Source organism: Athene noctua, chromosome 10, assembly GCF_965140245.1.
Source record: "Athene noctua chromosome 10, bAthNoc1.hap1.1, whole genome shotgun sequence".
NCBI lineage: Eukaryota > Metazoa > Chordata > Aves > Strigiformes > Strigidae > Athene > Athene noctua.
In genome coordinates this window covers 23,638,654-23,709,612 of record NC_134046.1, presented here as the reverse complement: position 1 = coordinate 23,709,612, position 70,959 = coordinate 23,638,654, and the positions used below count along the sequence as shown (strand labels likewise).

The window sequence follows — 70,959 nt, the reverse complement described above, 5'->3', positions numbered from 1 at the left end:
GTCGATCTTGTGTCACTGTCTGAGCCCAGAATATATGAGGAGTACCTGTTGATCCAAATCCTAAGTCACCGCAGCTTCTCAACATACTATTAGGGGGAGCCGCAGTAAAAATAAACACGCTGAGTAATTTTTGACCCTTTTGTTACAGAACACGGGGGTACAGGGTCCAGGCCATAATTCTGATTTCCCCTTCATAATCGGCATCTATGACCCCTGGTAAAACGAACAACCCCTGTAAGATTGTAGATGATCTTTTGACAATATTTCCTTCAGGCAGGTGGTACAGAGGCGCACTCTCCCCGCAGAGTACTCACCTAAATTCAAGACAACAATTAACACGGAATTACTGCCTCCCGTTAGAGGAGATAATTTCACCTGTGACACTTAAAACACTGAGCCCGAACAAACCACAGCACCGGTGACCCAGCGGGCGGGCACTAGGGCTCTGCACTAAGGGATGTTCACTCGCCCTGCACTACCCCCTGTACAGGGTCTGCCCTGCGCTTCGTTCCTCCCCGGCCGCTTCCCGGGCGGGAGAAGGGAACCGCGGGGCAGAGAACTCCGCGCTGCATAGCTGCAGCTGGGCTGCGTCTCACCCCCGCAGAACAGCCACACAACTACACAAAGAGGCCCCTTACGCTTGTTACTGACACAACATAAAATGACAAATACTACAGATATCAAAACACCACTAAGAATATATAAAGCCGCTGCCAGTTGATGATGTGGTGCTGACAGACAAGGGACGGTGCATCACAGTGTCACACCTGCTGGACAAACTGCCGCTTTGGGCAGGGGGGGGCAGGCGCGGGCCGAGAGTGCGGTGCCGGGCTCGGCCGCAGGCGATCGCCCCGCGGCGGGGGGGGCTCGGGGAGACCCCGGGCTGCCGCCGCCAACTCCGCGCCTGCAGGCGGGGGGACGTGAATGCTGAGCACAGAGATCCACACGCTCGGTTTTCCAGATAGAATACTGTTCTGGCGTTAATACCGTTTTTAAAAGTGCCGGCCTATCCCCCCGGACCAATCGATATCCATGAGCGACTGCCTCCAGTATACCTGTTGTAAATGAGTTTTGCAGCCCGTCCTCATTAGCACTTTTCTGTCGTTCTTTAAAAACAGAAAAATGCCGTCCTTCCCACCGTGGCTGACGTCCCGGTTCATAGATTACAGGAGCAAGAATCTTTCTCACCATGTCCATATCCCCTTGTGCCAAGGCTTCTTGCCTCACTTTTACCCATGGATCATCCCCAGCTAAGGGAGGACACAGGCCAGATTCTCTTTTAGGATTTACGTGTCAGGGTCTAAAAGATTATCACAGTCAAAAGACCCAGCATATAAATCTTGCTCCCGAGGTTCAAAACAGGTGTCCTCACCCTCTGTGTTCTCATTCTCTGTATTAACAGCCTGGCTGCGTTCATTATTTTGTCTTTTTATTATCTCAAAAATAATGTTCCATGCTAGTAAGAATTCTGCCACAACCGGATTCCCTTGCGTTGCACAGTCCCATAATCTTACTCCTGATTTATCCCATGTTAGAACAGTGAATATAGTAAATGCAGCTGCTACCCACTTTTAAATTCTCTTAAAGGCATGCGAGTTAATATGGACCTTATATTTAGCTAACAGTCTTTCCATCAGTGAAAGCACTGACTTTTCTTCCGAGGGTATTGACCTACCCATCGCTTCCCCAAAGCTCACCTTGCTCACCCTGCAACGGTGATTGATGCCGGCTTCTACTTTCTTTCAGCAGCTTCTTACGTTCTGTGGGGGTTGCCACCGGAGCGATCCAAATTGATCATGCTTATTTCCCACACACACAGGGCACCACTTGTGGCAACTGAGGCACGGACTCTCCACTGAAGTGCAAAAGGAAAGACCCATTATTATTATTACAATAGTACATACTCATACTCTCGCCAAAGCTCTTACTTCATAATTAGCAAATCAGCAATTTGACAGCAATCTACCTTCTCTCCTATCAGCATAAGACCGCGCTAGCACATGCTGTGCGGACCAATCACCTTCTGTTCACGCGCTGTTCACGCGGCGGTAACTTCTCACAGTTCAGCACTTTCCCACAGCTCAGTGTTGCAGCTGTCCATTGTTCTTCCCTGCACCTTGGCACAACTCAGCAGTTTCTTATGTATCTTCCAAGGCCTATTTTCCATCAAAGCCTAGCAGTTTCTCAGAGGCTGTGTAAGGCTGACAGGCTGATGCCTCCCACACACCACCAAAGCCATCTGTTGCGGTAGAGATGGACACGACAGTGTTTTTGCAACAGAATAGCCATCTTTATTACTCCTCTCATACCTTATGTACTTTATCCTTTTATCCATACATCATTCTCATTGGTTACATGGCTGTTTGTCTATTACTTTATTGGCTACTTTTCTTGAAATCCCCCAGTGTTCGGGTATCTGACAAACACAGTATTTTTCTTCTTTCTCTTTATCTTCTGTTCCTTTCTCAGGCTGACACAGCACTCCTCCGGGACTTTTCTAGATGCTTAGGGGTACACAACAAGCTGGTCAAGGCCAAACTGTTCACTCTCTGTCAGGCATTCACAGACCCACTGCCTCCCCCAACAGCCATCGCCCACTGCGTCCCACACCGACGGGGGCCTTCAGCATTCAGGCGTGAAAAGCACTTCCTGAGCTAAGCCACCGATCAGAGTTCCCTACCTCCTATAAAACATCTCCTCAGTCAGTGGCCCACCTCTGGGCTGTTAATAAAGCCAGCCTAGAGATACCCACCGTCTGGTGAAATTCTTTAACGCCACCAAGCTGCAAAAGTAGCAGCAGCTTACAATGCAAGAAAAAACCCAAAACATTTCTAAACAAATTACACCTAGTTCACAAGAAATCTGAAGCAGCCAGGAAGGTCCAAGTGACTCATTTGGGAAGATCCTAACAAACTCACACGATCCCTGGACGTTTGACAGAAGACCAGAGAGCTGCATGTTGATTCCGCTAGTAGGCAGCGAATTTGCAGATTTTCAGGAGAGGCTTAGGATACACGAGATAAAATGGCTTAGCGGGAAGAGAATAAATAAGACCATATTTTAATCCTTACTGCGAGCGTAATATAGCCCTGGCCTAACTGGCTCTTTGTCTTCTGTTCACCTAGGTACAACATGAGTTTTGAATTCCAAAGCTTTTCCCACATCTCCCACGTTTGCTAATGTTCACGGAGTAGATGAAGAAACAGGCTATGATATATTACCGGCTGTGGGCTTGCGAGTTCGAACCGCTCTTCTCTGCAAAGAACAGGCAGTACAGGCAATCTGCCATCCCCAGTGCTCCCAGTAACACCCGTGTGGAGCACAAATATTCTCGTAGAATACCTTGTGCTTAGCGTCTTTACTAGGTAAGTGGCCTTGCTAGGAGGCCCTTAAGAGCCAGTGGAAAAAGCTGCCACCTCACTACTCTTTCACCTTCACCCAAAGGGATCTTGTGTTGGAACAGCTCCCCGGTCTCCAAGTAGGTGGCTTATTCCTGGAGAGAAAGACACGCAGACATCACCTGGAGACGCTCGTGTCCTGGTCAGCGCTGTCAACCCTCTACTCTGCTCCCGCCTGGCTGGTCCGCAGGGGATCCCATTTCCCACAAGTGCTGCCGTCTCTCAGGTGACTCCACTGATGCGCTAACCCTGGCAAAGCCGCAGCCCAGCGTTATTCCCTGCTCCCCCGGTGAAAGGCCTCGGGATGTACCAGTAGCCGTTTCATTCTCCGTGCATGAGGAGCAAGTAGGCTACATCTCGCCCGAAAAAAGCACGCGGAGCCCAACACTTCACAGCGTTTCTTTCTCGAGCTTGCCCACATCCCCCAGATAGTGACCCATCGCTCAGGTGCCTCAACGCCACCACTCGGCTTGCTGTCATCTTAAATCGCTTAGCACAGGTTAACTACGTTGGAAAGACCGCAGCAAGATTGAAGTCATGCTGTAAATAACGCCCGGGGTAAGTTCAGGCTATTTAACGTCTGAGCGTTGCTGTGAACAGAACGTGTCAAACATGACACTAGAAGGCATGCCACTAAGTAACTGGTCTGGTGAGCCCCCCCAGCAGCTGGGCATGCTGTTACCTGCTTGGAGAACCAAGGAAGAGGATACCCCATTCCCTAAATATTGTGCAAAGAAGTTAAAGAAACAGTACTGCTTGTCGGGAAATGCAGCTGGTCTGCCGATAACCTGTTTGAAGAGGAGTTTGACCTTGGCAAGATTCCAGTCTACCCTTGAGAGAAGGAAGCTTTGCTTAAGGCAAATAACTTCCAAGGAGCTAAGGAGCTGCTGACTGCCCAGCAGGATGAAGCAAGCAGGGAGGAAACTGATACAGGTTACCCAACGAGCATGTCAAAACCAACTTTTTGGCAATTATACCATAACACTGGCACTGGAATATATAAAAATGCATGCTTTTAGTGATAAAAAAACTAGCCGCTTGTTCACCCATGTGAGTGCGTGTGTGTGTCACCTTGTCCACCTCTACAGAGACACGGCTTTCGAAAGGACAGCTTCATTTGCTCCAAAATTCTATCATGGATTACGTTTGGTGCATTTTTATGCTTAGGCATCGCCCTGCGGGATTTCCAGGGATGTTTCTGTCGGAGCCATTTCGAAAGGAGTTTGTGAGCGAGGGCGGTCACCCGTCCATCATCCGCCGCCTCTCGCGCCCATTGAGTGCGGGGCCGCGCGGCACCGCCTCCCCGCGGGACTCTCTCTCCTCACTGGATAGCGGGAAAATGGTGTCCGCCCCCTCGGGAATTTCTGCCGAGGCGCCTTCGGGGGCAGCAACAAGATGGCGGCGTGGGCGCCTTTCTCTCTCATGGGAAAATGGTGGGAGCGTGGCCCCTGGCACCGGACAGCTTCAGACCCCTGTTGGCCGCCGGCGCCCGCCCCTCGCGGCCGCACAGCCGGGCCAGCCCCCCTGTGAGAGCTGGAGCCAGCGCCAGGCACCCTCGGAAGTTGTGGGTGTTGTCTTCGCAGTCGGGTGAGAGAAGCCTCTGGCTCGCTGTTGGCGCTCTGTTGCCAAGTGTGTCTTTTTGGTGGGGCTTGTGTGTGCTCGTCTCTCTGCCTCTGCGCTTGGGTTTTATCCCGCTCCACTTCGGGAGCGATCTGACTCGGAAGCGTTAGGTCAGTGTGGTGCCGCCGCTCGATCTAAATCCCTTCTCTGGTATGTGGCAGGAGCTCCCATCCCCGCCGCCTGGCGCAGGGGCTGGGGCTTCTAAGATGGCGGCCGCCGGCGCCTTCTTTCGGCGCCTCTGGCGGCACAAGGGCAGCTGCCGTCAGGGCCGCAGCCTGGCCGGGTGCAGAGCAGCGTGCAGCCGCGCCCTCGTGGCGGGAAGCGGGAGGCGGGAGGCGGGGCCGCTGCTCTGGAGACGAGGCCCTCGGGCACGGAAAGGCCCGGGTGGCCTTGCGTGCGTTGCCGGGCCGGCGAGTGTGTCCTGGGTTATGGATTAGTCGCAATTTAGAGGGAAATAACCACCTTCAAGTTTGCTTTAGTGGTCAATGAAATTTATTAGCAAGCGAAAGTGAGCAAAACAGCGCCGGGTGTGCCGGGGACTTTCTGCTCCACCAAGACACACACCTTACATCCCGAAACAGAGTCCTTTTAAAGTGCAGCCTTCGTGAATATTCATGAGGGTGGGGGTGCTCCCGGAGGGGTTTGCAAAGTCGTAAGCAACTTTTCGCGGGCTTTTCGTTGGCGGGCTTTTGTTGCCAGGGAGTGTTCGGGGGATTTTCGCCATGGGGGAGGAGGGGGATGGCTCAGCACAGGTGTGCTTGTATCCATGGTCCAAACACGTCTGCGCATAACACCATTTGGCTTGAAGACGGTGGCCATTTTAACTCCCTTTTAACAACTGATTTTAACCATAAAAACTATATACATAATGACTTATTTCCTTTTTAAACCTTAATTTACATGTAAAGTGCAAAAACATTTAGAACCATAACACTGTCTGACCACAACAAAGTTCAGTTACAATACAATCTGACATTAACACAGTCTCTTTTTATATTTAATTTACTGAATAATATATTTAACCATAACTTGCGATTTGAATAACAAATACCATATATACCATACCATAATATGTTTTATTAAATCCTGCAGGCCGCGGCCGCTCGGGTCTTGCTTTGCAGTCTTGGTGCCAGCGGTGGCTCGGGCTTGCAGGACGGCCACCAGCCCTTGTTCTCATTAGCACCATGACCGCGCTGAGGGGTTTAGGATTCCCTTTGGCCCATCGCCATTGCCTTTCTGGCCACTTGCATGTGCCTTCTCGTCAGCTGCTCAGACTGGAAGTTAGTCCTTACCCGCAAAACTTGGCCTGCGGGAAGGATAACGTCAGGTTGTGTTCTTCCTGTATTTGTAAGGTGGTGTCCGTGTTAGTACAGTCACACACGCCTACGCTAACGTGCTCAAACCGAGACGGATAGGAGGGTGGGAGGGAGCTCTGATTTCTGGCGTAGCTCAGGAAGTGCTTTTCAAGCCTGAATGCTGAAGGCCCGCGTTGCTGTGGGACGCAGTGGGCCATGGCTTTGGTGGTGGAACGGGAGGAGTTACTGAGATGGGGTTGTGAGACCGAAGAGCAGACCAGAAGGCAGATGCCATCTAGTAAAAAAAAAAAAAATTAAAAATAAATGTTGGAGTGTGAATGAGGGACTTGAGGGGGGGTGTGGTGAAATGGGGAGGCAGTGGAAGAATTCCCAGAGGAGCTGCAGTTTTCAGACACAAAGGGGCAGTATGTGTCCACAGCGGGTCTAAAAAGCGGTGACTGCTCCCCGTCGGTGGCACTGGGTCTGCCGGCCTGTAGAACGAAGGAATAGTTTTTGTGTCTCTGAGCAATTCCTGCTGTTGCTTTCTCTCCTGAGTGCTGGTGTAGGAATGGCAGTAGAATGTTTGAACTCCTTGAGGCGTGAGAGCTCGGACCTCTCAGAGGATTGATTTCGGTGGCACTGCTCGTGCGCTTACCTCTAGCCATGCTTGTGTGGCTTCTGTCCCTTCCAAGCCAAACCATTCTGTGGTTCTGCTATTTCACTCTGCTTTAGCCACGAGACACAGCAACCAGAGGTTTGGTTTGGGTGCACGTCTGGAGGTGCTGCAGCCTGCACAGCAGGAGGGGCTCAAGCAGAGCTACTGCTCTACTGTTGCCCACCATGGCAAGGCTCGTCTGCTGAGAAATGGACTGTACCAGTCGGACCAGGAGCAGCCCCAGTGAGCAGTTCAGTGGAGGTGTTCAGGGCTTTGTAACCTGCTGCGAGTCACCACCTGCCATGAGGTTTCTCTACTGGCCATGCAGGAGAACTGTAGCAGCAATGAGACCTGCCCACACTTCCCCATTTTTTCCAGCTCTTCCATCAGTTCAGGAATAGCCCAGATGGTGACTTGTGTTGTGGGATAAATGGACAGGACCTGGACCTCATGCTCATGACCCATTTGCAACAGGTTCACAGTCAGGGATGCGTTGATGCGAGGTACACTGTGGGGCAGTACACGCTGCCCCTCTTTCCCACTTCCTCCCCCAACCTGAGTCCACCCACAACTGACCTTTCTACTCAATCTGTGCCTAACCTACTACAGGGACCTAAAAGTAAGGCCTGACTGTCCATTAGATAGCATGAATCTAGCCCTGACCAGTGGGTGGGTAGTGGTTTGCCATTGCCACCTAGAAGAGAAACTGCTCGCCAAGGCCAAGTGGAGACTGTCCCTTATAAGTGTCCTTATCTACCCCTGATATTTGGGCTCCTGTGTCAGTGAAGAATGTTGTAAAGCAGCACTCGCTAATTGCTGCCATCAGCTCAGAACTGGGAGCCTGAGCAGCCCTGAGGATCAATCCCTGATCCCAGCTGCTGGCTTATTGTCCTCTGTCGGACATACCTGCTTTCTGGGAAAAGTGCCTGTCTTCAGTTCATATGTCCTGCAGTCCAGGTTCTGTGATGGTGGCTCAGTCTCTTGCCCATCCTTGAATGTATTCAAAGTGACACCGTACCACGTTTCACAGCCACAGTGGCGCAAGACTGGGCACGAGGCGAAGGTACTAAGCGGGTGTTGCGCACACCGTCTTATCCTCGGGCTAATGGCATTGTTGAGTGAATTAATGGTTGGGTTAAGAGGCGTGCCAATGGCTCAAGACACAGCTGGGACATACAGTTATCACAAGTGGGTTTTATTGTTCATAACTGCTGGGGGAATTATGGGAACCCGTTTTGTGCCGTGGGGGTTATCACAAGGGCCGGTTCCCATCGAAAATCTAGGTCAGCAACCTGTCATGGTAAGGTTACCTTCAGTTGGCATCGTGCCTGTGACCTTAGTAAACCTAGAGGGTGACATGCCTGGGAGGCCCTAGGTAAAGGTGGAAGAACTCACCAGATTAGTGCCCGTTGGATAATTCCTGGCTTTTAACTTGATGCCCGGGTTTTGATCCGAGACATGGTTCTGATTTCTTTCAGGATCTTGGAAAAGCAGATGGCTTCGGCCCCCCTATTGGCAATGGCGACGGTTACCGCTACGAACAATCAGGACTTGGATGAAGGTGTGGCAGTGAATGAATTTTCGTGAACTTGGCATCTTTTAGAAGAATGTGATTGGACTTCATGCTGTTGAGGGAGGAAGGTGTTTGCGTCCCGAATGTGTTCATGCTACTTCAGGAATCTTCTTTCTTCACAAATGAAGTGGCAAGAGACTCAAAGGCAATTGTTGTGGTATTAACTGGTTGGTTGGATATGTTTGAATTTTCCCTGTCAGAAGAGTTAATTCACTTCCTTCAACTCTGGTTGTGGTTATGTTTACTATGGTTTGTATTCTAATAGGTTGCATGAGTGTATAAGTAGTGAAGTCTGTGTTAATAGTAGAGTATGTCTTTTGAGATTAGTGTGGTTATCTGGGAATGATGATCTGCCAGGGAGCATTGAAACTCGGTGGGACTGCACTCCCTTTTAATCTTGGGAGGCAAGAGGCAACTGTGCCACCCAGCACTGCAAGGAAACCAGGCGAACCATGGCCGTAGTCACGGGGTGGATTGTGCGGCAGGTGCGCTCGCTCGATGGAAATGGGGCTTCCTGGCTGCTGAAACAGAGCGGCCGTGGATTTCTTCCTTTTCGTGCCCTTGGTCTCAGGGCCTTAGAGTAAGTGGGGCCCTCAGTAAGGGCTGATACTGACCCCAGGTTGGATTTGGCTCAGGTGTAAACGGAGTCCCCTGGGGGAGCCTTTTTGAGCCAGTCCACTCTGGAGCAGCGTGCTGCAGTCAAGGAGTCTCCCCTTGGGTCAGGACGCAACCCAAGGCAACTCCTCCTTGAGGTTGCCCCCCCGGGTGAGGACACGGCCCAAAGAAAGTCCTAGGTTCAGAGCCTCACGCTTTTGAAGTGAGTGAGTGATGCAGCGTTTTGGGTTGTCATTAAATCCTAGGAGTTGGTGTAGTAACAGCATTTGGTCTCACAGCCATATGGATCTACCATTTATGAATAACTGCTGAACTGCCAGCTGATTTTATTAAGATAAATTTTATTTTCATTATTGTCTGTTCATATTACAAACTTCAGCAGAAGAGCAGACCTTGGGTTTGTTGGTGCTCCAGTGACCTCCCTGTGGAGAGAGAAGACGGCTGAGGCACTCGGCTGCAGGTGAGACACGGGGACTCTGGGACACAGGACGGCCCACGAGCAGCCATCCGAGGAAGCGGGGTGGGGGGGGAAAATCATCAACTCAGGCTTTTATCTTCATAAACCGCCAGTTGAAGAAACAGCAGAGCAGCGCCACAAGTGGCACAGAAATCACCGCGGATACTGTGGCAATCAGGCAGTGCCAGCGCACATCTGGGCGCCAGGAAACGCTCGTGCCGCTCCGGGAACTATAATCACTTGGGGATGCTTCCCGGACCGCATCTGGAGGAGCAGTTCAGGACGTTAGTCCATCCTGTGCACCACGGGTAAGCTCACAGCACATTTCATACCCCCAGGAAGTTCTGTCTCCCCCAGTGCTGGTGCCTGGGGCAGCCTCCCGCCCTTTGGGACAGGTTGTCCCTCCAAACAAAACTCCAGCGGCCAGGAGGAGAGCACGGGGAGGGGGAGCACAGCTGCTTGGCCAGTCGCTGCTTCGAGGGTCACGGACAAAAACCATCCCTGCAGCAGGCACAGCCGCCCACCCCCAACTCTCCCTGCCGCTGGGCCAGCTCCCACCCCCCGAGGGGACGGGGTCAGGCCTTCTCAAGAGACACTCGAGCCTTGCTCTCCCCTTCGGCCTTTGCCCCAGCACGGGCACCACCCGCAGCTGCTGCCAGGTTTCGGGACGCGTGTCCCACTTAGGGATCCCAGCAGGAATGCTGCAGTACCTGAGTCCCTTTGATACAATTCATACACTGCTGTGTTTTTTTCTGGGCTTTGAGAGCACTGCCAAAAAGGAGAGACAACAGGTAAATCCTGTGCGTGGCTGAGGCACAGAGGATGCAGGGGGACGGGGAGGTGCCCTCGAAGCCCCTGCCCAATCGGGCAGTCAGGGCATCGCTCTGGACCTCGGCTCGTGGGAGGGCTCCCGCTCTGAGCCGCTCCAGCTGACACACAGCCGTCCCGATGGGCGACGCCGGCTGACCACGGGGCAGCAATTACCTGGCGTGCCAGGGGCTCGCATCGCCTCTTTTTCTGCAGCAGAGGCTGGCAGGGAGCCACTGCTTCCTTATGGGAACACCATCTCCTGCGCAGCCTCCTCATCCATCCCTTGAGGAAGCAAGCGGGACAGTCGGGTCAGACGGAGCTGCTCCCCATCGGGGAGATGGTGCCTTCAGGAGGCCACACTGCTCAGAGACCTCGATCAGGTTGAGACAAATCTGCCTGCTGACAAACCGGCGCTGAGCCGTCACGGTACAACGGGGGACCAGCTGCCCTTGGGACTTGGCTTGAGCCACGACTGGCAGCAGAGGCTCTGCACCAGCTCTGGGGCTCGCCAGCACCCGCAAGGCATGAGACCCGGCACCGCTGATGCGAGGCTCTTCTCGACCCCCTCCCACTGTCCCAGGCCACAGTGTGTCCAGACATGCTGTCTCAAGGCTCCAGCTGTCTTGTGAGTAAGGCTAAGGCTGAGTGACAGAAATACACCCACCATGTCCTCTCGCCAGTTCCCGCAGGATTTGCTTCAGCCTGTCTGAGGGCTCTGGGGACTTTTTTCCTCCTTTTGAAGGGTTCTTTGCTGTCGGAGGACCTTAACAGAAAGTATGGGGCTCAATTTCCCATGCACAAATTAGAGAACAGCAGCGCACAGCCCGCGAGGGCAGCAGAGACAGACTCCTGACCCCTGCGACGCCAGCCGGACTCTGGTTCCGGATGCAGCCGAGGGGCTGGGAAAGCCCTCCCTGCGGGCACATCTGCAACCAAACACCCAGAGAAGCTCCCGTCATCTCCTCTGATCTCCATGGCCAGAATCCAATGGCCGAAGCGGCGAGGGGACCACGCAAGGAGAGGGCGCCCACGGGCAGGTCTCCCTCCGCACACCTGCAGAGGCGCCCGGCTGGGTGACCTCTGGGCTTTGAGCTGGCGGCTCTCACAGGGAGGAAAAAAAAGCCAGGACTTGCCCACGCCATCTCCCGCAGGCTCAGTCCCGGGACCTGGCCAAGAAGCTGCATCGTCTTCGCCTAATTGCATGGCTGCAAAGCAGCGCACGACAGATCAGCTCCTGGGACACCGCTCGAGGTATCTCCTCAGAGCGGAGCAGCACCGAGGGCAAGTCAAGGACGGGTTTACCCCACGGCACTGCCCTCTGCCTTCCCCTCAGGGGCACGGTGCAAAGAGTTACCGCCTGCCTGCGGCGGCACCACGCTGGGACGAACAAACCACGCGTGGAGCTGCCGGCAGAAAGGGCTCCCCTGGAGCTCACACCAGCTCTGAGCTCAACAAGCCCGCCGGCGCGGCAGCCAGCGCCGGGAGCAGCTCAGGGTCAGGGTGGCCAGCAAAGACAGCTTCGCAAGGGAAAGCGCCCCGGGGCACATCACTGAGCCCAACCCCTTCCCTCTCGGCTCTTCTGCCCGGCTGCGCGTCAGCCATAGATGGAGCAACTGCCACTTCACACAGAAACACAACGAAAACATTGATGCTCCCCCCTCCCATCGACTTACCTGTGGGACTGCTCTCAGGCTTCGGGACGGGAACAGATGAAGATGCCGGGAAACCATCGACCTCAAGAGGAGGATCTTAAGGAGGACTGCTCGGAATAGGAGTCCCTGTGCAAAAAAACCAAGGTGCAACCTAAGTTCAACAACTTGTGAAATGGTGGAGAAATACAAACGCCACAGTTGAGAGAAGAGCTTCATCTGTCACTCGAACGTTAGTGGGTAACAGACAATCCAGCAGCAAACAGGAATGCTGCTGTCACTGCTTCCAGTGCCCTGCGACCGTGCGCTCCCACAGTCTCCAGCCCGAGACACCCCCCCAGTCCCAACACTGCCAGGTCTCTTCACACTTTTTCACCTTTACTATTTCGACCACCTTCTAATTTTGTATAACTTGGAAAGGCCCACGTACTGACATTTGCCCTGTTCCTTCTGAACAGACCCGAGAGACCAACCACGAGTTTCATCACCCTGACCTCCTGCTTCTCACTTCAAGCCTGCCAAGCTGCTGCCCCAGGTGCTGTCCAACTGTCACCACTGTTGGCTTCCAAAGGTAACCTGAGCTTCACAGGGCTACTACCCTTACAGCTCGTCACCCCTTGCTGCCGCAGCCAAGCAGTCTTAGCAAGGCAGCCGTGCAGAGTCACCTCCCCGTCATTCCTGATCTTTGACACTCGGAGCAACCGAGCACGCTACCGGGAAATAAACACGCGGTAGCCAGCGGCAACCTGCCGCTTGTTCGCTGCTCCTACCGGTTCGCGTCAGAACTCGGGCTTTCCACATCACCCCTGCGCCAAAGAACTTCACTTGACACGCTTATCCTAACAAGTGCTTTATATAGCTGAATTTCCTTCTTCTGTACATACTTTTCACCTCCCTTGACCTGCTTTTCAAATAATTAGCGCTACCGAGAACGGCCCCGTAATCCACCACCACCGTGCGCTGCAGTCAACCAGCTGGGCTGGCACTTCTTTTAAAATGCAAGACCTACCTTGGGCAAAAAGCGACAAAGCGGTTCCCTTCCCACACAAAAATCTCTCACGTCAACAACTCTCCAGTGCCTGACTGGACATACTGTGGAACCGTTCTCTTCTCTAAGCCAAAGCCAAAGCCGCTTCCCAGTGACGGGTGTAACGAGCAACGGCCACCAACGAACCAGCGTGCCTCTGGCCAAAGCGCAGGCCCAAAACAACACCGACGCTCAGGAAGCGTCTCCCTCTTTGGAAAGACACGTCTCGCCTGTGGAAGGCTTCCTTTTGGAAAAATGCTTCTGTATCCCTCCTCAGGGTTCTGACAGCTGACAGACAAACTGACTTCTCTCATTACAGCACCCTGCTCCTCCAGCAAATCCCGCCCGCCAGCAACCCTCACCACGGGCAGCGCAACCTGTACAGCACTAGGAACGGGTACTTGGAAGTTACACACACCTCTCGCCACCTTTCTGCACGGGACTCTGAAAAAGAACATTTCGTCACTCATTCCTTAAATGCAGGATGTCCGCTATCAAGAATTATGTCGGGGCCAAAGCAAACTACAGCGCTAAGGCGGCATCTCTGGGTATTCATACGCCATCTTGTGACCCATGGTGGGAGCACAGGGGCTGCTAAAGTGCTCCTCAGATGTACCCAGCAGAGACTGGACAAAAGCTGCTCACCCTAACAGGGGCTGGAGCTTCTCTACTCGTCAGGAAAAGACTCAAAGGACACCTGAAAGGAATGATTAAAAACTATTTATTATTATAATTTAATTGACAGTTTTCTACCTGCACAAGCACAAAACCGGTGTTGAGGTTCACCTTTTAGCATTGAGGTATCACGATAAGGTTGCTCAACGTGAAAACTGTCCACCTTATTGAGACAGGTGTCAGGGCACTGTTTAATTGTTTGTTGCTCTCATCACTGAAAAGAAGGCTCCGTGCTTAACAAAATTGTTAAGGACTCACAGAAATGTCATTATTTCTAAAATTTGTCAGAACAAAACAGAAAGGCTTACTTACAAAGAAAAACTGACAAGAATACTGTGTGCATTCACACATTTTTAGGCATCTCTGTTCCAGTGATGTTGTGAAAATTCTGAGTCCCGGAACACAGATCCGTGTTTGAAGTTTGTCTTTAAGCACAGCATTTCCCTCCCTGATCTTGTATTAGTCCTGAGATCTCTGATACTGCAGGCACACTACAAGCTGGAGGACTATCTCTCTTCCTCTGAAAGACATTGATGTGCCTTATATAGCCCCTGGGCAGCCCCAAAACATTGAAAAAATCAGTCATGAATATCACCAGGAAACGAATTTGTGATCGATTAACAACACTACACTGCCATACCACCTTCCAAATCAGATTGCTTCTGAAGTAGAACAGGATAAAACCCAAACGCAGAGGCAGAGAGAAAAGTACAGAGAAACTTTGCCAAAAATACACAATTCACAACAAGACATCAACGGTGAGCTAGAGGTTTCTCTCACCTGATTGTAAGGGCCAGCAACCTGACAACAGGAATCACTTCCAAGGGTGGCTGGCTGAAGACGCTCTTCTTCCCAGTAAGGAACCGTGCAAACTTGTTACTTCAAGAGCTCATTGGGATTGCAGGGAAAGATGAAGGAAGAGAAAGTGCTTCAGTGGTTGCTCCCCGGTTAAACACAATTATCGTCTCTCAGAGAATGCTAAGGAATTTCAAAGGAATTGAAATCTCCAGTTGTGTCGCTCAGTCAACCATCTACTTAAACAAACTACAAAAATATGATGAAAAGAAAACCTGCCAGTTCCAGGGAGAAAAGCCACTCTTGCGATGCTGAGAGGCCAAGAGCTCTGGACAAAAACTGCATGTACGTATAGTGTATTTACCTGGAACTGTTACTCCGCACCCCCTCAGGAGAGCTTGCTAAGGACACTGCAGTTGACCGTGCTGTTTAACCCTTTCTGGCTGCAGTGGGTGTCTGTTATCTATCCTGTGTCACACTACTTGGCACCTCACAATAGTATGGATGGCCACTGTTTGGACAGATGCAGGCATTAGCACTAGTCAAAACTCTTTTGAGAAATTTCCAGTCTAAGCAGCTGAGGAGAAACAACATGGAAGTGGCCAGAAGGGCAACGGTTATTGTCCAAAGGGGATCCAAAGCCCGTAAGTCTGGTAATGGTGCTATTGAGAACAAGGACTAGGGGCTGTCCTGGAAACCCGAGCCACTGCTGGCACCGAGACTGCAAACCAACTCCTGAGTGACCACAGGCTGGCAGACACACATGCCAGCCTGGCAACACAAGGCTGTCACAATCACAGTGATTTTAGTATCATGTTATAAAAATGCGACCTAACAAAGTTCAATGGCAAGGTTCACTCTATTATTTACTACATGGAAGAAACACACAAAGGCAACTCAAGTTAGAATTGAGCTAGCATGAATTACGGGGAGATTGGAGATGGAAAGGGGTGAGATGCCCCTGTGAGTCAGGAGGTTCAGCATGGACCCCTCTGCTTTCCAAACTCCTGAAGGAGCTTAGGCGTGGCCTAGATCCAATCTTAGTCTCGGACAATGTTTTATGTCTAATGGAATTAGCTACATAGATTTCCTTAGTATTAATTCAGCATGCCATCAGTCACTTACCAAGGATCTGTTGTGAATAAGGGGTTTCTCTGCCTTGCGTAAGGAGGGATCTCTTAGTATCAGGTACAGGATCTCAAACCTTGAGAGGCGTCCCTGTTCAAGGGGAGTGTCACCTGGTGAGCAGTCCAGTTGCACTTCAGGGAGAACTCAAATTGGGTTCATCCAATGATCTGTCGTTGGCAAAAGGTTTCCTCGAGGAGGAACCTTGAGAGGTGTCCCAGCTTAAGATTACCGCTACGCTGCTTGGCAGGGAGAGCTCAAAGGCAGCTCCCTTGGGTTGTCATATTTATGGGTGGAAGTGGTTGGCTGACAGTCAAGTCACATACAATGGTAAAAGCAGGCAGGAGACTCCTTGTACCCACAACTTGCTTTGTTCCTTGAGAAATGGGTCTTGGAAAAACCACTCACTATTCATGTGTTAATGGCATGGTCCCTGTTCCAAGCTCACATGCACCACTGCTCACTGGGTCTCTGCTCCTTTGGGGGTTTTCTAGAGAAGTTCTTGGCCTGGCTACAGCTCAGGCCTTTACCTCCTCTGGGGCCTGGACCAAACCACTGCTGGTTTGGTTAAGGGGTCGAGTGCACCCCTCACCAAGGTCACCCAGGCCAGGCGAGCCCTTCCTGAGAAGGAGAGGCCACGCCACGGGCCTCTGGGCAGCACTAGCACGAAAAAGCACCCCCGAGGCGGGGAACTAAAGCGCTGTAGGCCCGTCCCGCTCGGCTCCACTGAAGGCGCCCGCAGCCAGGCAGCTGCCGAGGACACCATTTCGCGGCTGCGCCTGTAGGCGCCTTGAAATAAATGGCGGAGGGGGCGGACACCATTTTCCCCCTATCCAGTGAGGAGAGAGAGTCCCGCGGGGAGGCGGTGCCGCACGGCCCCACACCCAATGGACGCGAGAAGCGGCGGATGACGGACGGGTGGCGCCCTCCGCGCGACGGCTCCAGTGGGCGGGCTTTGGCGCCCGCCGGCCAATGGGGTGGGCGGCGCGGGTCGCGTCGCGTCATGTTGCGTCGCGCTTTCCCGTGGTGCCGCGCGGTGAACGGCGGCAGGAGTGGTCGCGACTCCATCCGGGTATCGGCGCGCTGCGGGTCACCCTGCGGCAGGTAACGGGGCGGCGGCAGCGGGCCGGGTTCCCGGGGGCGCTGCCATCTCCTGCGTGCCGGGCGGCAAGGTGGGGGGTAGCCTGCGGGAAACAGCTGGTGCGGCTTGGGCGCCAGGGGCCGGGGCGGGGCGGTGGGTGGGACGGACGGACGGACGGACGGACAGGCCCGTCTTGTCTCCTCTCCTTGCTGCGGGCGGGCGCGCGCGGGGGCCTTGGCCCGGCCCCTGCGCTCAGCGTCACCGCCGCCCCGCGGGGTGGGGGCTGGCCCCGGCGGGATAGCGGCCCGGGCCGCAGGCGGAGGCATTGTCTACAGTCCTCTGTCCCGGCGAGAGGCGGGAGCCCGGCCGCCGCTGCCGGGCGGGGCTTCCCCACCGGTTCCGGTGCCGTTGGGATCTCTGTTTATTGTCGTAATTTTCGTTACTGAGGCCTTTTTTTTCCCCTTCCCCCCCGCCCCCCACCTTCTCGACTAACTTGAAGGCCCGGAAGTTCCGCCCCCGGGCGCTCCTGAGTGGTGGGTTGGCCCCGTCGCCCGCTGGGGATAGGCTGCGGATGCCGTCAGCGGCTGGGTACGTCACTTCCGCTACTGAGTGTGTGGGCAGGGGAGACCTTGGCCGCAGGGGGGAGGCCACCCCCACCCACCCACCCCCGGCCGTTACCGGGGCTGCAGGGGGGCCCCGGGGGGAGGGGGCCTGTGCGCGGGGGTCACTTATCCTGCCCCATCTCGGGCACCGAGGAGCACTGACCTGCGGCGGGGAGCGGTGGCCGAAGGAACTTGTGGCGGGGTGGACTGGTAGATGCGGTGGGCAGGACTGCAGGCGGCTGGGGGAAGCGGGGAGGGCGTTAGAGACGGGGTGGGCCGGCAGAACACGGTACCGCGTAGGAGGAGTGAATCTCAGGAACGACGAGGCAGAAGTTGAAGAAAATACTTCATGAAACGTCCTTCCTTTGGCAGCTAAACATGTTGTCGGTAAACAGCAGAGTAAGGGGTGGGGTTGTACAAAACTAAGCTTGGAACACTTGTCCGTATACGCTGTACTAATTGAAACTAAGCACTTGTGTTAAGTTTCAGTCCTGTTGTTAGCACAGTGTAGAATCTGTCCTAGGTAAGCGGCAACATGCTTATGGAGACTTTCTTATGCCACAGCATAGTCAGTTTTAGAGAAGGACACTATGCAATCAAATTATGTTTTTATGACTTACTTGTTGTAGGAGTGGAAACTCAAGGTTATGATAATCCTCATTGATAGATTTGCCTTTTCAGTGTTCTTTATGCTCTCTAATTGTACTACTTTGTGCAGACGGTTTTCTAACTGTAATACGAGTCTTAACTGACATGGAAAAATTGCTTCCATTAACAACATACCTAGAAATCCTACAGGATGATGCTTAATCATAAAAATGTGTCAAATTTAATCCATGACAGAATTTTTGGGGAATTAAGCTGTCCTTTCAAAAGCAATATTATTTCTTTAACTTATTTAGGGAATGGGACATCCTCTTCCTGGGCTTTCCAAGCAGGTATCAGCATCCCCAGCTGCCAGGGGAGTTCACTAGACTAGTTACCAGCATGGCTCCTGTTGTCACATTTGACATGTTCCGTTCACAGCAACAGTCGGGCATTAAATAGCCTGAAGTTACCCAAGGCGTTATTTACGGCATGACTTCAAACTTGCTGTGGTCTTTCCAGCGTAGTCAGCCTGAGATTTATTAGAATTTTTTTGCCCTGTCCCAGCTGGCTTTGTGAAGAGGGACTCGCTAAGTAGCTGTATGGTGATATCTGTAATGTTAAGTTGTTGACGGTGATTTTTTTTCACTGAGCTTCCCAACAAGTGATACTTTGTAGGTCTTAAGTGCAACCTCCATTCCTACAGGTCATGCCAGGAAGTTGTTTTGCATGCTAAGACTGGAGACTTGGCAAAAGGAAGCTCAGATAAAACATCAAATCACTTTGTTTTTCTACTCCTACTAACAAGCTGTATACTTATGTCACTTTCCTTTTGAAAATGCTTTCTGTGTTTTCCTCTGTTGTCGGTCAGGGAAAACAGCGGTTCATTCACAAAATGGTGAAAGGCTCCTAGGATGTAAAAAGGGCAATAGATGTTTAGTTCTGATGCCAATTTGTAACGTAGCACATCATTCTTGAAAACATTCTTGTGCACTAACTGCATGCACAACTCGTGCACAACTGAGACACAACTCAGGTGAATGAATAGTGCACATTGGTCTATTCCTAAGTAAGATTACATTCTTGTTTGAGGTGGGAACAAATAACCAAAACGATGGTTTCCTTTGAGAGGTGCACTGAGGCCTTTGTACTGTTTGAAGCTGCAGCTAAGCCCAAGTGTGCTCCCATACCTGTTTCGTCTGCCAGTGCACTGACAGACGTGTATTCCAAAAGGATTTGTGAACACCTGGTAACATTTTAGTGTAGTCATTTTCCTTGCTACAACGTATTCTCTGCTTTCACGGAGGTTTTTGCCAGCACTGTGCAGTGCTGTCATGCACGCACCACTTGCGTGCAGGTGGTTTAATCCTAATGTTGTACAGGAGGATGCTAGGATTTGCATTACTGTGGTTCTATGCTCATGTTAGAAATTATTAATTATGATCACATAACTTCACCTTTCCAGAGGAGATGTGCTTCGTTCAGCGCATGAGTGGGCAATAGTAACTTCTAACTCCTTTCAAGCCGTGGTTTCTGGATATTTATATTCCAGCTGTAACTGCACGGTTAGAAAAACAAGTCCAAATCAAACCTACTAATTGGAAATGTGGCACAACAGTAAAATTTTCTGTTATAATTATGTAAAACCAGAACACTTTCTGTTAAAGCAGTTAAGTGTAAATGGGACAGAGATTTTGTAAAAAATATTGGATTTCCGATTGAGACACTAGATTGATACCACCGATTGTCACCAATAACATATTCACCTTATGGTGTGTGAAAAATGCCAGGGCCACACGCACGTAGTGCTCACACATCCCTGTCAAGGCACGTGGCCTTTGGTACTGCTCGTGCTTGGAGTTAAAGCCCATCTCTATATCTGTGTAGCGTTGTGCACTGAGCCTGCTCGTACTCCTTTTCTCCTCTTTGTAAGATTTGCCAGTTCAAACAAGTGTTCTGGTGTGGTTTACACTTACTCTAGTGTATTGCTGCTAAATGGACTAGCATGGCCAAAGAGAGGTGTTAAATTTTAAATGTTTGGGCATAAGCAGGGGATTCTTAAGAGGGTGCCTGGACTTCAGCTGGCAAGCGTTACGTTCTGATGAAAGGGGTTTTGCTCTCTTGGTCAGTGCCTATTTCCAGCGCAGGTGAACTTGCTTGGCACAAAGTTCAAAAAAACCCCAACAAACCAAGTCAAAACCCTCTAATCTGTTTAGTCCTAATCTTCACCCAGGTTTCTGATTTACAGCGTTGACTTGTCTGTTACAGTTAATTTTATGCACTGAATTTTCTAAAGCGGGATTTAAGCTCTAGAGTAAAAAAGTGTTTTCCGTTAACAAGCTGTTTACAAATTTACAACTGCCAAATGATGCGCTGCAGCATTGTATACCTCAGGTAGAGCTATCCCTTTATCTCCCCACTGCGTATCATAGGTGTCAGTAAAGCACAGTTTGTGGAGGAGATATTCCCCCTACAAACCCACTTTCAACTTCAGGTGGTTTCTTCTGTGCTGCAAAGTGGACAAAATAACTGGGAGAATAAAGCATTTGTCTTGTAGGAGCACACTGAGAGGAAATGGGGCTTTTGTTATTTCCACAAAGACGTGTTTTGTTCCTTCAGCAGAGTAACGAATAAAAATCATACCTGTCACCTGAGCTGTTTTGTTCTCTTTTGCAGGTTGGAGAATAGCTTCAGAGGGCTTATGCCATTCCACTGTGGGCTATAAGCAAGAACATGTACATTCCTGAGAGTTTTTCTTCCCTGTGCATTTTAGGGCCGTTTGAGAGCTTTAAGCTGACAGGTGGCTCAAGAAAAGCACACAAAGCGTACTTGAGCACGCTAGAGCTCACTGAGATTCTCCTGCTGCCACTTCTCTTGGACACAAGTTAGGAGCGAGGCTCTAGCAACTTAAGTGCTTTCTTAATACAAAGGAGGGCGCGATCCAAAACGGTGAATACGGAAGAGGAAAAGATTTGAAATCACTGACCCTCTTGTGGAAAGAGGTGATGAGGCGTGCATGTAGTAGCACGTGATGACAGTGCAGGGGCAGTTGGGTGAAGCGAGGGGAAGCGATATGAAGGACAGCGAAGTTGGCATCAGTCATGCCGCTCCCTTTCCCCCGCTCCAGTCCCCGCTGGTCAAACAAAAAACCCCCGGAACGAGCCAGCTTGAGTCCGTAAATCTGCATGTAGTCATGTGGGCGGCTGGGTGTGCAGGTGCTCCAGGCAGGGCTGGAGACGGAGGCGGGAACTCGCTCACTGAAAGAGTCCGTGGGAGTCGGGAAGCATGGCCCCAGCGCAGGGGGTGCTGCTGAAATCGTGGGGTACCACTGTGAGGAGCTGGGGTTAGTGCCGGTACTGTGAGCCTGGGAGCCCCATCGTGCAGTGAAGGCTGGGGGCAGGCTGAAGCCTCGGCCCTGGGCTGGGGTAGGCAGCTGCAGGGCAGCCGTTTGGTGGTGAACGCCTTCATCTTGGCTGCTGCTCTGGGAAAACAAGAGAGAGACAAACTATTTTCTCTCCAGCTCTGTTCTCAAGAGGACCTTGCCAAGAGCGCTGTGAGTCACATGTGTCTCTGGCAAGTATTTGGATTTCCATATTCTAAGACATTTTTACTTCAAGATTGTCTTGAGCTGCGTTAATGTTGAAATTGACTTTAAGGTTGTATCGGGAGCAGTTAAGAGAAACCCACGTACTGCTGAGCTGAAAACAAGATCTGTTTTAAGTGGCCTTTTGCTAAGGCAGCTTCACACAGTTCAATGTCAGGGTATAGGCCATAATGAGTGTTGTTTGTAAGAAAAGAATCCCTGTGCATGGGACTTCATGTAATTTAAGACTAGCTGAAGCAGTGCAAAGACTGCTTTTGATGGTGTGGGATCTTCTTTGAGCTAGTAACTGTTAGGGGAGTGGAAAGGAGTCACTCTATTATTTATTTCACCAGAGCGTTAAATGTTAGGGCCTTGTACTGATCGATGTGAATTGGTCCTAGATCGTATTCTTTTTGAGTTCCAAAGAGGAAGAAACGTATGTCTGCAGACGATGTTTCTGTGTGGGTGCATATGCTGCGTTGCTGAACTTTCTGCACACATTGACAATGAAAAAGTACACCCAGCACTCAGGTCAGAAGATTAACGATGTCTAAAAGCAAGAAGGCCAGAAGAAAAGAATGTGCTTGTTAAGGAAGAAACTGATGAAGAAGGGATTCTTTGGAATTGCAAAAGCAGGAAATTACCTACTGGCTGTGTGCAGGTAGCAATGTTTGTGGAAAGTACTGAGGGGAGTTATTTTTTGAAATAAGCATGAGCAAGATAGCAACAAGTATATAAGGGCTTGCTGCTGTTTTTAGAATGCACAAGAATATGCAAGGGCTTGCTTGCTAATAAAGCTTGAGCTTGACTTCCAATCATATTGATTGTTTGTGGTCTTGTCTCCGGTGGCCTGCACGAGAATTGGTCCCCACATTTCTGACAGACTTTTCTTCTAATTTCAGGTGAGAGGTTACATCCGTGGAACACAAACAGTACTTCTCCTTGAGCCGAAGTTTAATGACTGTAGTTGCTGTGACTGCTACAGCTTGCTGATTGTCTGAAGATGTAATCTATTCAGACCCAAGCAACTGGTCAAATTTTGACACTAATGGAACATATTTAAAATAAAACTTTATTGCATGACTAGAGGGACTAAGGGGGATGCTCTGCCAGCCCCTCAGGGCCCTGCTGCTAATCAGAGGAGCCTATGCCTGGCTCCTGCCTGCCACCACCGAGGATGGACACCGTGGGCATCCACGGGTGCGCCCGGGCCTCGAGCTCCGCCAATGCTTGTGCCTCAGGGGTTTTGCTGTTGTGACTACCTGGACAGTGCGGCAGCTCTGTCCCTCTTGAGCTGGGGAGAAAACTCTGCTCCCCAGGGGTGGTGGTCGTAGGTTCTGTGTCAGTACCGCTGACACTTGCCCTTGAGAGTTTGCAGCGGGCACAGAGGTTGGGGGGTCTCTTTGGGCTGGGGCTGAGGGCGGCTGGGTGGGGTGCAGAGGGTAACAGCAGCTGAGGAAGGGTTGGCGGAGCACAAGGGTGGTGGGGACAGTGGGGAGGGTGGGCAAGTGCTGGGCTTTTTGGCGGTTGCAGCAGTTTCTGTGGCTGGTCCCCGCTCTCCGGGGTGCTGAGGTGGCCGGTCCAGCTCTGTGGGCACGAGGGGCAGCCACTGGTTTCCAGCCACTGTCCGGAGGCTGCAGAGATCTCCCTGCGGAGAGAGGAGGCCACTGAGGCCCTCGGCTGCAGGTGGCACATGGGAACTCTCTTCCCCAGGGCAGCCCACGAGCAGCCATCCAAGCAGCAGAGGGGGGGACGGGAAATCATCAACTCACATTTTTCTCCACTGCCAATACATCCACTCACAGCACAGCACCACTGAAAATGGCACGGAGATCAGTACTGTGACAATCAAGGAGCGCCTCCACACCAGTCTGGCCCAGAAAACACGTCTGCTGTGTGGGGGAGGAGAAACACTCGGTGTTCTCTCGCTGACCACATCTGTAGGAGGAATTCGGGATGTTAGTCCTTCCAGCGCACCACCACTAACCTTGCAGCACCCTCCCGCCCTTTGGGACAGGTTGTCCCTCCAAACAAAACTCCAGTGGCCAGGAGGAGAGCAGAGTGGGGCTGGGGGAGGGAACGCAGCTGCTGGGCCAGTCGCTGCTTCGAGGGACACGGACAAAAACCATCCCTGCAGCAGGCACAGCCGTCCACCCCCAACTCTCCCTGCCCCCGGGCCAGCTCCCACCCCCCGAGGGGACGGGGTCAGGCCTTCTCAAGAGACACTCGAGCCTTGCTCTCCCCTTCGGCCTTTGCCCCAGCACGGGCACCACCCGCAGCTGCTGCCAGGTTTTGGGACACTTCTCCCACTTAGGGACCCCAGCAGGAATGCTGCAGTACCTGAGTCTGCTCTGCTGTGTTTGTCTTCTCTGGGCTTTGAGAGCACTGCCAAAAAGAAGAGACAGCAGGTAAATCCTGTGCGTGGCTGAGGCACAGAGGATGCAGGGGGACGGGGAGGTGCCCTCGAAGCCCCTGCCCAATCGGGCAGTCAGGGCATCGCTCTGGACCTCGGCTCGTGGGAGGGCTCCCGCTCTGAGCCGCTCCAGCTGACACACAGCCGTCCCGATGGGCGACGCCAGCTGACCACGGGGCAGCAATTACCTGGCGTGCCAGGGGCTCGCATCGCCTCTTTTTCTGCAGCAGAGGCTGGCAGGGAGCCACTGCTTCCTTCTGGAAACGCTGTCTTCTGCGCAGCCTCCTCGTCCGTCCCTTGAGGAAGCAAGCGGGACAGTCGGGTCAGACGGAGCTGCTCCCCATCGGGGAGATGGTGCCTTCAGGAGGCCACACTGCTCAGAGACCTCGATCAGGTTGAGACAAATCTGCCTGCTGACAAACCGGCGCTGAGCCGTCACGGTACAACGGGGGACCAGCTGCCCTTGGGACTTGGCTTGAGCCATGACTGGCAGCAGAGGCTCTGCACCAGCTCTGGGGCTCGCCAGCACCCGCAAGGCATGAGACCCGGCACCGCTGATGCGAGGCTCTGCTCAACCCCTTCCCGTCGTCCCAGGCCACAGTGTCTCCAGAGATGCTGTCTCAAGGCTCTGGCTGTCTTGCGACTAAGGCTAAGGCTGAGCGACAGAAATACACTCACCGTGTCTTCTCGCCAGTTCCCGCAGGATTTGCCTCAGACTGTCGGAGGGCTCTGGGGACTTTTTTCCTCCTTCTGCAGGGTTCTTTGCTGTCGGAGGACCTTAACAGAAAGTACGGGGCTCAATTTCCCATGCACAAATTAGAGAACAGCAGCGCACAGCCCGCGAGGGCAGCAGAGACAGACTCCTGACCCCTGCGACGCCAGCCGGACTCTGGTTCCGGATGCAGCCGAGGGGCTGGGAAAGCCCTCCCTGCGGGCACATCTGCAACCAAACACCCAGAGAAGCTCCCGTCATCTCCTCTGATCTCCATGGCCAGAACCCAATGGCCGAAGCGGCGAGGGGACCATGCGAGGAGAGGGCGCCCACGGGCAGTCTCCCTCCGCACACCCGCAGTGGCACCACGCTGGGACGAACGAACCACGCGTGGAGCTGCCGGCAGAAAGGGCTCCCCTGGAGCTCACACCAGCTCTGAGCTCAACAAGCCCGCCGGCGCGGCAGCCAGCGCCGGGAGCAGCTCAGGGTCAGGGTGGCCAGCAAAGACAGCTTCGCAAGGGAAAGCGCCCCGGGGCACATCACTGAGCCCAACCCCTTCCCTCTCGGCCCTTCTGCCCGGCTGCGCGTCAGCCATAGACGGAGCAACTGCCACTTCACATGGAAAACGTTGATGCTCCCCCCTCCCACTGACTTACCTGTGGGACTGCTCTCAGACTCCGGGACAGGAACAGATGAATTTGCCGGGAAAACGTCGACCTTGTGAGGGTCTGAAGGGAAATTGCACCTAAATAAGCTCTTGCCACCTTGTCAGCGTTTACTCTTCCAAAGAAAGGGACATTGAGAACTTACCTCCAGGATGCCCCAAGGGATCCAAACCAAGATCCAGGCGAGAAGCTGGATAACCAGTTCCCCCGGCCTCATCTAGAAGCAAGCAGAGATGAGAATCATTACCACTGCATGCTGGGATCCACTTCTGCTGTAGGGAACTACAGGCACGGGAAGGGGCTCAGGTCACCACATGGGGGCCAGACAAAGTTGGAGTCTGTCAAAGCCACAGAGGGGCCTGGTGAGCTCTTGGCTGGCACCCAGCAGCTTTCCAAACACTTGGAAACCCATGTGCAACGTACCTTGAGGAGCAGATGGACCAATGTACGGCTCCCGTGGGCTTTCGTACCGGGAGAGCTCTTGCACACAGACCAAGCCCTTGCTGAAGCATCGGAGGGGAAAAGCCACCATCCACGCTTCTCAGGGAGAAGAGCCCACTGGCCTGTGAAAGGCTGCGCCAGCGGCCATTCGCTTACCTGTTCCCCGTGCTCGCCACGGAGCAGCCTGGGCAGCCCTGGCGTGCAGGGCCACCAGGAGGAGGAGGATGAGGAGGAGGTGGCGGGCGAGGGCCATGTCTCCTTGCGTGCGCACCATGCTGCTGCGGCTGTGCTGCTGCAGTGGGGGCTGGGGGCTGAGCGGTCAGTATACCCAGCGTGTCACTGTGGGGCTCTGTGGCCTCACAGCCCCGCTCTGGTGTCACGGCCCCACTGGGACCTCACAGCCCCGCTCTGGTGTCACGGCCCCACTGTGACCTCACAGCCCCGCTCTGATGTCATGGCCCCACTGGGACCTCACAGCCGGGCCGAGGCTGCGTGGGGACGGCTCTCGGGGCGCTCGCGGAGCCGCTGGAGCCATGCCGGGGGAGCTGCCCCCCAGGGAGGGGAGCTCGTCCCCTCGGGCAGCTCTGTCCTGTTTCCCGGGCACTGTCACAGGGGCAGCGGGGAGCTCACAGCCCCCCCAGAGCGGCAGGAAAGCACAGCCAAGGGCTGTCTGACCTCCTCGGTGCCGCTGCCAACAGCTCGTGAGGCTGCGGAGCGATGGAGTGATTTCAGCCCCGAGAGGATGCAAGATCCCCTTCTGTAGGCAGCTTCCAGGCTGGGGCCCAGCTTGGCACCTCGGCAGACCCCAGGGCTAAGGAGTCACTTTCATTTTAGGGGAAAGAGGAAGCCTTTCCTTTTCCCTTTCTTGTTCGTCTGTAACTTAAGGGTACACTTTCTGTCAGGGTCATGACAGAGCAAAGTCAATCAATAAACCAGAAAAAAAGTCTTTTCTGACATTATTTGTCATGCCCAAGAGACCCACAGGAGAGCACGGGTTGGGTGTGTGCTGCCTGAGCGGCCTCATGGCCTTCTGTGATGGAGCGTGGCTGGCTCTGCAGACAAGGAAGAGCTGTGGCTGTCATCTGTGTGGAGCTGAGCAAGGCCTTTGCCTCATCCTTCTCTCCCCCCAGAGCTGGGCAGGGGGACTGTGCCACCCCTGAGGTGACACAGAGGGGTTACAGGGAGGGGTGGGACACGGCGAGCTGACTGGGGGAGACTGGGAGAAATGTGGGGGCCCTGAGGAGATGAAGAAGGACCGGGCAGACCGCAGCAAGATACTTGGGACCCCGAGGGGACGCAGCAGCACTGGAGGAACAACTCCAGCAGGGACCTCCAGGGAGCTTGGGGACCCCAAGGGGACTCCAAGGGACATTAGGGAGCCCGGAGGGAAATCTGGGGGTTCAGGGGGATGCTGGGTCCTAGCGGGGAAGCATGTGGGGCACACCAGGGATGACTGGTGGGGACCCTGATGCGGGAGAGCTGAGCACGCACACGACCAATGTGATCAAGCAGTGCCCGTTTATTACAACTAAGAAAGCCCTTTTATAATGTTCTCCCGCACACGTGAGTAACATGCAGTATAAGTCCTCAAGACTGGACAGTTAACTTAGCCCGCGCTTTAAACCTTCTTATGATTGGATAAAAAGTGCCACATCAGCCTTGCCAGGCACCTGCCTTGTGTAACTTCCTCTTCCGTCCCAACCCCTGCCGGGGGTTGTTTGTCTCGTCGAGTTTCTCCCCCCTCATTCGGAGTCACATCCTTATCGCATTCTTGCTCGGCTGAGGCTCTTATCGGTCTTGTTCTCATACAGGATTGCTCACATGGCCATTCTCTCGCAGAAAGCCCTCTAGAATCCCAACACCCTGAAAGGAATGGGCAGGACCAGGGAGACCGCAGAGCACACCAGTGTGCCCTGGGGGGAGCCTGGAGGACACTGGGTGTGACCCATGGGCATACTGGGAACCCCGGAGGTGCCAGAGAGCTTTTGGGGGACCTTGGGAGGACACATGGGAGGATCCCGGGCTGATGCAGGGGGACACTGGGGACCACGAGGGTGCAGGGGATGAATGGACAGGTGGTGGTGGTGGGGGGCTGTGTTAGTCCCAACGAGGCCAGGGTAGGGGCTTGGGGGCATCCCTGTCACTGCTGCCACCCCCATCTCCCCGCTGTGCACTCCATGGTGGGGCCTGCTTGGACGCCATCCCCTGCCGCCTGCCCGTCGACCCCAACGGTGTCTTCCTCATGGCCGGCTGATACTGAAAAGCCAGTCGCATAAGAACTCGCTAAGCCTCAGGCTCAGAGTATCAGAAAGCAGGCATTCCTTATTGCAGCGCTGCGTGCATGGGGGATTTCTCCACCTAACGTGCACACCCAGCGTCACAATTTGTCTTGGCTTTCTACAACGAAGTGTTACATATTCATGATATTTCCACAAACAGCTGTACATATTCATGATCTCTCCATGAAAAGGTGGGTTTTGTTATGAGTTCTAAGAAGTCATTTTCACATGCTCCGCCCTGGTCTCCTCCTATTTACGCCTGTGCAGTGGCTCCTGGTGGTCGTGGGCGGGGGTCTTGAGGATGAGGACTGAAGAGGCGTCCTCTTCCTCTCGTGACTTTTCACCCAGTTAGCATTCGTTGAGTCCTGTTCCTTATCTTGGGACTCAGTAGTTGCAGCACCTTCCTTATCTTCAGAGCCCCTGCTGCCGAGAGCCTCTCCAGCTGAGAGCCTATCCTCCTCGTCCCGCGTTTCTCTTAGTTGTCCTGCATCCATTTTGTTAAGGTTCCTCACTTCACGGGGCTGGCCACGGGGATGGGGACACTTGCCGCTGTGTCCAACGCCCTCCCCACTCCCAGCCCCTTCCTGCCGCTCATCCGGGAAACGAGAGCGCCGGGTCTCAGCGCTCCTCGGCCACGGCTCTCACCGCCCTGTCCCCGTGCCCTCCCCGCTGTCATAGCCCTGGGGTGACCCAGGGGGCCTGAACCCCGCCTTGTGCTTCCCCAAAATTTCCACCCCCCCTACCCCTTCACGTGTTCTCCATGCCCAGGGTCCTCTGCGAGGTTCTCCTTTGAAGTGCAGAAGGAAAGACCCTTTATTATTACAATAGTACATACTCATACTCTCGCCAAAGCGCTTGCTTCATAATTAGCAAATCAGCAATTAGACAGCTCTCAACCTTCTCTCCTATCAGCATACGACCACTCTTAACACACGCTGTGCAGACCAATCACCTTCTTGTTCACGCGCTGTTCACGCGGCGGTAACTTCTCGCAGTTCATCGCTTTTCCACAGCTCAGTGTTCCAGCTGTCCGTTGTTTTTCCCTGCCACCTTGGCATAACTCAGCAGTTTCTGATCTTTCTCCCAAGGCCTGTTTCTCATCAAAGCCTAGCTGCTTTTCAGAGGCTGTGTAGGGCTGGCAGGCCGATGTCTCCCACACATTCTTACAGATTTCATTCTCATTAATAACTACATTTCATCTAAAATCCATCTTTCTCTAGTGACTAGTAAGCCTATATATTTCATTAAGGAGTTGCAATTACTGTTCACATTTTCTCTTTGAAGAGTTGGTAACTGTACTGTATTTTGTCCCGTTGCAGTAGCGCACATTACCCATACGTTCTGCTTAACTGATCAGTCGCAGAGACCGCAAACTGTCGGCACAGGGGCACCCACAGCACCCACAGCTGGCTCCTGAGTGTCCACCAAAAGCTGCCTCTCACGATTCAGGTGTGGCTGCACACACCCTGCCGGTAACCACCAGGGACGGTGACCTGTGGAGACACCAGCATCGTCTCTTCCCCCGGTTATGAAAGGAAATGGTCCTTCCCAGTTACCACTTTCCAGGTTTTTTGCTAACACTTGAGCCTTGCCCTGGACTTCTTGTTGATCTGGTATCTGTGACGAGAAATGACGCAATATTGGCGGCACCTGTGAGACAGGGGGAATGTTTAAAAGGTTCATGACATATAATGCCTTATTTAGGCTTTTGTGAGGTGTAGATTGGTACCCTCCATCTCCCCCTTTATATTTTTGTGGTAACAGACACTTGAGCATGCCAGGCGTACGCTCCACAATGGGCTGTCCGGCCGGTGAGTGGGGAATGCTGGTCAGAGGCTTGACTCCCACTGCATGGCAGGATGCAAACAGTGCTCCAGAAAAGGTATTAACAGACACATGTACATACTTCAGCATTCCAAATGCAGCGAAGTGAGTGACTTCAGATTGCCATAATTCTGAGGAGGCGAGTCCCTGAGGTTTGGCACCACTAGCTGTTGAAGAGAGGGAGTCTTTCTGGTGTTCCGGGCAAGTGACAACGATGTCTTTAGCCTGATGCATTTTTTTGTATTGTCCTGGCGTTTTGGTGGAAAAAATGCATGTGAAAGCCATGCTTGCTCGAAGACATTTGTATGAGCCCCTATAACATGTGAATAGTAACCGGAACAATGATACACACAGGTTCCTGACCAGCAAGTACTAGTAGGCACTGCCTACCTTTCATGATCAGTTTGGCAAACATTTCTGGATGAGTAGTGACCATCTTGTGCCATAAAATTATTGTGTCACATAAAAGAAAGTCCATGCAATAATAGATCATGTAAAAGTCACCATTTACCACTTTTCTTTAAAATAACAGACACCGGGGAGTTCCAAGGACTGGTGGTAGGTCCGATGTGTCCTGCACTTAATTGTTCCTGAACTAAATCACTGAGGTGGCACAACTTTTCCCTTGGCAAGGGCCACTGACCCACGCACACAGGTGATGCCATTTTCCAGGTTAGTTTCAGGGTGGGTTTCAGGGTGGGCTGCGCTACAGTGGCCCTTAAGACAAATTTGATCCAATTTGAGTTCTCCATCGAGCCACGCAGCACGACCCCAAAATGTAATAGGGGTTTCCAATAGAAATGGATGAATATTTGCTACCTGGTTTTCTGGGCCCCTTACGTGAATGAATAGTTGCAGCATGACACCAACCCCGAAAAGCGCTTGAGTTACCCGAGCTAACGGCCAATCTGCTCACAGATATTACAGTCACATCTGCACCAGTATCTAAAATGCCTGTCAGCTCAACAGATTTTTCTGCTTTGGTGAGGGCACATTTTACCAGAGGTCGATCTTGTGTCACTGTCTGAGCCCAGAATATATGAGGAGTACCTGTTGATCCAAATCCTAAGTCACCGCAGCTTCTCAACATACTATTAGGGGGAGCCGCAGTAAAAATAAACACGCTGAGTAATTTTTGACCCTTTTGTTACAGAACACGGGGGTACAGGGTCCAGGCCATAATTCTGATTTCCCCTTCATAATCGGCATCTATGACCCCTGGTAAAACGAACAACCCCTGTAAGATTGTAGATGATCTTTTGACAATATTTCCTTCAGGCAGGTGGTACAGAGGCGCACTCTCCCCGCAGAGTACTCACCTAAATTCAAGACAACAATTAACACGGAATTACTGCCTCCCGTTAGAGGAGATAATTTCACCTGTGACACTTAAAACACTGAGCCCGAACAAACCACAGCACCGGTGACCCAGCGGGCGGGCACTAGGGCTCTGCACTAAGGGATGTTCACTCGCCCTGCACTACCCCCTGTACAGGGTCTGCCCTGCGCTTCGTTCCTCCCCGGCCGCTTCCCGGGCGGGAGAAGGGAACCACGGGGCAGAGAACTCCGCGCTGCATAGCTGCAGCTGGGCTGCGTCTCACCCCCGCAGAACAGCCACACAACTACACAAAGAGGCCCCTTACGCTTGTTACTGACACAACATAAAATGACAAATACTACAGATATCAAAACACCACTAAGAATATATAAAGCCGCTGCCAGTTGATGATGTGGTGCTGACAGACAAGGGACGGTGCATCACAGTGTCACACCTGCTGGACAAACTGCCGCTTTGGGCAGGGGGGTGCAGGCGCGGGCCGAGAGTGCGGTGCCGGGCTCGGCCGCAGGCGATCGCCCCGCGGCGGGGGGGGCTCGGGGAGACCCCGGGCTGCCGCCGCCAACTCCGCGCCTGCAGGCGGGGGGACGTGAATGCTGAGCACAGAGATCCACACGCTCGGTTTTCCAGATAGAATGCTGTGCTGGCGTTAATACCGTTTTTAAAAGTGTCGGCCTATCCCCCCGGACCAATCGATATCCATGAGCGACTGCCTCCAGTATACCTGTTGTAAATGAGTTTTGCAGCCCGTCCTCATTAGCGCTTTTCTGTCGTTCTTTAAAAACAGAAAAATGCCGTCCTTCCCACCGTGGCTGACGTCCCGGTTCATAGATTACAGGAGCAAGAATCTTTCTCACCATGTCCATATCCCCTTGTGCCAAGGCTTCTTGCCTCACTTTTACCCATGGATCATCCCCAGCTAAGGGAGGACACAGGCCAGATTCTCTTTTAGGATTTACGTGTCAGGGTCTAAAAGATTATCACAGTCAAAAGACCCAGCATATAAATCTTGCTCCCGAGGTTCAAAACAGGTGTCCTCACCCTCTGTGTTCTCATTCTCTGTATTAACAGCCTGGCTGCGTTCATTATTTTGTCTTTTTATTATCTCAAAAATAATGTTCCATGCTAGTAAGAATTCTGCCACAACTGGATTCCCTTGCGTTGCACAGTCCCATAATCTTACTCCTGATTTATCCCATGTTAGAACAGTGAATATAGTAAATGCAGCTGCTACCCACTTTTAAATTCTCTTAAAGGCATGCGAGTTAATATGGACCTTATATTTAGCTAACAGTCTTTCCATCAGTGAAAGCACTGACTTTTCTTCCGAGGGTATTGACCTACCCATCGCTTCCCCAAAGCTCACCTTGCTCACCCTGCAACGGTGATTGATGCCGGCTTCTACTTTCTTTCAGCAGCTTCTTACGTTCTGTGGGGGTTGCCACCGGAGCGATCCAAATTGATCATGCTTATTTCCCACACACACAGGGCACCACTTGTGGCAACTGAGGCACGGACTCTCCACTGAAGTGCAAAAGGAAAGACCCATTATTATTATTACAATAGTACATACTCATACTCTCGCCAAAGCTCTTACTTCATAATTAGCAAATCAGCAATTTGACAGCAATCTACCTTCTCTCCTATCAGCATAAGACCGCGCTAGCACATGCTGTGCGGACCAATCACCTTCTGTTCACGCGCTGTTCACGCGGCGGTAACTTCTCACAGTTCAGCACTTTCCCACAGCTCAGTGTTGCAGCTGTCCATTGTTCTTCCCTGCACCTTGGCACAACTCAGCAGTTTCTTATGTATCTTCCAAGGCCTATTTTCCATCAAAGCCTAGCAGTTTCTCAGAGGCTGTGTAAGGCTGACAGGCTGATGCCTCCCACACACCACCAAAGCCATCTGTTGCGGTAGAGATGGACACGACAGTGTTTTTGCAACAGAATAGCCATCTTTATTACTCCTCTCATACCTTATGTACTTTATCCTTTTATCCATACATCATTCTCATTGGTTACATGGCTGTTTGTCTATTACTTTATTGGCTACTTTTCTTGAAATCCCCCAGTGTTCGGGTATCTGACAAACACAGTATTTTTCTTCTTTCTCTTTATCTTCTGTTCCTTTCTCAGGCTGACACAGCACTCCTCCGGGACTTTTCTAGATGCTTAGGGGTACACAACAAGCTGGTCAAGGCCAAACTGTTCACTCTCTGTCAGGCATTCACAGACCCACTGCCTCCCCCAACAGCCATCGCCCACTGCGTCCCACACCGACGGGGGCCTTCAGCATTCAGGCGTGAAAAGCACTTCCTGAGCTAAGCCACCGATCAGAGTTCCCTACCTCCTATAAAACATCTCCTCAGTCAGTGGCCCACCTCTGGGCTGTTAATAAAGCCAGCCTAGAGATACCCACCATCTGGTGAAATTCTTTAACACCACCAAGCTGCAAAAGTAGCAGCAGCTTACAATGCAAGAAAAAACCCAAAACATTTCTAAACAAATTACACCTAGTTCACAAGAAATCTGAAGCAGCCAGGAAGGTCCAAGTGACTCATTTGGGAAGATCCTAACAAACTCACACGATCCCTGGACGTTTGACAGAAGACCAGAGAGCTGCATGTTGATTCCGCTAGTAGGCAGCGAATTTGCAGATTTTCAGGAGAGGCTTAGGATACACGAGATAAAATGGCTTAGCGGGAAGAGAATAAATAAGACCATATTTTAATCCTTACTGCGAGCGTAATATAGCCCTGGCCTAACTGGCTCTTTGTCTTCTGTTCACCTAGGTACAACATGAGTTTTGAATTCCAAAGCTTTTCCCACATCTCCCACGTTTGCTAATGTTCACCGAGTAGATGAAGAAACAGGCTACGATATATTACCGGCTGTGGGCTTGCGAGTTCGAACCGCTCTTCTCTGCAAAGAACAGGCAGTACAGGCAATCTGCCATCCCCAGTGCTCCCAGTAACACACGTGCGGAGCACAAATATTCTCGTAGAATACCTTGTGCTTAGCGTCTTTACTAGGTAAGTGGCCTTGCTAGGAGGCCCTTAAGAGCCAGTGGAAAAAGCTGCCACCTCACTACTCTTTCACCTTCACCCAAAGGGATCTTGTGTTGGAACAGCTCCCCGGTCTCCAAGTAGGTGGCTTATTCTTGGAGAGAAAGACACGCAGACATCACCTGGAGACGCTCGTGTCCTGGTCAGCGCTGTCAACCCTCTGCTCCCGCCTGGCTGGTCCGCAGGGGATCCCATTTCCCACAAGTGCTGCCGTCTCTCAGGTGACTCCACTGATGCGCTAACCCTGGCAAAGCCGCAGCCCAGTTTTATTCCCTGCTCCCCCGGTGAAAGGCCTTGGGATGTACCAGTAGCCGTTTCATTCTCCGTGCATGAGGAGCAAGTAGGCTACATCTCGCCCGAAAAAAGCACGCGGAGCCCAACACTTCACAGCGTTTCTTTCTCGAGCTTGCCCACATCCCCCAGATAGTGACCCATCGCTCAGGTGCCTCAACGCCACCACTCGGCTTGCTGTCATCTTAAATCGCTTAGCACAGGTTAACTACGTTGGAAAGACCGCAGCAAGATTGAAGTCATGCTGTAAATAACGCCCTGGGTAAGTTCAGGCTATTTAACGTCTGAGCGTTGCTGTGAACAGAACGTGTCAAACATGACACTAGAAGGCATGCCACTAAGTAACTGGTCTGGTGAGCCCCCCCAGCAGCTGGGCATGCTGTTACCTGCTTGGAGAACCAAGGAAGAGGATACCCCATTCCCTAAATATTGTGCAAAGAAGTTAAAGAAACAGTACTGCTTGTCGGGAAATGCAGCTGGTCTGCCGATAACCTGTTTGAAGAGGAGTTTGACCTTGGCAAGATTCCAGTCTACCCTTGAGAGAAGGAAGCTTTGCTTAAGGCAAATAACTTCCAAGGAGCTAAGGAGCTGCTGACTGCCCAGCAGGATGAAGCAAGCAGGGAGGAAACTGATACAGGTTACCCAACGAGCATGTCAAAACCAACTTTTTGGCAATTATACCATAACACTGGCACTGGAATATATAAAAATGCATGCTTTTAGTGATAAAAAAACTAGCCGCTTGTTCACCCATGTGAGTGCGTGTGTGTGTCACCTTGTCCACCTCTACAGAGACACGGCTTTCGAAAGGACAGCTTCATTTGCTCCAAAATTCTATCATGGATTACGTTTGGTGCATTTTTATGCTTAGGCATCGCCCTGCGGGATTTCCAGGGATGTTTCTGTCGGAGCCATTTCGAAAGGAGTTTGTGAGCGAGGGCGGTCACCCGTCCATCATCCGCCGCCTCTCGCGCCCATTGAGTGCGGGGCCACGCGGCACCGCCTCCCCGCGGGACTCTCTCTCCTCACTGGATAGCGGGAAAATGGTGTCCGCCCCCTCGGGAATTTCTGCCGAGGCGCCTTCGGGGGCAGCAACAAGATGGCGGCGTGGGCGCCTTTCTCTCTCATGGGAAAATGGTGGGAGCGTGGCCCCTGGCACCGGACAGCTTCAGACCCCTGTTGGCCGCCGGCGCCCGCCCCTCGCGGCCGCACAGCCGGGCCAGCCCCCCTGTGAGAGCTGGAGCCAGCGCCAGGCACCCTCGGAAGTTGTGGGTGTTGTCTTCGCAGTCGGGTGAGAGAAGCCTCTGGCTCGCTGTTGGCGCTCTGTTGCCAAGTGTGTCTTTTTGGTGGGGCTTGTGTGTGCTCGTCTCTCTGCCTCTGCGCTTGGGTTTTATCCCGCTCCACTTCGGGAGCGATCTGACTCGGAAGCGTTAGGTCAGTGTGGTGCCGCCGCTCGATCTAAATCCCTTCTCTGGTATGTGGCAGGAGCTCCCATCCCCGCCGCCTGGCGCAGGGGCTGGGGCTTCTAAGATGGCGGCCGCCGGCGCCTTCTTTCGGCGCCTCTGGCGGCACAAGGGCGGCTGCCGTCAGGGCCGCAGCCTGGCCGGGTGCAGAGCAGCGTGCAGCCTCGCCCTCGTGGCGGGAAGCGGGAGGCGGGAGGCGGGGCCGCTGCTCTGGAGACGAGGCCCTCGGGCACGGAAAGGCCCGGGTGGCCTTGCGTGCGTTGCCGGGCCGGCGAGTGTGTCCTGGGTTATGGATTAGTCGCAATTTAGAGGGAAATAACCACCTTCAAGTTTGCTTTAGTGGTCAATGAAATTTATTAGCAAGCGAAAGTGAGCAAAACAGCGCCGGGTGTGCCGGGGACTTTCTGCTCCACCAAGACACACACCTTACATCCTGAAACAGAGTCCTTTTAAAGTGCAGCCTTCGTGAATATTCATGAGGGTGGGGGTGCTCCCGGAGGGGTTTGCAAAGTCGTAAGCAACTTTTCGCGGGCTTTTCGTTGGCGGGCTTTTGTTGCCAGGGAGTGTTTCGGGGGATTTTTGCCATGGGGGAGGAGGGGGATGGCTCAGCACAGGTGTGCTTGTATCCATGGTCCAAACACGTCTGCACATAACACCATTTGGCTTGAAGACGGTGGCCATTTTAACTCCCTTTTAACAACTGATTTTAACCATAAAAACTATATACATAATGCCTTATTTCCTTTTTAAACCTTAATTTACATGTAAAGTGCAAAAACATTTAGAACCATAACACTGTCTGACCACAACAAAGTTCAGTTACAATACAATCTGACATTAACACAGTCTCTTTTTATATTTAATTTACTGAATAATATATTTAACCATAACTTGCGATTTGAATAACAAATACCATATATACCATACCATAATATGTTTTATTAAATCCTGCAGGCCGCGGCCGCTCGGGTCTTGCTTTGCAGTCTTGGTGCCAGCGGTGGCTCGGGCTTGCAGGACGGCCACCAGCCCTTGTTCTCATTAGCACCATGACCGCGCTGAGGGGTTTAGGATTCCCTTTGGCCCATCGCCATTGCCTTTCTGGCCACTTGCATGTGCCTTCTCGTCAGCTGCTCAGACTGGAAGTTAGTCCTTACCCGCAAAACTTGGCCTGCGGGAAGGATAACGTCAGGTTGTGTTCTTCCTGTATTTGTAAGGTGGTGTCCGTGTTAGTACAGTCACGCACGCCTACGCTAACGTGCTCAAACCGAGACGGATAGGAGGGTGGGAGGGAGCTCTGATTTCTGGCGTAGCTCAGGAAGTGCTTTTCAAGCCTGAATGCTGAAGGCCCGCGTTGCTGTGGGACGCAGTGGGCCATGGCTTTGGTGGTGGAACGGGAGGAGTTACTGAGATGGGGTTGTGAGACCAAAGAGCAGACCAGAAGGCAGATGCCATCTAGTAAAAAAAAAAAAAATTAAAAATAAATGTTGGAGTGTGAATGAGGGACTTGAGGGGGGGTGCGGTGAAATGGGGAGGCAGTGGAAGAATTCCCAGAGGAGCTGCAGTTTTCAGACACAAAGGGGCAGTATGTGTCCACAGCGGGTCTAAAAAGCGGTGACTGCTCCCCGTCGGTGGCACTGGGTCTGCCGGCCTGTAGAACGAAGGAATAGTTTTTGTGTCTCTGAGCAATTCCTGCTGTTGCTTTCTCTCCTGAGTGCTGGTGTAGGAATGGCAGTAGAATGTTTGAACTCCTTGAGGCGTGAGAGCTCGGACCTCTCAGAGGATTGATTTCGGTGGCACTGCTCGTGCGCTTACCTCTAGCCATGCTTGTGTGGCTTCTGTCCCTTCCAAGCCAAACCATTCTGTGGTTCTGCTATTTCACTCTGCTTTAGCCACGAGACACAGCAACCAGAGGTTTGGTTTGGGTGCACGTCTGGAGGTGCTGCAGCCTGCACAGCAGGAGGGGCTCAAGCAGAGCTACTGCTCTACTGTTGCCCACCATGGCAAGGCTCGTCTGCTGAGAAATGGACTGTACCAGTCGGACCAGGAGCAGCCCCAGTGAGCAGTTCAGTGGAGGTGTTCAGGGCTTTGTAACCTGCTGCGAGTCACCACCTGCCATGAGGTTTCTCTACTGGCCATGCAGGAGAACTGTAGCAGCAATGAGACCTGCCCACACTTCCCCATTTTTTCCAGCTCTTCCATCAGTTCAGGAATAGCCCAGATGGTGACTTGTGTTGTGGGATAAATGGACAGGACCTGGACCTCATGCTCATGACCCATTTGCAACAGGTTCACAGTCAGGGATGCGTTGATGCGAGGTACACTGTGGGGCAGTACACGGTGCCCCTCTTTCCCACTTCCTCCCCCAACCTGAGTCCACCCACAACTGACCTTTCTACTCAATCTGTGCCTAACCTACTACAGGGACCTAAAAGTAAGGCCTGACTGTCCATTAGATAGCATGAATCTAGCCCTGACCAGTGGGTGGGTAGTGGTTTGCCATTGCCACCTAGAAGAGAAACTGCTCGCCAAGGCCAAGTGGAGACTGTCCCTTATAAGTGTCCTTATCTACCCCTGATATTTGGGCTCCTGTGTCAGTGAGGAATGTTGTAAAGCAGCACTCGCTAATTGCTGCCATCAGCTCAGAACTGGGAGCCTGAGCAGCCCTGAGGATCAATCCCTGATCCCAGCTGCTGGCTTATTGTCCTCTGTCGGACATACCTGCTTTCTGGGAAAAGTGCCTGTCTTCAGTTCATATGTCCTGCAGTCCAGGTTCTGTGATGGTGGCTCAGTCTCTTGCCCATCCTTGAATGTATTCAAAGTGACACCGTACCACGTTTCACAGCCACAGTGGCGCAAGACTGGGCACGAGGCGAAGGTACTAAGCGGGTGTTGCGCACACCGTCTTATCCTCGGGCTAATGGCATTGTTGAGTGAATTAATGGTTGGGTTAAGAGGCGTGCCAATGGCTCAAGACACAGCTGGGACATACAGTTATCACAAGTGGGTTTTATTGTTCATAACTGCTGGGGGAATTATGGGAACCCGAAGATAGAAGGGTTTTGTGCCGTGGGGGTTATCACAAGGGCCGGTTCCCATCGAAAATCTAGGTCAGCAACCTGTCATGGTAAGGTTACCTTCAGTTGGCATCGTGCCTGTGACCTTAGTAAACCTAGAGGGTGACATGCCTGGGAGGCCCTAGGTAAAGGTGGAAGAACTCACCAGATTAGTGCCCGTTGGATAATTCCTGGCTTTTAACTTGATGCCCGGGTTTTGATCCGAGACATGGTTCTGATTTCTTTCAGGATCTTGGAAAAGCAGATGGCTTCGGCCCCCCTATTGGCAATGGCGACGGTTACCGCTACGAACAATCAGGACTTGGATGAAGGTGTGGCAGTGAATGAATTTTCGTGAACTTGGCATCTTTTAGAAGAATGTGATTGGACTTCATGCTGTTGAGGGAGGAAGGTGTTTGCGTCCCGAATGTGTTCATGCTACTTCAGGAATCTTCTTTCTTCACAAATGAAGTGGCAAGAGACTCAAAGGCAATTGTTGTGGCATTAACTGGTTGGTTGGATATGTTTGAATTTTCCCTGTCAGAAGAGTTAATTCACTTCCTTCAACTCTGGTTGTGGTTATGTTTACTATGGTTTGTATTCTAATAGGTTGCATGAGTGTATAAGTAGTGAAGTCTGTGTTAATAGTAGAGTATGTCTTTTGAGATTAGTGTGGTTATCTGGGAATGATGATCTGCCAGGGAGCATTGAAACTCGGTGGGACTGCACTCCCTTTTAATCTTGGGAGGCAAGAGGCAACTGTGCCACCCAGCACTGCAAGGAAACCAGGCGAACCATGGCCGTAGTCACGGGGTGGATTGTGCGGCAGGTGCGCTCGCTCGATGGAAATGGGGCTTCCTGGCTGCTGAAACAGAGCGGCCGTGGATTTCTTCCTTTTCGTGCCCTTGCTCTCAGGGCCTTAGAGTAAGTGGGGCCCTCAGTAAGGGCTGATACTGACCCCAGGTTGGATTTGGCTCAGGTGTAAACGGAGTCCCTTGGGGGAGCCTTTTTGAGCCAGTCCACTCTGGAGCAGCGTGCTGCAGTCAAGGAGTCTCCCCTTGGGTCAGGACGCAACCCAAGGCAACTCCTCCTTGAGGTTGCCCCCCGGGTGAGGACACGGCCCAAAGAAAGTCCTCAAGGTTCAGAGCCTCACGCTTTTGAAGTGAGTGAGTGATGCAGCGTTTTGGGTTGTCATTAAATCCTAGGAGTTGGTGTAGTAACAGCATTTGGTCTCACAGCCATATGGATCTACCATTTATGAATAATTGCTGAACTGCCAGCTGATTTTATTAAGATAAATTTTATTTTCATTATTGTCTGTTCATATTACAAACTTCAGCAGAAGAGCAGACCTTGGGTTTGTTGGTGCTCCAGTGACCTCCCTGTGGAGAGAGAAGACGGCTGAGGCACTCGGCTGCAGGTGAGACACGGGGACTCTGGGACACAGGACGGCCCACGAGCAGCCATCCGAGGAAGCGGGGTGGGGGCGGAAATCATCAACTCAGGCTTTTATCTTCCTAAACCGCCAGTTGAAGAAACAGCAGAGCAGCGCCACTAGTGGCACAGAAATCACCGCGGATACTGTGGCAATCAGGCAGTGCCAGCGCACATCTGGGCGCCAGGAAACGCTCGTGCCGCTCCGGGAACTATAATCACTTGGGGATGCTTCCCGGACCGCATCTGGAGGAGCAGTTCAGGACGTTAGTCCATCCTGTGCACCACGGGTAAGCTCACAGCACATTTCATACCCCCAGGAAGTTCTGTCTCCCCCAGTGCTGGTGCCTGGGGCAGCCTCCCGCCCTTTGGGACAGGTTGTCCCTCCAAACAAAACTCCAGCGGCCAGGAGGAGAGCACGGGGAGGGGGAGCACAGCTGCTTGGCCAGTCGCTGCTTCGAGGGACACGGACAAAAACCATCCCTGCAGCAGGCACAGCCGTCCACCCCCAACTCTCCCTGCCGCTGGGCCAGCTCCCACCCCCTGAGGGGACAGGGTCAGGCCTTCTCAAGAGACACTCGAGCCTTGCTATCCCCATCGGCATTTGCCCCAGCACGGGCTCCACCCGCAGCTGCTGCCAGGTTTCGGGACGCGTGTCCCACTTAGGGATCCCAGCAGAAATGCTGCAGTACCTGAGTCCCTTTGATACAATTCATACACTGCTGTGTTTTTTTCTGGGCTTTGAGAGCACTGCCAAAAAGGAGAGACAGCAGGTAAATCCTGTGCGTGGCTGAGGCACAGAGGATGCAGGGGGACGGGGAGGTGCCCTCGAAGCCCCTGCCCAATCGGGCAGTCAGGGCATCGCTCTGGACCTCGGCTCGTGGGAGGGCTCCCGCTCTGAGCCGCTCCGGCTGACACACAGCCGTCCCGATGGGCGATGTCGGCTGACCGCGGGGCAGCAATTACCTGGCGTGCCAGGGGCTCGCATCGCCTCTTTTTCTGCAGCAGAGGCTGGCAGGGAGCCACTGCTTCCTTATGGGAACACCATCTCCTGCGCAGCCTCCTCATCCGTCCCTTGAGGAAGCAAGCGGGACAGTCGGGTCAGACGGAGCTGCTCCCCATCGGGGAGATGGTGCCTTCAGGAGGCCACACTGCTCAGAGACCTCGATCAGGTTGAGACAAATCTGCCTGCTGACAAACCGGCGCTGAGCCGTCACGGTACAACGGGGGACCAGCTGCCCTTGGGACTTGGCTTGAGCCACGACTGGCAGCAGAGGCTCTGCACCAGCTCTGGGGCTCGTCATCGCCTGAAACCTGGCACCGCTGCTGCGAGGCTCTTCTCGACCCCCTCCCACTGTCCCAGGCCACAGTGTCTCCAGAGATGCTGTCTCAAGGCTCCAGCTGTCTTGTGAGTAAGGCTAAGGCTGAGTGACAGAAATACACCCACCGTGTCCTCTCGCCAGTTCCTGCAGGATTTGCTTCAGCCTGTCTGAGGGCTCTGGGGACTTTTTTCCTCCTTTTGAAGGGTTCTTTGCTGTTGGAGGACCTTAACAGAAAGTACGGGGCTCAATTTCCCATGCACAAATTAGAGAACAGCAGCGCACAGCCCGTGAGGGCAGCAGAGACAGACTCCTGACCCCTGCGACGCCAGCCGGACTCTGGTTCCGGATGCAGCCGAGGGGCTGGGAAAGCCCTCCCTGCGGGCACATCTGCAACCAAACACCCAGAGAAGCTCCCGTCATCTCCTCTGATCTCCATGGCCAGAACCCAATGGCCGAAGCGGCGAGGGGACCATGCAAGGAGAGGGCGCCCACGGGCAGGTCTCCCTCCGCACACCCGCAGAGGCGCCCGGCTGGGTGACCTCTGGGCTTTGAGCTGGCGGCTCTCACAGGGAGGAAAAAAAAGCCAGGACTTACCCACGCCATCTCCCGCAGGCTCGGTCCCGGGACCCGGCCAAGAAGCTGCATATTCTTCGCCTAAGTGCATGGCTGCAAAGCAGCGCACGACAGATCAGCTCCTGGGACACCACTCGAGGTATCTCCTCAGAGCGGAGCAGCACCGAGGGCAAGTCAAGGACGGGTTTACCCCATGGCACTGCCCTCTGCCTTCCCCTCAGGGGCACGGTGCAAAGAGTTACCGCCTGCCTGCGGCGGCACCACGCTGGGACGAACAAACCACGCGTGGAGCTGCCGGCAGAAAGGGCTCCCCTGGAGCTCACACCAGCTCTGAGCTCAACAAGCCCGCCGGCGCGGCAGCCAGCGCCGGGAGCAGCTCAGGGTCAGGGTGGCCAGCAAAGACAGCTTCGCAAGGGAAAGCGCCCCGGGGCACATCACTGAGCCCAACCCCTTCCCTCTCGGCCCTTCTGCCCGGCTGCGCGTCAGCCATAGACGGAGCAACTGCCACTTCACACAGAAACACAACGAAAACATTGATGTTCCCCCCTCCCATCGACTTACCTGTGGGACTGCTCTCAGGCTACGGGACGGGAACAGATGAAGATGCCGGGAAACCATCGACCTCAAGAGGAGGATCTTAAGGAGGATTGCTCGGAATAGGAGTCCCTGTGCAAAAAAACCAAGGTGCAACCTAAGTTCAACAACTTGTGAAATGGTGGAGAAATACAAACGCCACAGTTGAGAGAAGAGCTTCATCTGTCACTCGAACGTTAGTGGGTAACAGACAATCCAGCAGCAAACAGGAATGCTGCTGTCACTGCTTCCAGTGCCCTGTGACCGTGCGCTCCCACAGTCTCCAGCCCGAGACACCCCCCCAGTCCCAACACTGCCAGGTCTCTTCACACTTTTTCACCTTTACTATTTCGACCACCTTCTAATTTTGTATAACTTGGAAAGGCCCACGTACTGACATTTGCCCTGTTCCTTCTGAACAGACCCGAGAGACCAACCACGAGTTTCATCACCCTGACCTCCTGCTTCTCACTTCAAGCCTGCCAAGCTGCTGCCCCAGGTGCTGTCCAACTGTCACCACTGTTGGCTTCCAAAGGTAACCTGAGCTTCACAGGGCTACTACCCTTACAGCTCGTCACCCCTTGCTGCCGCAGCCAAGCAGTCTTAGCAAGGCAGCCGTGCAGAGTCACCTCCCCGTCATTCCTGATCTTTGACACTCGGAGCAACCGAGCACGCTACCGGGAAATAAACACGCGGTAGCCAGCGGCAACGTGCCGCTTGTTCGCTGCTCCTACCGGTTCGCGTCAGAACTCGGGCTTTCCACATCACCCCTGCGCCAAAGAACTTCACTTGACACGCTTATCCTAACAAGTGCTTTATATAGCTGAATTTCCTTCTTCTGTACATACTTTTCACCTCCCTTGACCTGCTTTTCAAATAATTAGCGCTACCGAGAACGGCCCCGTAATCCACCACCACCGTGCGCTGCAGTCAACCAGCTGGGCTGGCACTTCTTTTAAAATGCAAGACCTACCTTGGGCAAAAAGCGACAAAGCGGTTCCCTTCCCACACAAAAATCTCTCACGTCAACAACTCTCCAGTGCCTGACTGGACATACTGTGGAACCGTTCTCTTCTCTAAGCCAAAGCCAAAGCCGCTTCCCAGTGACAGGTGTAACGAGCAACGGCCACCAACGAACCAGTGTGCCTCTGGCCAAAGCGCAGGCCCAAAACAACACCGACGCTCAGGAAGCGTCTCCCTCTTTGGAAAGACACGTCTCGCCTGTGGAAGGCTTCCTTTTGGAAAAATGCTTCTGTATCCCTCCTCAGGGTTCTGACAGCTGACAGACAAACTGACTTCTCTCATTACAGCACCCTGCTCCTCCAGCAAATCCCGCCCGCCAGCAACCCTCACCACGGGCAGCGCAACCTGTACAGCACTAGGAACGGGTTCTTGGAAGTTACACACACCTCTCGCCACCTTTCTGCACGGGACTCTGAAAAAGAACATTTCGTCACTCATTCCTTAAATGCAGGATGTCTGCTAGCAAGAGTTATGTCGGGGCCAAAGCAAACTACAGCGCTAAGGCGGCATCTCTGGGTATTCATACGCCATCTTGTGACCCACGGTGGGAGCACAGGGGCTGCTAAAGTGCTCCTCAGATGTACCCAGCAGAGACTGGACAAAAGCTGCTCACCCTAACAGGGGCTGGAGCTTCTCTACTCGTCAGGAAAAGACTCAAAGGACACCTGAAAGGAATGATTAAAAACTATTTATTATTATAATTTAATTGACAGTTTTCTACCTGCACAAGCACAAAACCGGTGTTGAGGTTCACCTTTTAGCATTGAGGTATCACGATAAGGTTGCTCAACGTGAAAACTGTCCACCTTATTGAGACAGGTGTCAGGGCACTGTTTAATTGTTTGTTGCTCTCATCACTGAAAAGAAGGCTCCGTGCTTAACAAAATTGTTAAGGACTCACAGAAATGTCATTATTTCTAAAATTTGTCAGAACAAAACAGAAAGGCTTACTTACAAAGAAAAACTGACAAGAATACTGTGTGCATTCACACATTTTTAGGCATCTCTGTTCCAGTGATGTTGTGAAAATTCTGAGTCCCGGAACACAGATCCGTGTTTGAAGTTTGTCTTTAAGCACAGCATTTCCCTCCCTGATCTTGTATTACTCCTGAGATCTCCGATATTGCAGGCAGACTACAAGCTGGAGGACTATCTCTCTTCCTCTGAAAGACATTGATGTGCCTTATATAGCCCCTGGGCAGCCCCAAAACATTGAAAATATCACCAGGAAACGAATTGTGATCGATTAACAACACTACACTGCCATACCACCTTCCAAATCAGATTGCTTCTGAAGTAGAACAGGATAAAACCCAAACGCAGAGGCAGAGAGAAAAGTACAGAGAAACTTTGCCAAAAATACACAATTCACAACAAGACATCAACGGTGAGCTAGAGGTTTCTCTCACCTGATTGTAAGGGCCAGCAACCTGACAACAGGAATCACTTCCAAGGGTGGCTGGCTGAAGACGCTCTTCTTCCCAGCAAGGAACCGTGCAAACTTGTTACTTCAAGAGCTCATTGGGATTGCAGGGAAAGATGAAGGAAGAGAAAGTGCTTCAGTGGTTGCTCCCCGGTTAAACACAATTATCGTCTCTCAGAGAATGCTAAGGAATTTCAAAGGAATTGAAATCTCCAGTTGTGTCGCTCAGTCAACCATCTACTTAAACAAACTACAAAAATATGATGAAAAGAAAACCTGCCAGTTCCAGGGAGAAAAGCCACTCTTGCGATGCTGAGAGGCCAAGAGCTCTGGACAAAAACTGCATGTACGTATAGTGTATTTACCTGGAACTGTTACTCCGCACCCCCTCAGGAGAGCTTGCTAAGGACACTGCAGTTGACCGTGCTGTTTAACCCTTTCTGGCTGCAGTGGGTGTCTGTTATCTATCCTGTGTCACACTACTTGGCACCTCACAATAGTATGGATGGCCACTGTTTGGACAGATGCAGGCATTAGCACTAGTCAAAACTCTTTTGAGAAATTTCCAGTCTAAGCAGCTGAGGAGAAACAACATGGAAGTGGCCAGAAGGGCAACGGTTATTGTCCAAAGGGGATCCAAAGCCCGTAAGTCTGGTAATGGTGCTATTGAGAACAAGGGCTAGGGGCTGTCCTGGAAACCCGAGCCACTGCTGGCACCGAGACTGCAAACCAACTCCTGAGTGACCACAGGCTGGCAGACACACATGCCAGCCTGGCAACACAAGGCTGTCACAAACAATCACAGTGATTTTAGTATCATGTTATAAAAATGCGACCTAACAAAGTTCAATGGCAAGGTTCACTCTATTATTTACTACATGGAAGAAACACACAAAGGCAACTCAAGTTAGAATTGAGCTAGCATGAATTACGGGGAGATTGGAGATGGAAAGGGGTGAGATGCCCCTGTGAGTCAGGAGGTTCAGCATGGACCCCTCTGCTTTCCAAACTCCTGAAGGAGCTTAGGCGTGGCCTAGATCCAATCTTAGTCTCAGACTTGGACAATGTTTTATGTCTAATGGAATTAGCTACATAGATTTCCTTAGTATTAATTCAGCATGCCATCAGTCACTTACCAAGGATCTGTTGTGAATAAGGGGTTTCTCTGCCTTGCGTAAGGAGGGATCTCTTAGTATCAGGTACAGGATCTCAAACCTTGAGAGGCGTCCCTGTTCAAGGGGAGTGTCACCTGGTGAGCAGTCCAGTTGCACTTCAGGGAGAACTCAAACTGGGTTCATCCAATGATCTATCATTGGCAAAAGGTTTCCTCGAGGAGGAACCTTGAGAGGTGTCCCAGCTTAAGATTACCGCTACGCTGCTTGGCAGGGAGAGCTCAAAGGCAGCTCCCTTGGGTTGTCATATTTATGGGTGGAAGTGGTTGGCTGACAGTCAAGTCACATACAACGGTAAAAGCAGGCAGGAGACTCCTTGTACCCACAACTTGCTTTGTTCCTTGAGAAATGGGTCTTGGAAAAACCACTCACTATTCATGTGTCAATGGCATGGTCCCTGTTCCAAGCTCACATGCACCACTGCTCACTGGGTCTCTGCTCCTTTGGGGGTTTTCTAGAGAAGTTCTTGGCCTGGCTACAGCTCAGGCCTTTACCTCCTCTGGGGCCTGGACCAAACCACTGCTGGTTTGGTTAAGGGGTCGAGTGCACCCCTCACCAAGGTCACCCAGGCCAGGCGAGCCCTTCCTGAGAAGGAGAGGCCACGCCACGGGCCTCTGGGCAGCACTAGCACGAAAAAGCACCCCCGAAGCGGGGAACTAAAGCGCTGTAGGCCCGTCCCGCTCGGCTCCACTGAAGGCGCCCGCAGCCAGGCAGCTGCCGAGGACACCATTTCGCGGCTGCGCCTGTAGGCGCCTTGAAATAAATGGCGGAGGGGGCGGACACCATTTTCCCCCTATCCAGTGAGGAGAGAGAGTCCCGCGGGGAGGCGGTGCCGCACGGCCCCACACCCAATGGACGCGAGAAGCGGCGGATGACGGACGGGTGGCGCCCTCCGCGCGACGGCTCCAGTGGGCGGGCTTTGGCGCCCGCCGGCCAATGGGGTGGGCGGCGCGGGTCGCGTCGCGTCCTGTTGCGTCGCGCTTTCCCGTGGTGCCGCGCGGTGAACGGCGGCAGGAGTGGTCGCGACTCCATCCGGGTATCGGCGCGCTGCGGGTCACCCTGCGGCAGGTAACGGGGCGGCGGCAGCGGGCCGGGTTCCCGGGGGCGCTGCCATCTCCTGCGTGCCGGGCGGCAAGGTGGGGGGTAGCCTGCGGGAAACAGCTGGTGCGGCTTGGGCGCCAGGGGCCGGGGCGGGGCGGTGGGTGGGACGGACGGACGGACGGACGGACAGGCCCGTCTTGTCTCCTCTCCTTGCTGCGGGCGGGCGCGCGCGGGGGCCTTGGCCCGGCCCCTGCGCTCAGCGTCACCGCCGCCCCGCGGGGTGGGGGCTGGCCCCGGCGGGATAGCGGCCCGGGCCGCAGGCGGAGGCATTGTCTACAGTCCTCTGTCCCGGCGAGAGGCGGGAGCCCGGCCGCCGCTGCCGGGCGGGGCTTCCCCACCGGTTCCGGTGCCGTTGGGATCTCTGTTTATTGTCGTAATTTTCGTTACTGAGGCCTTTTTTTTCCCCTTCCCCCCCGCCCCCCACCTTCTCGACTAACTTGAAGGCCCGGAAGTTCCGCCCCCGGGCGCTCCTGAGTGGTGGGTTGGCCCCGTCGCCCGCTGGGGATAGGCTGCGGATGCCGTCAGCGGCTGGGTACGTCACTTCCGCTACTGAGTGTGTGGGCAGGGGAGACCTTGGCCGCAGGGGGGAGGCCACCCCCACCCACCCACCCACCCCCGGCCGTTACCGGGGCTGCAGGGGGGCCCCGGGGGGAGGGGGCCTGTGCGCGGGGGTCACTTATCCTGCCCCATCTCGGGCACCGAGGAGCACTGACCTGCGGCGGGGAGCGGTGGCCGAAGGAACTTGTGGCGGGGTGGACTGGTAGATGCGGTGGGCAGGACTGCAGGCGGCTGGGGGAAGCGGGGAGGGCGTTAGAGACGGGGTGGGCCGGCAGAACACGGTACCGCGTAGGAGGAGTGAATCTCAGGAACGACGAGGCAGAAGTTGAAGAAAATACTTCATGAAACGTCCTTCCTTTGGCAGCTAAACATGTTGTCGGTAAACAGCAGAGTAAGGGGTGGGGTTGTACAAAACTAAGCTTGGAACACTTGTCAGTATACGCTGTACTAATTGAAACTAAGCACTTGTGTTAAGTTTCAGTCCTGTTGTTAGCACAGTGTAGAATCTGTCCTAGGTAAGCGGCAACATGCTTATGGAGACTTTCTTATGGCACAGCATAGTCAGTTTTAGAGAAGGACACTATGCAATCAAATTATGTTTTTATGACTTACTTGTTGTAGGAGTGGAAACTCAAGGTTATGATAATCCTCATTGATAGATTGGCCTTTTCAGTGTTCTTTATGCTCTCTAATTGTACTACTTTGTGCAGACGGTTTTCTAACTGTAATAAGAGTCTTAACTGACATGGAAAAATTGCTTCCATTAACAACATACCTAGAAATCCTACAGGATGATGCTTAATCATAAAAATGTGTCAAATTTAATCCATGACAGAATTTTTGGGGAATTAAGCTGTCCTTTCAAAAGCAATATTATTTCTTTAACTTATTTAGGGAATGGGACATCCTCTTCCTGGGCTTTCCAAGCAGGTATCAGCATCCCCAGCTGCCAGGGGAGTTCACTAGGCTAGTTACCAGCATGGCTCCTGTTGTCACATTTGACATGTTCCGTTCACAGCAACAGTCGGGCATTAAATAGCCTGAAGTTACCCAAGGCGTTATTTACGGCATGACTTCAAACTTGCTGTGGTCTTTCCAGCGTAGTCAGCCTGAGATTTATTAGAATTTTTTTGCCCTGTCCCAGCTGGCTTTGTGAAGAGGGACTCGCTAAGTAGCTGTATGGTGATATCAGTAATGTTAAGTTGTTGACGGTGATTTTTTTTCACTGAGCTTCCCAACAAGTGATACTTTGTAGGTCTTAAGTGCAACCTACATTCCTACAGGTCATGCCAGGAAGTTGTTTTGCATGCTAAGACTGGAGACTTGGCAAAAGGAAGCTCAGATAAAACATCAAATCACTTTGTTTTTCTACTCCTACTAACAAGCTGTATACTTATGTCACTTTCCTTTTGAAAATGCTTTCTGTGTTTTCCTCTGTTGTCGGTCAGGGAAAACAGCGGTTCATTCACAAAATGGTGAAAGGCTCCTAGGATGTAAAAAGGGCAATAGATGTTTAGTTCTGATGCCAATTTGTAACGTAGCACATCATTCTTGAAAACATTCTTGTGCACTAACTGCATGCACAACTCGTGCACAACTGAGACACAACTCAGTTGAATGAATAGTACACATTGGTCTATTCCTAAGTAAGATTACATTCTTGTTTGAGGTGGGAACAAATAACCAAAACGATGGTTTCCTTTGAGAGGTGCACTGAGGCCTTCGTACTGTTTGAAGCTGCAGCTAAGCCCAAGTGTGCTCCCATACCTGTTTCGTCTGCCAGTGCACTGACAGACGTGTATTCCAAAAGGATTTGTGAACACCTGGTAACATTTTAGTGTAGTCATTTTCCTTGCTACAACATATTCTCTACTTTCACGGAGGTTTTTGCCAGCACTGTGCAGTGCTGTCATGCACGCACCACTTACGTGCAGGCGGTTTAATCCTAATGTTGTACAGGAGGATGCTAGGATTTGCATTACTGTGGTTCTATGCTCATGTTAGAAATTATTAATTATGATCACATAACTTCACCTTTCCAGAGGAGATGTGCTTCGTTCAGCGCATGAGTGGGCAATAGTAACTTCTAACTCCTTTCAAGCCGTGGTTTCTGGATATTTATATTCCAGCTGTAACTGCACGGTTAGAAAAACAAGTCCAAATCAAACCTACTAATTGGAAATGTGGCACAACAGTACAATTTTCTGTTATAATTATGTAAAACCAGAACACTTTCTGTTAAAGCAGTTAAGTGTAAATGGGACAGAGATTTTGTAAAAAAATATTGGATTTCCGATTGAGACACTAGATTGATACCACCGATTGTCACCAATAACATATTCACCTTATGGTGTGTGAAAAATGCCAGGGCCACACGCACGTAGTGCTCACACATCCCTGTCAAGGCACGTGGCCTTTGGTACTGCTCGTGCTTGGAGTTAAAGCCCATCTCTAAATCTGTGTAGCGTTGTGCACTGAGCCTGCTCGTACTCCTTTTCTCCTCTTTGTAAGATTTGCCAGTTCAAACAAGTGTTCTGGTGTGGTTTACACTTACTCTAGTGTACTGCTGCTAAATGGACTAGCATGGCCAAAGAGAGGTGTTAAATTTTAAATGTTTGGGCATAAGCAGGAGATTCTTAAGAGGGTGCCTGGACTTCAGCTGGCAAGCGTTACGTTCTGATGAAAGGGGTTTTGCTCTCTTGGTCAGTGCCTATTTCCAGTGCAGGTGAACTCGCTTGGCACAAAGTTCAAAAAAACCCCAACAAACCAAGTCAAAACCCTCTAATCTGTTTAGTCCTAATCTTCACCCAGGTTTCTGATTTACAGCGTTGACTTGTCTGTTACAGTTAATTTTATGCACTGAATTTTCTAAAGCGGGATTTAAGCTCTAGAGTAAAGAAGTGTTTTCCGTTAACAAGCTGTTTACAAATTTACAACTGCCAAATGATGCGCTGCAGCATTGTATACCTCAGGTAGAGCTATCCCTTTATCTCCCCACTGCGTATCATAGGTGTCAGTAAAGCACAGTTTGTGGAGGAGATATTCCCCCTACAAACCCACTTTCAACTTCAGGTGGTTTCTTCTGTGCTGCAAAGTGGACAAAATAACTGGGAGAATAAAGCATTTGTCTTGTAGGAGCACACTGAGAGGAAATGGGGCTTTTGTTATTTCCACAAAGACGTGTTTTGTTCCTTCAGCAGAGTAACGAATAAAAATCATACCTGTCACCTGAGCTGTTTTGTTCTCTTTTGCAGGTTGGAGAATAGCTTCAGAGGGCTTATGCCATTCCACTGTGGGCTATAAGCAAGAACATGTACATTCCTGAGAGTTTTTCTTCCCTGTGCATTTTAGGGCCATTTGAGAGCTTTAAGCTGTCAGGGGGCTCAAGAAAAGCACACAAAGCGTACTTGAGCACGCTAGAGCTCACTGAGATTCTCCTGCTGCCACTTCTCTTGGACACAAGTTAGGAGCGAGGCTCTAGCAACTTAAGTGCTTTCTTAATACAAAGGAAGGCACGATCCAAAACGGTGAATACGGAAGAGGAAAAGATTTGAAATCACTGACCCTCTTGTGGAAAGAGGTGATGAGGCGTGCATGTAGTAGCACGTGATGACAGTGCAGGGGCAGTTGGGTGAAGCGAGGGGAAGCGATATGAAGGACAGCGAAGTTGGCATCAGTCATGCCGCTCCCTTTCCCCCGCTCCAGTCCCCGCTGGTCAAACAAAAAACCCCCGGAACGAGCCAGCTCGAGTCCGTAAATCTGCATGTAGTCATGTGGGCGGCTGGGTGTGCAGGTGCTCCAGGCAGGGCTGGAGACGGAGGCGGGAACTCGCTCACTGAAAGAGTCCGTGGGAGTCGGGAAGCATGGCCCCAGCGCAGGGGGTGCTGCTGAAATCGTGGGGTACCACTGTGAGGAGCTGGGGTTAGTGCCGGTACTGTGAGCCTGGGAGCCCCATCGTGCAGTGAAGGCTGGGGGCAGGCTGAAGCCTCGGCCCTGGGCTGGGGTAGGCAGCTGCAGGGCAGCCGTTTGGTGGTGAACGCCTTCATCTTGGCTGCTGCTCTGGGAAAGCTGGGCAGTTCCACAACTGCAGTGTTATTTTCTTGGGGATTTTAAAATGCAAACACATAGCGACTGGAAAAATAGCTCTCTGAATCAGGCTTTCAACAAGGAAAGCAAGTTAACCACGTATTTCTTAAAAGCTCAAAGTCTTATCATAGGCTAACTGTTTACTGCCGAAGGAGAGAAGTTGGAGGTAGGTAACCCTGAACCTCCTGTGCTGTGCTGAGGCATGCTGTCATCAGCAGGGTGACTTCAGTAGCAGGGATGTATGCGATAGTAGATTCACCTGAAGACGAGAACATGCCCAATTGGTAGTGGCTGTGCCAGGAGCATAATTTCTCAAGCATGCCATACATCAAGCTTGTGTGTGTGCCAGAAAACCATGCACGGTATGCAGCAGGCCTCCAAGGAGGCCCGGCAGATCCTGTGCCATAAAAGGACATTGCCATTTAGGTGGCGCTGTTTTTGGAACCGATTAGAAATAACCCACAAGTTAGAAACTCCCAAAACTGCAGGATTGCTATAAAACAGAACACTAATTGGCTAAACTTTGCATGAATACACAGTAAAAACAAAAAAAGCAGAAGGTAACTTGAACTTCCAAAAGAAGCTCTTGTTTGGAGTTTTTATTCTGAACCCTTCTAGAATTAAAGTGAATGAAACCTGATATCTGAGTGATATAACATCAGTAAAATTGCTTTTCTGCAGTAGTTTAGATGACGGGATACCTGATGATCTTTCATAAGGTATATTTGTTGCAGAATGAGGTTTTCTTAATGTCTGATGTGCACTTCATTATCTCAAGCTAGACTGCCGTATATAACCACAGGATAGCATTTGGAAGTAAGTAAGAATGTTTTTTCAAGGACATTTTTTTATTCTAAGTAACAGGCCATCCAGACCTGTCTTAGATGAAAGGCTCTTGTTTCAGGAAGGTGAAGTGGGACAGATTCTTATGGATTTAGGACCTGCAAGTACGGAACAGGAAGATTTGGTAGTGGCAGTAGAAAGTGACGTAGAATTTCCAATAACAGAACTTGATTGGGAAGTCTTAATGAAAACAAAAATAAAAGCTGTTTGATATATCTCAGGTTGGTTAGGTTTATAACTGACTTTTGCCTGAAGTGGTGAAATGCAACAGATCGGTTTCTAGGTTTATGACAATACTTGCATCCTTCAGGCTTAATTTTTTAAAAAATTCAGAAGTATTGTCTTACATATTTTACACGCTTTACATTTTTGATATAAGCTTTTTGTGTGGTAACACCTATTCTGTTTTCCAAAGCGCTTAAAACCTTTTCAGTACATCATAGAATCATCAGCTGCATCTTAAATTTCCTTTTGAAACATCTGGGACTTCATTAGCTGCATGGAATCACTAAGTAACAAACTGAAGGTGCTGAGTTGTCTCTCTGCAGGTAGACTCACTGAGCGGGCCTCAGCAGGTTGCCTCCCACATCGAGAAATGGGTTCTTTGCATGAATTTTGCTCAGCTGTTGAAGGTTTGGATGCAGGAACATGGAGCTGAAAGGACTGTCAGCTTCGCTACTGAATAGCTGCTTGACAGCAGGACCTCTACCTGAGCTGATTCAAAAGGACGTAATGTGTGCCAGTGCTTCCCAATGGTCTGACTTTGTCCCAGTGCTACTGTTCTAATTTATTTCTGGTTTGGGCTTTAGGACCAACTGCTTGTGTCCATCTGTGCATGCTGAAGTATATGCTCTGGTAAGCATGGAAGTTAGCAAAAGCAAGTAAAGGGATTTATACCAATTACAAGCAAGATTTTAAGAGCGATTCACCAAATTTGAATATTTGTCATCAATATTTGTATAAAGGAGTGTTGAGGGGGTTGGAAAGTACTTTTTTTTTTTCCTACTGTTCAAGGAATAACGTCATCCCTTTGTATACGAATGCACTGGATCATGCATTGTGTTTTTTGGCAAGGATGTTAATGTGCATTAGGGCACTCTTGTTCTATCAAGGCTTTGTTTGAAGAGGGGCCTGAAAACCTCAGTTTAGAATTGGGATGAAGTACTAGTAAACCATGTATTTAGTGTTTTAGAAATGAGATATTGTAAACAACCTCTTTATAAATTATATTGACAAAACAATCAGTTTTCCTCTCCAGCTCTGTTCTCAAGATGGCCTTACTAAGAAGGGGACTGTAAGTCATGCATCTGTTGGCAAGTATTTTGATTTCTGCATTCTAAGACACATTTACTTCAAGATCATGTTGAGCTGTGTTAATGTAGAAATTAGCTTTAAGGTTGTATCAGGAGTAGGTAGAGAAACCCACTTGTTTCTGAGCTGAAAACAACTTCCATTTTAGGGGACCTTTTGGTAAGGTAGGTTTAGAAATAAATGTTAGGGTAGAGGCTGTCATCTTCATGAGTTTTGTTTATAAAAAAAGAATCCCTTTGCATGGGACTTAATGTAATTTGAGACTATTAGAAGTAGCACAAAACACTAATTTTGATGTTACATGATTTTCTTTGAGCTAGTAACTGTTAAAGTAGCTGAAAAGAGTTACTCCATGTAATATTATTTATTTCATCAGAATGAAAAACATTAGTGCCTCATACTGATCCATGTAAATCAGCTGCAGAGCTGTGGTCCTAGATTGTATTCTTTTTAAGTTCCAAAGAGGAAGAAATGTACGTCTGCAGACGATGTTCCTGACAGACTTTTCTTCTAATTTCAGGTGAGAGGTTACATCCGTGGAACACAAACAGTACTTCTTGAGCAAAAGTTTAATGACTGTAGTTGCTGTGACTGCTACAGCTTGCTGACTGTCTGAAGATGAAATCTATTAAGACCCAAGCAACTGGTAAAATTTTGAAATTAAGGAATCTTCTGTTTAAAATAGCTTTATTGCATGACTGGAGGGAGTAAGGGGAATGCTTTTTCTATGATCAGTATTTTACACTGTAAATGCTGTCTGTAGCTAGCCTAGCTTGTCTTTACTAAAGTGACACTCTTTCTACATCAACTCTGAAGATGCCTGCACTGTGGGATGAGGTAGTAGGTTGTATAGTTTTAGGGTCATACCCACAACTGGGAGATAACTATACAATCTACTGTCTTTCCTAAAGCAGCAGAAAATCAACAGTGGAAACTTTTCAATTTCAAGGTCAATGTCAGATTCTACTGAACTTCTGTACTTGTAATGCTTATTATAGGAGAAAATATTTATTTAACACTTATGGGTAATTGTGTTCAGCTCTTTCTAATTGTTGGAAAAGCTAGATTATCATTCTAATATTAATTTTTTTCTTCAAGTAAAAAATTAAGAATGGATTGATTCTTATATGTATATAGTGGGGTAATTGAATACAAATTATTAATGTTCTCATTGTTGTGTTGTTTAATATTGCTAACTGAAGTATCAAGTATCCTTCAGAATGAAACTATGGTTAGCTACTTAAGCTCTTTCCTGAAATATATGCTTCTCTGTCAGAGTGAGGTAGTAGATTGTATAGTTGTAGGGTAGTTATTTTACCCTGTTCAGGAGATAACTATACAATCTATTGCCTTCCCTGAGGAGTAAAACAAACTGCGGTCCTTTGCAGTCATTCATGTCTGCATTGAGTAAAAACAGATCTGTCAGATTAATCAGTGACAGAATTTGCAGGATTAACAATCACTGTGAATGGTGTAACCCTGAAATGATATATTTGACTAATACGACATTTCTTCCAAGGTGAGTGTCACAGTGCTGGCTGAATATTGAAAACACATACGTTCTTAGATACAGAGTGGAATACTCTGTAGAGTGTAAATTATTATAAAACAATTTGGGTTTGAATGTAAAAATACAGGTAGCTCAAACTTTTACATTGTGACTTAAACTGTTTTGAGACCTCAGTTTCTATAATGCATTAAAATTCTGTGATTCCCAACTGCTTAGTAAAAGTTGGAGGGAAAACTTAGTTATACTTTATTAATAAAGTCTGCTAATGACTCTTCTAGCACTTTAACAATGTAATACAAAATTAAAATGTTGAATGGCCAAAATGACCCCTCACCTTTTTGGGGCAGTGTAAAGCTATGAAGTTTGAGCATTCAAGATCCAGAACTGTAATTTGTCTCAGAGATGATTATTTTTTAAAAAAAAGACATTTTAAGATTACTGCATTCTTTTTCCTCCTAACATCCTAGGTTTACCCAGTCTAGCTGCTTCTGCACTAGCATGACCCACTAACATTTTGCTACAGTAACAAAGAAAAGCCTGAAAAGGCTTTTTGTGACTGAAAGTTTAGCATAGTAGGTCAGGCTGAAAATGGAGCCAGTCATGAGTATTTAAGCCTGGAGTGTTAAAACTGGTTAACCACTTCCCAAACAGTGATAACAGTGTAAACTTGCAGTATGTGCCCAGGCCTAAAAGGCAGAAGACCAAAAGCAGCTGGTAAAATAAACTGACTTCACAGAGCAGCTGCTAAGTAAGAAGAACTGCAAAAAGGAAGCATTGGGCTCCTAGGAAGAGGTAGTAGGTTGCATAGTTTTAGGGCAGGGATTTTGCTCACAAGGAGGTAACTATACAACCTGCTGCCTTTCTTAGGGCTTTATTGTAACACCAGGACCATTTTGGCTCCATCCTAACCTCTGCAGCTTTGGTATGTGAAGAGAAATAACAAGCTGTTTCTAGGCATACTGAGGCTTAATGAAACTGGTATATCACCAAACGTGGTACCAGGCTCAAGCATAGTACTGCTAGCTGGAATTCGGTGTGGTGAAATGCTGCATTTGAGGGTGCACGTACCATTTTTGTGACGTTGGGTTGTGATAAATAAGAGGCTATGTTTGGAAGGCAACTCTTTCAAGAGTAAGATCAAGTTCCCTGCAATTGGGATGGAGGTGGTATGTACTTCTTAACATTTATTTGAGGTACTAATACTATGTACTTAAGCAGGTAGCTAAAATACATTTTTGTTTGGCTTTGTGCATTTCAAGTGGAAAAACTAAAGTTTTACTTCCCCGGAAGGATCAGCTTGCAACTCTGCTGAAAGACGATGGTTTCTCAACAGGTATAGGCACTCCTAATAAAACAAGCTCTCAGTCACAGATTATTTGCAGTCTTGAAGGAGGGAAGTTTTCAGTCAGTTCAAGTAAATGATTGCATGGTTTTTCTGTCATGAAATTTTATGTTAAAAAGTAGTCCATAATTTTTTATGTAATTACACAGCACTACAGCAATAGTTCTGGTAGGGCCTTGGCTGGACACCCTGTACTATGGGATACAGAGACTTTATTTTAACTGCTGAGCATCTTGTAGCATTAACATGTTACGCCTATATGAGCCACTATTTAAACTTTTGACGGTAAGACAAAATCCTAGATTATAAACATATTAAGTATGCTTGTATTGAACATCCTGTATGAATTTAATTGTACAGATTTGATTTAGTTAATAAAATACAGCATTTTGTGCAACTCCTATGGTGAATGGACTTTACTTTCTCCAAAACAAGGAAGTTAATTTTATAGGAAAACATTGCCCACATTATTGAAACAAAGTCAAGACTGTGTTACAAAAATTATAGGGTTAACTAGAATTAGTGTTAACTAAAAATTATTCTACTGTTAGCTCTGACTTTTGTTAAAGAGCTTACTTTGTCAAAGACTTCGCTCTGGGAGGGGGGGGAATCCATATTTACAGCATTGCTGATGAATGTGCAGGAAGTGCTTACTCTAGAGCTGATTTCTGAGTGTAAGTTTGAATTACTGCACAAAAATCGACTTTAAGAGGGTGGGTTCTACTAGCCTTAACTGCACCTTGGTTTTTGCATAAATGCAGCTGTTAAGGTATCAACAGGTAAGATTTAGGCAGATAAACATACCAATTTTATTTTAGCAGTACAGAATGCCTTAAAAGCTTTAATATACTTAACATTTTATAATGAATATGCTTATGAAATACTTAATCTGTGCTAGCCACTCCAATGATACTCCCATTGTACTGACACATTTGTAAAGCCCCTTTTGTGAGAGAAATAAATATAATGTGGGTCCTAGCTGAAAATGAGTAGCTGGTTTATGTTAAATTTGGAGTAATACACAAGTTCTAGGCTTGACATGCCTATTTCTGTACTTCTGTTACTGTAACACTTGATATTAGCTCTCAGTGCTGCAGGGTTTCTTTAAACTTGAGAAAACAAGTACATGAAGCTTTTGATTTCTCGTCTGACTGAAGCTATATACATCTCAACATGATTATCAGAGCCAGATTATTTTTTTAAAGTGTTAAAGACAGAGCCTCTCTTCAGAGTCCTAAGTGTTTCTTAGGCATAAGTACCTGAATTTTGGGATTCCTGTCTCTGTATGTTTTCAGTGTATTTGATAAGCAGATCCTGCAGAGAGCTACTGCAGTATCAGTTCTGCCACATCAAATCTAGCCCCTCTCATGCAATACTGTAAGTGGCCTTGATCATGCCTTCATAGATGAAGGCAGTACTGCTCAGTTAATTTTTTTTAAATGGTTAATTAGTTCTTCCCCTTATCTAAGTATGCTAACCCTTGACCCCTGTCTTTTTACTACTGATTCTGTCTTGCCTCTAAGAGGTACAGGCATTTATTTCCTTGTAATTGGAAGCAGCTTGATTAAGTGATAAGGCTCAAACTAGAAAGAAATAACACTGTGGTTTAGCAGTCTTGTCTCATCAGATTATTTCTTACCTTGATTTATCTGTGGGCTCCACCTAATAAATGGTATCCTCAGCAAAGCACAGGATTTGCTTGATTTTTTTTTTTCCATGGGTATATTCAGAGAGGAGTCCAAGGATGAGGTGACAACACAGCAAGAACCCTTCCAATAAAGAAACACTGATTAAAGAATGCACAGCAAACTGCAGAAAAGTTTGCAGTAACAGTAGAGACATGTTTACCACCCATATTGTAGTAATTGTGTCATGGTGGTCTTGGAAATGTTCCAGTAGAACTCCAAAACCAGAATACGGCCTCACTGCAGATTCACATCTCAGGAGAATTATTTCTGTTCTGTGCCCTTCCATGCAGGAAGGTGTGCTCTTGAATCTTCCTGGCTGTGTGAAACCTGAGACTTGTCGAGCTTTTTCCATAAAACATGACCAGTAAACATTCTTATGCTGTTGTATCCAGCTTCCTTCCAACCTGTGAGAACAGATGCAATGAAATTAGCCTTTAGCTATCAAATATATATAGAAAGATGTTAAAAACACACACCTAGCATTTTTAACGTTATATTTAAATTCCTTGATTGCTAGATCCAGTACTGTAGTCATCTGAAATGCCATGTCAATCCTTATGCCAAAAAGCTCTTCACCAGCAAGCTGGACTTCGTAATAGGTCCATACGGGTGGTTCATCTTCTTTTGGATTTATGAAGCGAATTATAAACCTGATATATGCTGGGAGAGGGGGGGAAGGAAGGAAAGTCTCATACACTGGTCAGAACAGGCCAAGTGTGACAAGTTCAGGTGAGTATTAGTGGTTTCAGTTGAGATTCCAAGAAGACAACTGAAGATCCTCAATTTTAGAGGCATCAGTGCATGACGTGGCCTTCAGACCTCTGCTAAGCTTTAAGGAATTAAGGAGCAGATGAGATAGTTTGATTTAGTCAAGAAGGTAGATTTCACCTAACAAGCTTAGTTGTATATTTCGTGACAGTTCTGTGAAGATGAGTCATGACAGGAGCTACTGGAAGCATCAAATGTCAATATATGTTTTGTTGCAACACAAGAAATCAGGTTTGTTCTTATTACAAATCTTACTGGCATTTGATTTTTATACTACTTTCTTTCAGACACTTGAAACCACTACAGTGAAGAGGGCTTATATGTGTTGGAAAATAATGTTGTTTCAGCTTAATGTATTAAAGTGATCTTCAAAATAAAGCTACTGCAAGTCATATAATGCTACTAAGGACTGTGGTTTTGGTAACTGCAAAGGTCCTTTCTGAAATAGGAGAATGTTACTGAAAAAATACTTCCTTTGACATTAAAACTGATGTTGATGTTGAGCTGATTAGTTAAGTCCAGCACAACATAAAACCAGAGAGAATGATCAAATCATGCAGTTGTAAGTCCTAGTTCTGTGAGGGAGTTTAACACTCCCTGCATACATCACCTTATATACTATATACCCTATAATATATATACTATATACCCTTTAATACATTACCTTTGGAGATGTCTGTGGTCTCAATACTCCCAAGAACTACCCATAAATTGCCAGGTGAAAGTAGTAGGGAGCAGTAAGTCAATCCCAGTAGCCCAAAATGCTGTCACATGTGAAACCTGATTCACATCTGGAATCTTTAGTATATAAGTGGCTCCTCCTGCAGTAGCTCCTTAAAATGAAGAGGAATAAGAAGGAAAAGAGAGAGGTGTAGTTTGAACTTTGCAACTCCCATGAAAATAAATGTCAAAGAGCCAATACTTGTGACTAACATTCTGCCTGATTAAGCTGTGACTGATGCTATTAGGACCTGATACATAAAACTAAAGCATATCTTATGTCAAAGCAAGCGCAGTTGAGGACTTTCCTCAATACTTTACAAAAAAGAAAGACTGAAGCTGTTTTAGAGACTGATGTAATACCATCCTGACCGTTTCTTCATCAGCTGGCATATACAGCCTCAATTACTTCATAGTACATTCTGTAATGAAAGAGGTGATGCATAACTGCAGAAACCAATGGACAGGCAGACAGTACAAAGCAATTTTTTATCAGTTATGAACAAATGCAGTATATTTCTGTGTCCTATTAGTGCTTCAAGTGGAAAGTACAGGAGAGCCAGCAGTGAACGTTACCACTGCCGTGCAAATAAGCAAAGTCAACTCATCTGACTAATCTCTCTGTTCCAGTGGTGAACAGAACAGTATTTCTACTGTTCCCTGCTCCACACCATCCTACTTCTGTACTTACTGTACAGTAACAATGGCAATGCCATTCTGATACCACAGTCTAGCACTGATTCATCCCATGGTATTTCTGGTGCTTCTAAGAGGTGAAAGAAGTAGGTCAAACCTAATCAGACCAATTGAAAAAACCTAAAACTAAGCAAAACGGTTGGAGCATTAGGCATGAGAATAACTAATGAATAAATAAATAGTGTGAAATAACTAGGATATGTGACTATCTGAAGGATGCAAATGTGGGAAATATGATTCTTGCAGGATGCTGTGAAGAAGTTTCAGCTAGCTGTCACAAAAATTTGCAATGAAGTATGTAAAACTTGTGGAGATACTTTAAATGGATGAATTGCCAACAAGCAGCCCTGGAAAGCTGTCCTTTGACAGGAACAGACATGCTAAACATCGTTTCAGCTGAAGTCAGTGGAAGTACTTTCCTTCCTTTAATCTCAGGGCAGGATTTCACTTTGAGCCCATGTACATTTTTTACACAAGTCATTGAAATAAGGTGAACAGCTAACTCATTATTATGTGAATCAACATACTGAGGTAATTATTAGATAAGAGATTAATAAGCATTAATAATTATTATTTTTAAATCTACTCACTGCTAGGGAAGGCTTGTTTACAGAGTGGGTAGCCAAGCCACGTGATGGTGGTGATGTGGAAAATGCAGCAAGCTGCTCTCCAGAGTCACCCTGCCAGGCCTGGGTTGCTCGGTGTGCATTCGCTGCTCGCCTGTGCTGTGGGACTGCGGTGATTTTCAGAAGTGGCATTTCCTTTGAGGAGCTTGACCATGTCTGCTTACCCTAACCAAGAATGGTAAGATGCCAGTTAGTAACCATCTAATACAGAGTTAATTACTACAGTATCGTTAGTTTATTACTATTGAAGTTAATTAGGCCACATGAAATTCTCAAAGACATTTAAAAAATATTTTTCAGGTGTGTGATGAAGTTTTTACTCTTAATAAAATACCTGTTTCCCATTTTGCATTTCAACCCTGGTTGGATCCATGTCCCTGCTGGATTGCCATGACTCAGCGCAGTTCATTGTATTTCAGATATTTTGAAATGTGGCCAAGAAGTTCCTTCCAAAGATGACCTTGTTAAAGGAAAAATATCCGCTGTATTGCTTGCTCTTCAGATCTCATTCAGTGACCACAGATTGTTGTATTTCAGGTAGGAGCAACACAGGAGTTTTCTTGTCAACGTCTCTTAAAAGTATAGAAATTGAAATTCCCTCCTTAATGCCCCTCTACACTCTTCCCTTTGGCTTTTGGAGCAGCACTGTGGTCCTGTGAAATTCAGAGTCCATTTCTAGATCCACATGAAGTGCAGCTGTACACAAAGCTTTCTACCTTCTCTGTCTTTCACTGTTGACCCACAGATGGATATCCCAGGTATTTTAAGACTGCTTTAATATGCAGCTGTGACAGTAGCCAAATCTAAGATGTGCTTGCAGTGTTTATTAGTTCTAGGGTGACTGGTGTGAATGCCGGTGTTCAGGAACTAATTTCCAAACATAAAAATTTAAAAGTCCAAAGTGCTGATCAGCAAATTTGATACTGAACACAGTGTTTCACTCAGTGGATAGCAGTATTGGGTTGATCACTGTGTAGTCCCTTTCTAATCCAAACAATTTCCTCCATCAAAATCAGCAATAGAAAATAATCAAACGCTGATTTTAGATTCAGTACAAATTCTGTGATGATGACTACTAGACCTCTCCTGTGAAGGCTTCAACAGCAGAAGAAAAAAGTGACTTGTCATACAAACTGCTACATTTCTTTGTTCCTTTCTGTCTTTATTGTGACAGACGAATAAGCAGGTTTTTTCTACAGTGTTTTAAATTAGGCCCTGAAAAAAAATGGTGATCAGCAACCCAAATATCTAGAGATTTCTGTGTAAGAGAGAAAATTTCATTATATGAAGACATTAGAAAAACTGAGTGGCTGGTACCTTTACATGTTTTTATACAACTATCCTATGCCCTCTGTGTTTCTAGCAGAGTTCACTGTATCTAAATTGGAATGAGTTTAATATGTGAAATACTATCTGCTGAAAGCTAACATTCTCAGATCACAATAGTTGTTTCCTAAGTGGAATAGGATTCTGGAAAAAACAAAGAGGGCATAAATATTGAGGGCATTTGTATCATAGGATAGATATGGGCCTTAAATTTGGTTTTTAAGGGAACAGAAAAATACGTGAACTCAGGTATTTTCTTGCCTCTTTCCCATTCGAGACTGTAACTGTGCCATCAGCAGATGCAGTAGAAGTAACAGACATTAACTTTCCAGCACCAAACATGTTCATTGTGGGACAGATAAGCCATGACATCTGTTTTTCCTACAATAAAATAAGAGTTAGAAAACAAAACATAATTAAATAGAACTGAAAGGTTTGATTCTCCCCAAGCTTTGTGCAGCAAAGTGTTTAAAGATGTGGAGCTCGGTACAGCCAGAAAAATACCATGCCTTTAGAGAGCATATTACTAAGTATTAGTAAATGATGGCATGTATGAAAGTTTCCCTCTGGCAGTGTTATGTTATGGTTGATTAACAACTGAGTTTTTACTGTAGGTTAAGAAACAGATATTAATAAATAGGTAACAGGCTGGTGTGCTGATATGCACCTAAATATTTTCTCAAATTGATTTGTGGTCAGGGAAGATGGGAAAAAGACTTTAAAAATTATGTCATTTTTTCACCACCATAGATGACTTAATGAGATATGCTAATGAGATAAGGTTTCACATCACCATTTTTAATGTAAATTCTTTTTTAGGGTTGGGAAGGGAATGGGAGTGTTACAGTTAGCCACTTCATAAAGAAAAACAAACAGACAGAGGTCTATTTTTAGTCTTCTGAGAATATAATGTGCAAATGCCATTTTTCCAGAGGTGATTTGTTGAGTTTCCACATTTCTGCTTATGGTCAGCAAAGCTTTTAAAGGAAACCCTAATATGTCTTTGCGTCTTAAATACTTGCATCAGTTGCATCAAATCTTTCAAAGTATTGTATCTGATACCTAACATAAAATTAATAGGTAGATTTTTTGAGAACGCATCTTTGAGAGCTTCATCAAAACTCAATTAATTCCAACTAAGCATTTTGAAGACTGTTACCTACCATGAGACAAGTAACCAACCAAAACTCTATTTTCTTTACTTCCTATGCCTAAACCATGGTGAGTACACCCCTCCAGTTCCCTTTCCTCAGAGTTTTAGATTCTTTACTGGACACAACATTTACTGGATCTGTTATTGCTTGGGTAGTTCATGTGTCTGTCCAGTCACCAGCCTACTATCAGGCACGCTACTTGGGTATTTTCATTGTACGGTAGTAAAAACCTAAGGAAATTATACAAGGTGTACCTGTACAACATGAGACGTTTCATTTTAGCACTGTTCAACCAAATGAAATTGATTTTGATACTTTGGGCCCTGAAAGCCCAGGGAACTGCTCTGTGAGGTGTTGCTCCAGAACTCTTGTGACAAAGAAAAAAGCCCAAACAAACCTTTTAGACATGCTAAAGCCAGTTCAAAGTATTTAATATCTTTTGCTGTCAAGGGAGCAATAACAGTTTGAATGTCTGTTCTGCCACAAAAGCCCCAGTTCTTTGAACCGTTAGTGTTACACATTCAAAGAAACCGTAAATGTAAGCGTAGACTTGAGAGGGAATTTTCCAAACAAATCATTGTGGTCATTGTTTATGTTAACTTTTTCGAGGAAATGTGAGAATAAAAAATCACTATAATATTCCACTTTTTTTTTTTTTTTTTTTTTTTTTTAATGGAAGCGGTCATAACTATCTACCATGGAATGAAGGGTAGTAAGGCTACCATCATGTACAAAATTAATTTTGTATTGAAAATAGTAGCAACAGTCACAAGGATCTACCTCTGTCCCATAAAGATCCCATAAACTGACTGCTGGTCATGAGGTACATCACCTCACACAACAGTTTAGGGTTTTTCCTATGTCCCACCATTTACTGGCTGGTAGTGGCTGCAGGACAGCTATTCACACTCCCCGAGGAACGTGTTACCAATTTGTTTTAGCTGGTACTTGTGCAGGTTTTCACTTTGTGAGTGTCAGCACTGGGTGTACTGGTTGTCATTTCTTGATACTCAAAATTATACACCTGTGTTTGGAGAGGGATATTGTGCTCCACCTGTATGCAGAAGGTTCACAGGAAAAGTATTCTCCTGTGTGAGTGTACTGATATGGTGACACTAAAATACCTGCCAAGTCACTGGGTGAATTTGGTAAAATACAATCCAATTCACTGGGTGAATTTAGCTAAAGGAGATGGAACAGGCACAAGCTGAAGGCAACCAGTGTGGGCACAGGTTCATGCTACCAGAGACACCCATCAGCAAGCATCCCAGTCCCCGGAGCACAATGACTTTGCAGGTGCTCAGAGTCTGTAAGGAGCTCTCTGGTGCAAGCAAAAGGCTGGCTCAGCTGGCTGGGTCATGAGCAGAAGGGGTGGGTTTAGTAAGACCCCAGTTCCTCACTGTATTAGCAAGTATTGCTGCATTGTGAAGCGGCTACAACTCACTCACACCCCTTGAAAGCATAGCAGGACCAGTTGCAACTGTTGCCACCTTCATCTTACACACTCAGTGTACACAGAAATTAAGGGAGAAAAAACATAAGCTTCAAGCTTATTTCCTCTGTCCCTAGAAGGGCTTTACTCAAGACTTTAATTCCCTCCAAAGTACCTAATGTAAAACTGAGTGAACTTGGAAAGGAGGAGGAAGGGAGGGAGGTGCACCAAAGCAGGGAGAGCACCCCTGTATCCTGTGGTGAGACAGCAGGTTGCCCCCCTTGCCACCCATGGAGGTCTACAGTGGAACAGATACTGATCTGCAGCATGTGGGGGGCCTCACACCGACTCAGGTGACTGCGCCCGAAGAACGACAGGACCCTCTGGGAAGAAGGACCTGCTGTTGTGGTTTGGTGCTAGAAGGACTGCAACACGCGGGGTGACCCTCAGGCCTGTGGGAGTGACTTATGTCGGAGTTGGTTTGTGGAGGACTGTCTCCTGTGAGAGAGCGACCATGCTGGAACAGGGGAGGAATGCCAGGAGTTCCCCACCCCAAGGTGGAAGAAGCAGAGAGACCAACCACACCCCCTATTCCCTGCCCCTGTACTGCTGGGGGGGACGAGGTAGGAAGATTGGGAGCAAAGCTGGGCCTGGGAAGAAGGGAGGGATGAGGGGAGGTGTTTTCAAGATACGGTACTGCTTCTCACGGTCCTACTCTGTCTGTTATATGTTCTTGTTATTAGTGTCTGTATTAAATTTTATGTCCTTTTTTTTCTTCCCCTAATGAGTTTGGTTTTTGTCTGTGCCTTGAAGAATGAGGTCATCCCTTGCTGTCCTTATCTCAAGTTTCTGGGTCTCTTGCTTCCCTCCTTAATGCTGGAGGGGAAAGGGGGAGTGAGCAGCTGCATGGTGCTCAGTTGTCCTCAGAGCTCAATCCATGACAAGACTGAAGGTGCTTTATTGATCTCACCAATTAGGGTGCTGTATCTCTGGGATGAGAGATGTGGCAGCTGCATTTTACAGTGATCTTGCGGCCAGCGGTATTGTGGAGTCATGGAATGGCTGTTTCAGCATGGTGAGGGGAGGGAGCAAAGCTGGGGGTACCCTGAGTGCAGAACCTGCACTGGAGGGTGTTGTGGTGCTTCCCAGCTCAGCAGCAAGGGCAAGCACTGTCCCTGGTCTGTTGGGAAACGGCTGGTGCCGGCTGCCTTGCAAAGGGCGGCACAGTGGACCCACCTGGTAGGGGTTTCACTTGCTCCCTTTGAAGGTGCTCCCCACCTTCTGCTGCTGGCACAGCAGTGGGGAGGGTCACTGGGCAAGCTGAGCTGCGAGCCCATCTCTCTAGCACAAACACCAAAATTAAAGGGGGGGAAAACTCCCAAATACAAACCAAGCTTATGATCTGCCTTTCTGGTGGCATCACTGGGTTTCATCCAGCTTCTGTATCCTGAGAAGGAACCTGATATTAGACAACTGCAAGCGATGAGTAACATCTGCAAACTACAAAATGTGGTGGTTTTCCCCCAAACAGGGAAGCACAGGGTATATGAACAGTCACTGACAAATAGGTTGGCAGGAAAAGCCGAGCCCAGGTCTCCCGAGTGGTAATCCTGCCTCTTGGGCATATTCCCTTGCCTGTAGCCTCCAGCCCATGCCAAACTCACGTTAAAGCCTGCACAGGTTATTTTTTTCATGTTCAATAAAATGTGACTCTGTACCAAAAACTTTCAAGATTCTCCTTCGACTGTCCCCTATGACTTATGTTTCCTTGAAAAACCACAACCCTCTCTAAGTACCTTAGAAATGCACCATAAGCACTAAGCCAATGCTAGACAATAATAAATGAGGCAAAATTACATGCCAGGATGTGCTGGTGATAATGTTTTCCACTGAAGACAGGAGCAGTGAAATTTTCCAGCATAACAACAGAGGCACTGTTCCCCCCGCCCTGTGCGAAACACAAGGGAACTCTACCTTACCACTCCACTCCTGTGCAGCCCTGCAAACCTTCACCCATCCGGTAACATCCCGTAGGTGACACACGAAGCCGCCCGTGTAGCACAGCGAGATTGGCCAGCCCAGCGATGGCTGACCTTTAAATCCATCTTGTCTTGTCTCCGTGCCCAAGAGGAAGTCACATGTGTGGCACGAGCCTGACCCAGGAATATTGCAGGGAGTAGGATATTTTGTGCGAGTAAGGAAGGGCAGGGTCTGCAAGATGAATCACTGAAACAATAATTATCCTGAGGAAAAACCTTGGAGGGCGGATTAACCGTGATAACTGCCCTTTCAAGGTAACAACAATGCAAGCCGTCAGCTCTTCTCAACTGCGAGGAACAGAAAATGCTTTAGCACCAAACATAAAAATAAAAATGATGGAAGTTCATAAAAAGAGATTGGCCAAGGAGACAGCTTTCACTTCCCAACTGCTCTGACTTCAGCCTGCGATTGTTATACAATCTGCCACAAGAATTGCTCCAAAAATTATTTTTAGCATACCAGTAGCTTTCAGTGAAAATAAATAAAGGGACAGACAGTTGCTATAAAGACAGGAAATAAACTTTAGAAACTTTAGCTTTTGGCTAAGCAGGGCAACTGAATTACACAGTTCCTGAGTGTGCATGATAGTCTCAGATAAGATGAACTCCAAATGATAGTTTTCTTTCCTCCGATCAGCGCAGTTATAACATAATGGTCGGTGATTTGTGATTGTTCCACACCTGGGACAAGCACCAAAGCCAGGAATCTCAGGGTGCTGCCACCTCTACCTGCATCTCTGGTATGCATTTCCCATGGCTGTATCAAATATGACTGATGTGCAGACATAGGGTTCGCAGCCAGCAACTCCCTTTAACAGTAGCTGTAGTGCTATGCCTCCTCCCTGTCCCTGGAGGCCCCTCCTGGCCATAACATGTTCCCAGAGCAGTGTCCCCCTCTTTCCCCTGCCCAGGCCAGCTGCTTCGCCCACCCTCCAGCTTGGCTTCGGCATAGGAGCGTTAGTGCCTCCTGAAGAAGTCAGGATAGCTCTGCTTGTATTGCATTTAAACTGCTCAGAGGAGCTTCAGGTATCCCAAAGACAGGCAGAGCCATGGTGGCAGCGAGGAAGGCTGGACACAACCTCCCACCAGAGGTGGGAAGAGGTGGCAGCACCTCTGGCCCCTGCAGAGCCACAGTGCCCTGGCAAACAGTTAGTAATAATGATCTGCTGCTAATCAAACATTCACGGCACTGAAGGAGGAAAAAGTAAAGGCCTAATTCTGTCTCCCAACTAAAACAATATTCAAATTTTTGTTAATGAGCCAGCCTTTCATTCAATCTTGAATATCTTATCTAAATGCTTCTAGCTACCATGTTGTCAATCAGAGCTGATCTCCGAAAGGAGGCAATATTTTGCTGCCTTTCAGTTTTTCAAGCAGTTACCTCCCTCGAGTCTGCTTTCAATATCAGAACTGCTACAGCCTTGTCTGTACTTCGTCCCCATCTGCATCCTGGGCTGGCAAAAGCCGTGACATTACTTCTGCAAATGCCGCCTGGAGCAGATGCCTGGTGGGTGCTTCTTGGGGCAAAAGCTGGAGCAAAAAACCCATCTGCGGTCACTCAAGCTCTGTACAGTACCTGAACAGAAAAGCTTGCTGTGTGACACTGACCAGAATTTGGAAGATGAAACTGCAGGCAATCTGGACTCTGCTTCAGAGGCAAAGGTTGCTGTATACAGAGCACGAGGCCTCATCTGCCCGTGCACGTTCCTCACCAGGCACGGCGGAGGCTCTACCTTGCACGCGATCCGCGCTTACGAGGAATGTGCCCTCAGACTCGTACTGGTGTATGCTGAGGAAAGGCTTTTTCTGCTCTTCTCCGAGAGCGGCTGGACGGCTGCCAGCAGCCACTGCTGAGGTAGCCACGGAAAGTGAAACCGCACTGCTAAGGGGGAGAGAAAACCGGGAGAAGGTGCTTCTGGACATGGTCCTTTTGCTCAGATACTGAGGGCTTGAGCTTACAATTGCCACCAAATTCTTGTGCCCTTTGCAACGGAAAGCCAATTTGTGGAGTAATTTTAATAATAAAATAAATAAAAGCATTTCCCTGTTCCAATGTTATGTGGATGCCTTTCCATCTCACTGCTCCTGAATTATGAGAAAGAGTAAATATGATGCTAAAACTGTCAACAGTTTTATATACTTCTGCCACAACTTGCTTCTGAACTAGACAGCCAGCATCCTCTCATTGCTCCCTGCAAGCTTTCCCTTAACATCTTGGATGTTTGTTGTTTGGAGATGGGTCCCTCAGCACTTGAAAATATTATGGGGTTAAGGTGAGGTCAAATTACTTAAACACCATACTATTTTATTTGCTTGTTTAGCTGCACATGGAGTTCCCTTCTGATCACAGTAACATCCCTCCCCTCTGTTTTTAATTTAAGGTTTAACAAAATGATTTTGATATTTTTGTGTCCCCAAAACATAAAAAAATCACCTTCAAGCCACAGCCCTTCAGCATGGACTCCTGCCTCACTCAGTGACAGAACGAGAATAAAACACGTTATCAATTTGAACAGATCAGTTTCCTTTATGGTGGAATTGTTTTCAGTGTGCTGTGATGTGTATTACAAAAGCCAAAGATATAAATGATCAACTGGAAGCTTGAATTAATTTTTCCTCATGTCTAAATTAGGAGAGTGAGTAATTGCTGCAGTAATCGCAACCAGAGCCTGTTTATCAATGCCAGTGAATAATTGGCTATTAAACAATAGTGCACTTTGCCTTTGAAAATTCGCAACACTAACAGGAAGCACACTGCCAGTTTTATATTAGCTTGATGATTGATGAGAGGAGTGGCAGGATTATAAACACAGTTTGGGGAAAAGCTTTCTGACATGTCTCCCCCAAAAGCATCCCTATGCCTAAAGAGTTATCCGTGCTGCAAGGATAAGCACACAGTGGGCTTAGATTACAGCATCTGAAGTCACAGGGCCAAAATAGCACAAGCCTAATTCTGTAATCGATCACTTTTGATTGCAGGCAGCCAAACACCATACCTAGAAACCACAGGCAGGAGCTGCCTCTTGTTTTCTGTTTTTGTACATGCCACCCGGCCATTGCTCTGACCTCACCCTTTGTTCACAGCAGCATCTGGCCCTGTTATCTTCCTTATGCCCTCCCATTTTCCATGCCAAGCCTATCCTCTTCCCA

General features: G+C 49.4%; 4 long non-coding RNA genes across 10 annotated transcripts; 2 read left to right on the top strand and 2 right to left on the bottom strand.

Annotated features, from left to right (window-relative positions):
• Window positions 1-9,498: 9,498 nt before the first annotated feature.
• Window positions 9,499-16,449, bottom strand: LOC141964038 (uncharacterized). 2 transcript variants are annotated; one of them, XR_012634260.1, is made up of 6 exons: window positions 15,695-16,449; window positions 14,555-14,752; window positions 12,097-12,201; window positions 11,088-11,186; window positions 10,598-10,705; window positions 9,499-10,381 (listed from the first exon to the last, which is right to left on the bottom strand). It is a non-coding gene; the product is annotated as an uncharacterized LOC141964038 (long non-coding RNA). The 2 variants fall into 2 exon arrangements; XR_012634261.1 differs by having other exon boundaries at window positions 9,499-9,877.
• Window positions 16,450-16,720: 271 nt separating this feature from the next.
• Window positions 16,721-22,725, top strand: LOC141964051 (uncharacterized). 2 transcript variants are annotated; one of them, XR_012634262.1, is made up of 3 exons: window positions 16,721-16,798; window positions 17,275-17,363; window positions 20,639-22,725. It is a non-coding gene; the product is annotated as an uncharacterized LOC141964051 (long non-coding RNA). The 2 variants fall into 2 exon arrangements; XR_012634263.1 differs by lacking the exon at window positions 16,721-16,798 and adding an exon at window positions 16,806-16,866.
• Window positions 22,726-40,368: 17,643 nt separating this feature from the next.
• On the bottom strand, window positions 40,369-47,328 carry LOC141964194 (uncharacterized). 5 transcript variants are annotated; one of them, XR_012634275.1, is made up of 8 exons: window positions 46,574-47,328; window positions 45,424-45,621; window positions 42,980-43,084; window positions 42,440-42,511; window positions 42,161-42,232; window positions 41,971-42,069; window positions 41,490-41,597; window positions 40,369-40,471 (listed from the first exon to the last, which is right to left on the bottom strand). It is a non-coding gene; the product is annotated as an uncharacterized LOC141964194 (long non-coding RNA). The 5 variants fall into 5 exon arrangements; XR_012634276.1 differs by having other exon boundaries at window positions 40,390-41,273; XR_012634277.1 differs by having other exon boundaries at window positions 40,390-40,769.
• Window positions 47,329-47,599: 271 nt separating this feature from the next.
• Window positions 47,600-52,456, top strand: LOC141964195 (uncharacterized). The gene is made up of 3 exons (XR_012634280.1): window positions 47,600-47,677; window positions 48,154-48,242; window positions 51,523-52,456. It is a non-coding gene; the product is annotated as an uncharacterized LOC141964195 (long non-coding RNA).
• Window positions 52,457-70,959: the final 18,503 nt, after the last annotated feature.